The sequence below is a fragment of the Melampsora larici-populina genome (genome assembly GCF_000204055.1).
Source record: "Melampsora larici-populina 98AG31 unplaced genomic scaffold MELLAscaffold_2, whole genome shotgun sequence".
NCBI lineage: Eukaryota > Fungi > Basidiomycota > Pucciniomycetes > Pucciniales > Melampsoraceae > Melampsora > Melampsora laricis-populina.
Window position 1 is genome coordinate 823,461 of NW_006768766.1, and position 70,399 is coordinate 893,859.

The 70,399-nt window shown below is 41.0% G+C and overlaps 7 protein-coding genes across 7 annotated transcripts; 4 read left to right on the forward strand and 3 right to left on the reverse strand.

The window, feature by feature from the left end:
- Positions 1–7,925: 7,925 nt before the first annotated feature.
- On the forward strand, positions 7,926–9,090 carry MELLADRAFT_101657 (uncharacterized protein; the record flags this gene model as incomplete). Its single annotated transcript, XM_007404206.1, has 5 exons — positions 7,926–7,929; positions 8,001–8,414; positions 8,495–8,592; positions 8,707–8,968; positions 8,999–9,090. The coding sequence occupies 5 exons, from the start codon at positions 7,926–7,928 to the stop codon at positions 9,088–9,090; spliced, it is 870 nt and encodes a 289-aa protein (XP_007404268.1).
- Positions 9,091–14,249: 5,159 nt separating this feature from the next.
- Positions 14,250–16,028, reverse strand: MELLADRAFT_88992 (uncharacterized protein; the record flags this gene model as incomplete). Its single annotated transcript, XM_007404766.1, has 4 exons — positions 14,250–14,783; positions 14,866–15,725; positions 15,799–15,891; positions 15,959–16,028. The coding sequence occupies 4 exons, from the start codon at positions 16,026–16,028 to the stop codon at positions 14,250–14,252; spliced, it is 1,557 nt and encodes a 518-aa protein (XP_007404828.1).
- An 8,908-nt stretch (positions 16,029–24,936) lies between these two features.
- On the reverse strand, positions 24,937–25,656 carry MELLADRAFT_88993 (uncharacterized protein; the record flags this gene model as incomplete). Its single annotated transcript, XM_007404765.1, has 5 exons — positions 24,937–24,996; positions 25,037–25,114; positions 25,179–25,284; positions 25,330–25,402; positions 25,470–25,656. 5 exons carry the CDS (start codon positions 25,654–25,656, stop codon positions 24,937–24,939), a joined length of 504 nt encoding a protein of 167 aa, XP_007404827.1.
- A 10,206-nt stretch (positions 25,657–35,862) lies between these two features.
- MELLADRAFT_88994 (uncharacterized protein) lies at positions 35,863–38,219 on the forward strand (the record flags this gene model as incomplete). The annotated part of the gene is made up of 6 exons (XM_007404207.1): positions 35,863–36,542; positions 36,668–36,893; positions 36,959–37,143; positions 37,218–37,728; positions 37,798–38,057; positions 38,156–38,219. 6 exons carry the CDS (start codon positions 35,863–35,865, stop codon positions 38,217–38,219), a joined length of 1,926 nt encoding a protein of 641 aa, XP_007404269.1.
- Positions 38,220–55,050: 16,831 nt separating this feature from the next.
- MELLADRAFT_101660 (uncharacterized protein) lies at positions 55,051–55,497 on the forward strand (the record flags this gene model as incomplete). The annotated part of the gene is made up of 1 exon (XM_007404208.1): positions 55,051–55,497. One exon carries the CDS (start codon positions 55,051–55,053, stop codon positions 55,495–55,497), a length of 447 nt encoding a protein of 148 aa, XP_007404270.1.
- A 5,178-nt stretch (positions 55,498–60,675) lies between these two features.
- Positions 60,676–62,407, forward strand: MELLADRAFT_101661 (uncharacterized protein; the record flags this gene model as incomplete). Its single annotated transcript, XM_007404209.1, has 5 exons — positions 60,676–60,689; positions 60,755–60,812; positions 61,638–61,651; positions 61,787–61,919; positions 62,246–62,407. 5 exons carry the CDS (start codon positions 60,676–60,678, stop codon positions 62,405–62,407), a joined length of 381 nt encoding a protein of 126 aa, XP_007404271.1.
- Positions 62,408–63,863: 1,456 nt separating this feature from the next.
- MELLADRAFT_101662 (uncharacterized protein) lies at positions 63,864–66,434 on the reverse strand (the record flags this gene model as incomplete). Its single annotated transcript, XM_007404764.1, has 3 exons — positions 63,864–64,063; positions 64,126–64,149; positions 66,014–66,434. 3 exons carry the CDS (start codon positions 66,432–66,434, stop codon positions 63,864–63,866), a joined length of 645 nt encoding a protein of 214 aa, XP_007404826.1.
- Positions 66,435–70,399: the final 3,965 nt, after the last annotated feature.

The following is a 70,399-nucleotide window of genomic DNA, read 5'->3' on the forward strand; positions in this document are numbered from 1 at the left end:
ATAGAATCTTCGAGAAAAACAAAAATTGAAAGGGCTCCAAAGATTCTGAATCACATTTGAAAATAGAGATTTGTAGATAAGATAAAAGTTGAAAGGAATAGAAACTTCTAATTATAACCGAGCAAAATCCAAAAGAATCTGGAGATCTGAAAGTTACATCCTAAAGAGTTTGACCAGAAGGTGTACCTCATAATTGCGAGGAACATAGGAAAGAGTCTCAGTTTCTTTCATCACTTAGTAATTGAGACACCCAACATTTGAAGCTCATAAAGAATAAAAGGAATTGAGGGAGAGATTTCTTAGATCCGCCAGAAGTATACTATAAGCTAACAATAGACTGAGGTACTTAAAGAGTGGTTACACGGTGACAGGAATTTTTCATAAAGCCAAGAAAGAGATAAGTAATTTAGATTTGATTGAAAAGGTCTCTCTGCGGGTTTATCATGCTTAAATCAGATTCATCATAAATAAAAAGAACCATTATAAATGATAGACTCACTTGGCAATTTCAGGTGATCTGCTGAAGTCAATTTTGGTAAAAAGCTCCTCTCCAAAGTCTAAAAATTGAAATGGATGTTAGTTCAAATGATACACCTAGCTGAGAAGCTATACATCAGAACAAGGGAGACTAACCTGTAACTTAATCGGTATAGAACTTCATGACGTTGGTCTCGTAATCCATTGATTCCATAGCTAGAATCCAAGGTAGAGCCAGGCGCTCAAATATACCAAACAAAGTATGTAAGTTTGTATAATGGATATTAAAGTCGGTGGAAGGGTGGAAGCGAGCAATAAGCTCAAATAGCTCCGCAGGTGTTGCCCAAATCTCTTCACCATCTATAACGGCCAAGAACTTGTGTAAATGTGCAGGGATTACAACTTGACCAAGTTTGATTGGAAGCTGGTCATCAGGAATAGGAAGTCCTCAACGGCGAATATTAAATGATACAGGCATTACAAAAATTACTTTTACAATAAGGTAAAGAGTTTTTTGATTGATGAATGATCCCTCAGAGCAGGAGAGCATGAAACCCAGGTTCACTCTATATAGCCCTCAGTCTACTTCCTGTGAACTTCTTACTGAGAGAAATCCGGGTCAATCAAAAGTCATATGATCACCTCAGAAGTTGTTTGAGACAATCTAAAACCAGCCAAAGAATGTTAGACTTGATGATAGTCAAGATGAGAGGCAATTTCAGATTAATTTGTGATGGAACGGCAGCCCACTTTCCGGTAAACTCACTGAACTCTAGAGATTATCTTAAAATAACAAAACCTTCCCACTTATTCCCCTTCCAAACTGGGGTCTGGGTGTGGTTATCATGTACATACAGTTCTGCTCAGTTATCTGCTCATCAGGATAAGTTATTCATATGTAATACATGCTGTAACTTTTTTGAGATCAAAAAAAGCATTCCAAAGATTGACTACATACACTGACTCAATGTTTTGGTGTAATCTCATCAACTCAACTGCATGTAACACCCTTTCTGTTACTAAGAAATAGCTTCAACAATATTGCCTGAGCACCTACAGAATTATATGTAGTGAATTTTGGACACAATTTTTTCAAAGTCCAAAAAGTTACATGTGGTATAACATGTGATTTATTTCTGCTGGTGGGCAAAAAACTGAGCAGACCTGTATGTACATGATAGCCATCTATTGACTTAGCTTGCTGCACATATGTAGTGTGGGTGAAATGGCTCAGGTGTGCAGTATTAGATTCTTTTATGAAAAACTGTACTATTAATCATTTTCCTCTTACAATTTGGGGAAGTTGAATGATGTTTACAGTGCACAGGAGACCATAGTGCCAGAAGAGGGACGACATTGACTGACGCACAGGAGGCCGAGCAGATCAAGGTGATGATGGCTACAAAGAAAGGACAATTGGTGTTGAGAAATGGGGATGTAATTGAGAATGGGTGTAGACTGGTAGCAGACACAAGAGAAGAGATGGAAAAGGGTCTCACACCTCTGTCCCTGGTCCTGACACAATGGCTCCAGACTTGTAAATCCATTATTCACTTGACCGTCTTCAATAAAATGTTCTTGATCAATGACCAGCAAGAATGGAGTCAACGGAAGGCACCAACGGAGTCGAAGATAGAAGATGGAAGCTCATCTCTGACAGTCTATGGAGGTGCCCCTCCCCCAGAGGAGATGACAATGCAGTTCACAGACTGGATCAACAGCATAGGCCTCTTCATAAAATACGTAGCCTCAAAAGGCTGGATCACACTAGCGGAGCGATTCGAAGGTCATAGAGGAGTGGTGATTGAGTTGAGAGAGAATTACGGGTGGATGATCGCATTGAGGTACTGTTGCCAAATCCGACAAGGGGTAATGAGAGAGACAGTCGATAATTGGATCAGAAACTTTAGCGTCTTACAATCCGCAATCTTCAAGGAGGCTAAAGTGACGGCAGACTCACACCAAGAACGATCATACGGGTCAGATCCATATGCTCCAGGCGGGCCCTTAGCACACCTGAACCCACTCACGGGAGCACCAAGACCAACAAAGCACACCCCTACCACCTCCACCTCAAACACAGGAAGAATGTACGAGACACCATGTTTTGCAAAACCCAATCCATCGAGCACACATCACCAAGACCCAAACTGGATCCCGTTGTGGAAGTGGAGATCAATGTCAGCTGAAGAGAAGAAAGACAAATTGAGTTGTAGGGCAGGAGGCCCTCCCCGCGGAAGAGATGACAAGAGAGAAAAAGGCCAAGGGAGCTACGGAGGTGATGAGAGAGACCACTACAGAAAGAGAAGCCGCAGCCCAAGAAGAGGCAGAGGACGCAAAGGGAGAAACGTGTAAGCCACGGGTTTTGAACAATGAGTCAAAATGAAATTTAAGGAAATGAAACACAAGTTTCAAGACATAGAACACAAATCACTGAGCCCTGTAAGAAGTGAGAGCTTACCAAACGTGCCTCTCCCTTGTTTCCTCCCCCACTTGACCACTCAAAATGTGTGTTGGCAAATTGTTCAGACCGCACCTGAGAGATCCAGACAGCCCTGTGAGAATAGCCCCATCCTCTCTAATAACCAACCAAAAAAGGCCAACATGGCCACATAAGGTCCATTGCGGGATGAATGTGCAAAAATGGAGAGCCGAATTGAAGAGAGCCAACCTACTAAAAAAGTACCAAGACATATTAGTAGGTCTTGTCGAAGGCTTTGACCAAGGGATCAGAGACGCATACATTCCAGGCATCCCTTACTACTAGGAGAGAAGATCCGTAAAGCCTCCGCGACCAAGATCACCGCAGGAAGGATGATAGGCCCTTCCTCCCAGGCAGAGGCTGATGCCCACTTCGGTTTCTTCAGAACAAACCCTTTAGGGGCAGTCGTAAATGGTGATGGATCCACCCGTCCAATCAACGACTTATCTTTTCCTAGAAACAATCCCAATGTACAGTCAGTAAACAAAGAGGTGGATAAATATGATTTCGAGACAACCTGGGACGATTTCCGGCAGGTAGCGGAATTCCTGTGTTCCTTAGAAGAAGACGTACTGTTGGCAATCTTTGATTGGGCTAAAGCCTATTGACAGATTCTGGCAGCACCCGACCAATGGCAGTTCCTAATGGTACTTACCTTTGAAAACAAAGTGTTGCTTGACACACAAATTACTTTTGGTGGTGTAGTCGGCAGGGTAGCCGATGCATGGAAGGAAATGATGTTAGCTAGATTCCCTTTACCTGCCGCCTTCAGGTGGGTGGACAATACCTTGTTTGTCAAACCCAAGTCAGATAAGTCAGACTTACGCCTCAACAACATATCACAGATCAGTCAAGAGATGGCAATTGTGGAAAACAAAGAAAAAAGACACGACTTCGCGGAAGAACAGAAATATTTAGGGTTCATATGGAATGGATCAGAAAAAACAGTCCGTTTACCCCAAGAAAAAATCAACACAAGACACTGAGAGATAGAAGAATTTAGAAAAAAAAAGAAGCACACCTTGAAAGAAGTACAAGGGATTGCAGGGAAGCTAGCTCACACCGCAATGGTGCTCCCTCAACTGAACAGCTATAAAGTAGACATGAACAGGTGGATGGCAGAGTGGCATCATGGGTCAGCCTTAAGGGAAACATCAAATTCAGCAGACAAAGACCTACAAGTATGGCACCACGTGCTGAGCACGACAAAACCAAAGCGGCTGATCCCACGCCCAGAACAACTTAATGTGAACTGGGTCAGCAATGCGTCCACCTCGTATGACATTGCGATAATCATAGGGAAGTATTGGGCAAAGTTCTGCCTTTGTCACGGTTGGGACCTGAGAATGAAAGACGGGTCCAGACGCGGCATTGCATGGGCTGAGACCGTGGCAGCACGTTTAGGATTCCTCCTCCTGCTAAAACTCCATGACGTCAGAGGGAAATGCTTTGTTATGCTTACCGTCAACGTAGTGGCCAAAAGCACCACCCAAAATGGGAAACTGCACGATCAGAACATAAATTGGGAATGGAGGAAGATCCAGTCGCTTTTATTGGAAAACAAAGCCTGTATTGAGGTGAAACACATTATATCAGAAGACAACACAGCTGATAAACTGTCCAGGGGTTCCGACTCCTCAAAGCGTGTCAGAGACATGATCGAGATCCCTATACCCAAATATCTAAAGGATCTACTAAGACAAGAACATTGAGACATCACCCAATCGCACACGAAGAAAGTTACCTTTAAGAAGCATGACAGACCTACCTCAGCATTTTAAGCAAGCAGAAGAGAACACTTCACGAGCGGGGAGACATGCAGCCGCAGGCAGCTGGAAAAGATCAACTTTAGCAGGCTACTCCTCAGGGATGGCAAATTTATTGAATTTAAAGAAAAGACCACAGGAAGTTTCAATCCGGAAAACAAGGTATCAGACAAAGACGTGTATGATTTTATTGCTTGGGCAGGAGAAGCAAAAGGAACCTCAAGAGACGGACCAGACAAACCACTGAGTTCAGTTACAATCAAAAAATACTTAGACGGCGTTAGAGCCTGGCAAATCGTCAAGCATTGCAAGATTCCAACAGCACATCCAGAAGTAGTGAAAACTGATCCACACCCCCCAATCACAGGTCACTGGCAGGCCAGTGCGACCCACTGACGTTGGGAAATTATCAGCTTTATATTGGACAAATATAATACAATTATTAAACCAATGTTAGACTTTTATTAGAGAAAACACAGCCCACAATCACAAGTCACTTGCAGGTCAGTGTGTCCCAAGACTTAAAACTTTTTATCTTTTCTTCAAATTGTATTTAAACTGCCATGAACCAGATTTCAACTAGTAATCAAGATCTTGTAAGTTTTGGGACATATCTTTACCAGTCATGAGAATGATTATGGCTAGGCATTTAAAAAGGATCAATCAAATTTATGCCGATCACTTAAGCGGAACTAGACCCAGATTGCTAGTGATTTGAGGCTGGTACCGCTGAATAGCTCAAATCACTAGAAATCTGAGGCTGGTACTGCTGCATAGATTGGTACCAGCCTCAAATCACTAGCAATTTGAGGCTGGTACCGCTGCACAGATTGGTACCAGCCTCAAATCACCAGCAATTTGAGGCTGGTACCGCCAAACAGATTGAAGGCAGCCTCAGGTCACCAGCGTTTTGAGTCTGGTCGTGGTGGACTGATTTGTACCAGACTCAACAAGAATTCTTCCGCCAAAGCAAAAAGGCATGAAAGATACCAAGTCTTGGGTTCATGTGAATTTTAAAAAGGAAAATAGACAACAAAGTGAGATGTTAATCAGGGATATTTGCTTCAATGATGAAAATAGAATGTGCTGACAGTCATGGCCAATGCAGTTGAAGTGATCATCCATGATATTTCACCTGCATTACAAATTGATAGCTCCCCACCTGAATCTGCTTGTTATTGCTATGTGGCTTGTTTGAAATGACAATGCTTGTGGTAACATCAAGTTTTGAGTGTGTGGTGTACTCTGCCCCAATATAACCATTCTTTTCAAAGTGTCTCAAAGGTGATTGGAATCAATTTTCTTTCTATACACTGTGTCTGGAGCTTCCGGAAAATTTATTCTCAAATAACTGGATCATTTTCAAACATGGTGTGATTGTGATTCATCATGGCTTGGAAGAAGCCACACCTGGAATAGTACTGAAGTGATGACTTACCCTCCCATTCTGATCATAGAAAAAGAAGGTCAGCTGATTATTCATAGGTCTAATATTGAGATGGGTACTGACTTCAATTTAAATTTTTGTGTGCAGAAAGTAGGATTCTGATGATCCGCTCCCCCGCCCAGCTATTCAGATAAGCAGGTAGCACCAGAAGTGTGGAGATGGAGCCTATGTGTTTAGCAAAATGAAAGTTTTAAGTTACTTGAGAAGGACTTCACAATTTCTTGTGATGAGTTTATGCTCACTAGATAATTAATTCAATGAACTTTTTGTAGCTGAATAATAATGTGGGTAATCTTTGCCTACCAAATTCCAGATATTTGTCCAATAACTAATTGTTAATTGCCTAATCTGTTTTCAATAAAAATCCAATGATATCCTCATGTAGTTGGTTGCCCTGGCCTGCCAGTGACCGGTGATTGGGGGCTGTGAGAGCATCAAAACGGAAGGAGGAGGAAAAGGAATTAGTAACAGAAAAGAATCCAGTAATGATCAGACAATTGTTCGACCTCCTAAAACACACTCACGGAAAGTCAGAAACAGAAGAACTGATTGGAATTGTAGGGATTGTGGCCTTCTGGGGGATGGCACGCCTAGGCGAGTTACTTCGTCCATCGGCACTAGAAGGCGCTATTCTGTGTCAACACGTCGAGTTCGGTTCAAGGAATGGAAGCAACTTTGCCAAGCTACACTTGGGAAAGCAAAGACCACATCCCCAGGCAAAGTCCAAGTAATACACCTCCAGCAACAGATGAACGTTTTAGACCCGGTGGTGGCAATAAAAAGGCTGCTCAAAAGAAACCAAGAGGCAGACCCAGAAACACCACTATTCACATCAATGGAAAACAGATCACTGAAACCATTATCTAAACTGAAGTTCTTGAACGCAGTGAAAAAGGTATGGGGTCAACACAGCTTAAAGATGTGGAGCGGCCACTTGTTTTGTGTAGGAAGAGCATCTCTCCGCTTCAACCCAGGAACAAAGATAGAGAAGATTGCGCAACAAGGTCGCTGGAAGTTGAACGCATAACTGATTTACCTGAAAACCTATGAGCAAAAAGATGTGATAGACTCAAGAAAGTTCCTAGAGGCAATAGAGGATAGAGACTGGGCAAAGATGTTGGGATGTTAGTAGGAACAGACACAACTGATTTAGATGAAATGGAATAACATGGAGATGTGAGTGTTAGACCATGTGAGAGAGCTTTGAAAAACCCAGAGACACATGGCACCATGAGAGAGATGAACGGTTAACGTTCAAGCCACAAAAGCAAATGAACATGAGATTGACAAAAGAAAGAAGGTTGGAGAAGGCCCCCAAGTGACCCATTCAGTGACGTACAAGCGTGTGTGGGGTGTGCCAGGGAGGCTCAGGACGCTTGAACGCGCACCTGAGTAAAGAGCACCGTGTCAAAATTCCACAAGCTTGACGTCGAGAACACACCAAGAGTTCTACTTGTGTTTGCCTTGTGTTTCAGTCAAATTCTCCTGTGTTCAGCTGTTTCCGTTCAAGTTGGATACCTTGAGCCACTGTCAGGACTGAGTGTTGTCCTTTGTTAACTGAAGTTTAGACCCACTTGAGCCATTGTTGAGTTGCACATTCATCAAAGGATTAAATCCGTGAATAGAATCTCTATACCAATTTTCGTTTCCATGACATACGCTGATTTTGAAACCTGCTTCTGAACATCACCAGACTTCCAGCTATCCTTCAAGCAGCTCAAGCCATTGATATTCACTGCAACAGATACAATCAATGGGTAGGTATGCTTTCATACTGTGTGCCATTTTATATCATTTCCCAAGACAATGATCTTGTCTTGATTTACAGCACCAAATACATCGCGTTACTGGAAAAAAGGAGCATCGGTTAAATCAGTCAAGTCACTGAACGCCTCGGTTGCAAAGAGTCTTCCAAAACATACCAGTGCGATTGCGAGATCGTTTGCTGCATTCACCCGGTTTTTGCTTGGTTATGAAGAATCAACAAAGACCTATCCAACAAAACCAACCAATCATGAGCTGAGCCTTCTACATACAGCCACCCAGGATGAGATCCTATCCGACCAGCGAATCTTCCTGAATTTAACAGTTGATATGACAGAAAAGACATGGAGTCCATTCAAGGAGTTCTTCATGGCTGATCTCAAGACTTATGGTGTCTCTCGAATGACCTTTGATTGGGATGCAAGGGACACTCGCGGTTGGAATTGTATAGTTGCCGTCCTTGTTGGAAGCATTGGAGGTATGCAAGAGATCACGGTGCATTCAACAAACACTCCGTCAACCCACATCACAACACTATCTCCAACTGCATCGGCTTAGTACTTCGGTGGCTTCGTGGGCGAGCCGAAGACATCCGTCTCAATCGATTGGACTCAGAAAAACTTTGTCGAAAAGAACAGCAACGAAAGAAAAGAGTAGTAAGCTCAGCAAAGATTGAATACCATCATGACCAATTTATTCAGCTCTCATCTGACCAGTCTTTGAAGCTGTTTGCCTACTGACAAGAAACAGTGGAACATAACCTTACAGAGGAAGCAAAGCAGCTTCTTCCGGATTCAGATTGCTGCTCGGACACAGAATGGGATCCTGAAGAGATCAAGTACGAATCTTTAGGTGTGCCATGGCGCAGTCAGCAATATAGCACACTTCTTCATCGTATAGATGATCTATTGTATCATTATAAAGCTTCAGTCACCGGGGCCACTGCAGTGTCTCGACGATTTGATCAGTGTCGTACAAAATCAAAATTGGATAATCCTAAGGCTCCTGTCTGTGTTGGACTTCCAAGAAACTGTTATGACCCTTTGTTCCTTTAAAATCTAGTCGAAGAGGAGCTGGCTGCATTGAAAATGATTCCAGTTTCAGGTTTATTAAATTCTTTACCGGCATTTATAGATTCATTACTAGGAAATTGAAATACGCTGTCTACAAAACAAAATTTCTACATAGACAAAATACATCACTTTGATATTAGACTTCGCACATGTATATATTCCACTATTCTCACGATTTAAATAAGTGTATCGCTCTTTCCTTGTATATGAAATTTCTCTCAATACATAATCAAAAATTTATATCCTCCTTGTTCTCATGTTTTAAAGACTTGTATAAGATTGATCAAAAGTTACAAAAAAAATCATTGTTGAGGGGTTTTGTTCAAAGATGTACCAGTTTGAGTCGATGTCATATCAGCGATAGCCTAAGACATGAGAGGTATGATCAGTCATAATGCAACAATCCTTAAACAAAAGCAAAGACAAACCATACTGCAAAGGCTAACAAAAGAAACAGTTTAATGTTTCATCCTTAGACTATCTGGAGGGTTGATAATCGCACCACAGTGGCCAAATAAGTTCTCAAAGGTCACACATTTGAGCGTGCCCAAGCGATTGTATGCCATAGAGGCTCGGAGACGAGGTAATGATGAATAGGGGCTGCTGGACTTGTCAGTAGCATCAAGCGGCTTGTGAGTCTGAACCACAAAAAAAGGAAGATCACCAGTTTTAGATCGCAGTATATAACATATATACCCAAATTCACTCCTATGATTATCAATATATTCGATGTAGCTATCCCCTTGGTGCCGTTCATATATACTGAACGATTTGCCAGCATGCCGCCATACTTTAGTTTGCTGAAGTTCTTCTCCGACATGTTGGGATGCATCCACATTTGCATTGATGATAGGTGTGATGTGGAGAGTTGGTGTGCATGGTGTCCATTTTGGCTGTGAAGAAGGGTGCAATTCTTCGACTCCCATGTCGGATTTGTACTTTGCAGGCACATTGTCCAACATAGTTCTAAACAAGCCGGTCTGAGTATGTGCTTTGATTAGGGTCTTTCCAATAGATCCTGTAAGAGAGAATATGATCATGATTAGACCCAGGATCTTCCAGCTTATATGTGGCTGAAATTGAAAGCGAACTTACCCGCACTAGGATTTTTGGGCCGTTTGACTAGGCTTCCAATCACACGTTCCCCAGACCAAGCTGCCATGTAAGAAGGTGGTCCAAAGAGTCTACATTGTTGTGGTAGGTGTTGGGCATAATGGAGGTTCGGCTTTGACTTGATCAAGGGCCATACGTCTTGCAAATGTTGGCAATACTGAGAAAGTAGGGCTCCGAGGTCTTTGATATCGGTTTTGCTTAAGACACGCAATACTGATATGGTGATGATTTGAATTGCCAGAATCATGGCTCGATAAATCTTGTGGGAGTGAGATTGTGGTTCTGTCCCTTTTAAATAAGGGACAAGCGAAAATACAACATAAACAGTATAAAGTATAAGCCATTCAGCGGCTTTGGGTGTCCCACAAGTCGGCATGCCAATCTTTGTCGGAACTTGTGTAAGCCAAGTTGGTACCTTTGCATCAGAAATGCTAGTGTGAATGAGTGAAAGCTCGTGAGGGGTGATCGTGGGCCCTTTGGCCTGTATAGTCGATGTTGAGGCATGTGTTTCATGACTAACATTGCTAATGCGAGAAGGTTGACTACGCAGAAGAGAGAATCCGGAAAGGGAGGATCTTGCGGCTCGAGATGGATTTTTGCGGGAGCTTGGCGTAGGGGAAGCGGGGGGTTGATCTAAATCCATGGTCATTGACTGTGTCAGGCTAGGTGGTTGATCCTGGGGGAGTCCGTTAGTGTATATTCCGTTTGTTGCTAAGACGGCCTGCTCAACCTGTAGCTTTTTACCCGCTGCTTGAAATCCAAGATAGGTGGTTGAAAGGTCTTTGAGGAGTCCGAGTATCAAACAATGCATTATGTCAATTGTGGGGAAGATGATTGGCTGCCAATACAGGAGGGCTGAGAATGCAGTGTAGCGCACTCCATTCTTATCTACCATTTCATTTCTGGACTTGAGAGTTTCAGTGTTGAGCCATTTGAGTGCGTGTCGTTTATGAGACACGGGATGCCGACATTTGAAGACGTGGATGTTAAATTCGTTGATATCGTCTATTGTAATGTAGCATTGAGAACAAAAGTTAGTAGATGAATGCGAAGAAAAGCCAGACATCTTCTTCATGGCCGGAATGTTGCCAACTAGAGGCCATAGAGCGACTCGGATAAGCCTCCCTTGTGGGTACTGAGACGTGGAGCTGAATCGGATGCCTTCCCAAAGTTTATTAAGCTCGATTATTAAAGGAGAGATCAGGTGATCTATTTCATTGGCGTTGGGCTCTCTCGGACCAGGAATCATTCCCCAAACAAACATGTTTTGGGCCTTGTATTGAAGATCAGGAGGTAGACTGTAACATATAAGCACGATAAGGCCAGTTGAGTTGTGTCGAGCGCTTGCGTGACCGTACGGATCAAACCAGTCTAAGTAGAATCCAAATACCAAGTTACCGGAAGTTTTGGTGTAGATCTGCCCATTGAGTTTGAACGTCTTCCATACCTTCCCGTGCCAAATGTCCCTGAGAGTTCCATCGGCGGGGGGCGAAGCTGTGAGAGATGCATTGAGAGCAAGCTCAAATGAGGGGAAATGTAGCATTCTAGCAAGCCAATCGGTGAAGCTTTGATGGTAAAATTGTTTGCGCGGCGTGAATTTTGTTGGAGCTGACTTGGGGATCTTGTAAAGAGGCGCACCACAAACAAAACATTTGAGTTTAGGTTGGGAATTAGGGAAGCGAAGGCTGTCACAGATCGAAGGATATGGCATGTTGGGGAGCAGACCGTGATTTGCCAAACAGATTTTGCAACAGACTTCTTCGGTGATATCGACTGCAAGTGAGAAAACTTTGATAACACCTTCAATTGCCGCAGGAATTTCAGTCCATGGAGTCAAACTGGAGCAAGAAATAGTGTTGGAAAGTTGGAAAGTGGTTTTGAACTTCTTCTTTTCCATGGCCAAGGAACAACACAGGAACCGCTCCGCACCACTCGGGATTTTGACCCCCTTCGAGTGCGCAGCGCAGATACCGCTCTGAAACGCTCCGCACTGGGATCGCTATTTTTTTTTTGCAGGGGCTCAAGACGTAGCGGAGCGTGAAAACCGCTCCGCACACGCTATATGGCGCGCTATGCTCAAAACCGCTATATAGTGTTATTGCGCGCTATATAGCGCGCAATAATAACTTTTCCTTGTGTGTTGGGCTTTGCTCTTGGTTGAAGTTGAGCCGTCTTGTTCTTGTTCTTGGTTGATGATGTTGGATCAGGAGGCCGAGGCAAAGCTGGTTGTTTAGCAAGAGGTCCTGTGGTGACTGAGTCGTCCTCATCCTCATGAGCTGAAAGAGCCGTACGTGAGTCTTTGGGTGGTACGATAAACCCCGGTTTGGGACGAGAAGGACTGGGGGGACGGAGTTGTCGGGCAGTGGTTTTACCAGGAACCTGGAGTGTACTACTCAAACTCTGGGAAGAGCTTTTGGTGGGTGCCATCGATTGGAGTAGATGAATCAAATAGGAGGAAACAAAGAAGGATATATAAAGAGAGAAACGGTAGGGTCAATGTCATGTGAGTCAGTCTGGTTCTGAATCGGAAAAAGACTGACCATAACCAAACTAGAACACGATGTATTGAACGATGAGGTAAACCACAGGTCAGCCGAAGTCGACGATGTTGCCAGGGATGGTACATCGTTTTGATAATAGGCTTAGCACCTTTCGAATGGAGTGTTGGCGTCCAGATACGATTGAATGGAGGGTGGATCAATTGGTTGGATGTGGTGGGGGGAAGTAAGCTGTATCAGCTTGTACAGTGACCCTTCCTCCCCCCTGGGTACAGGGCTGTTGCTCCGCAATATAGCGGTGAACCAGTGGCCCCGAGCCAGAGCGGAGCGTTGGCTCCGCTCTGGAAATTTTGAGCCCCGACGAGCGGTCCGCAGGCTCCGCCAAAAATTGGCGTGCGGGTAGCGCAGCAAAAAACGCTCCGCAACCGCTCCGCAACCACTATATGTTGCGGAGCGGTTCCGGTATTGCAAGGAATTTCAACAGCTTTGATGTGACTTGTGATTTGTTGGGTAGTCATTAAGCACATGGAACATTGCTTGAATCGACATAGGATGTTGAAGAAAAGTAATCGGGATTTTAAATTTTGATGTTGAAAGCGTGAGCACAGCGTTCGTTGGCTCTGGATTCAGTGGCACAGTCAATATCGGTGGCCCCATCAAACATGGGTTTTTGTTGGAAGGCCAAGTCATTGGGTTTTTTGAACAAACAGGTTGAGATTGTTGTTCAGGTGTACTTGATCGCTGTGGTTTTCCGCCCTTCTGAGAAGTGATTAAAGATAAATTTGATAAATAAGTAATCGGAATCTTCCTTTTCCAAAAAGTTTTTTTGTACTCACGGCAACGGCACCCGTCAAGTCTCCCATCAAGTTTACATCTTGTTTTTCCAAGTCTGAAGAATTTTCAAGAGCTACTTGTGAGGTCTCCGCGGCCTTTTTTGATGACACAAGATGTTTCTTGTAGTTTGTTCGATGAAAGATTACGCCAGGATGAACTTCGCCGTCCCTTTCAAGATGCTGCTCAATACAGCCAAGGGCGACACATGTACATGCGATGTGATCTCGTCCGAAGTGGGCCATTGACCAGTGAGGTGAGTTGAGTGAAATCTTTGTGATGAATGTGTTCTGTGGCTATGGTGTCAGTTTGATAATTTGATATCTATATCAAGCCAAACACAACCAAAACAGGGCATATCTTTACAGATGTGACATGTATGTGTGACATCCCCAAGCAATACATGTCATCAGTTTTTGGACTTCTCTCACCCTGAAGAGAAAACCCTGCTCTCTTCCACAGAATTGGCTCAGCGGGTTCTCTTTGCTCTCTAATCAAGGGCAGGATCAGATCTTGCACAAAGTGTTTTCAGGGAACAGCAAAATAGAAATCAATTGATATTTATAAACAAAAAAGGAAATTATAAACACACTATATACAAACATGAGATAATCATGCCAATTTGACCACGTGAAATAGTTTCATACACGCAATGAAATATAAAACAGGGATTGAAATTGAAACTTATTTATACAAAACTTTCTAAACACAATGAAATATCAAAATGGGAACGGCTTGAAATTTGTATACATTCAGAGCAATGATCAACTAGATTATAAATACCAATCTTGTCTACCTTTATATCTCCATTTGAGTAGACCCAGACCCAGATGCTTGTGTCCCAGCTGTGGTGTTTTGAGTTGCAGGACCAACATTCCCCATACCCAAGCCACCAGGTGTCAGCATCCTACTTACCTCTTGAACCGATTTGAGAATATCAAAGCCATTGGTGGACTTGAGTTCCAAATTCACAATCGCAACACCTTGAACCGTCTGAAGCCAATTCGCAGAGACCAGTGATTGTTCATACCCTTTTGGCGGAAAAGATTCTTGATCGGGTGTTGATGAGTAAGTCTCTCGATCAACCAGCTGCTTAGCAGCGCGCCTTTTCTTTGGAATGATCTCCTTTGCCTCAATATTTTTGTCTATTAATTCAATAAAAGCGTTGAGTCCTGCACTTCGCCATTGTAGTCGGACCTTGTTTTGACTGCCATGCGAGCCAAGACCTTTGATTTCGTCTTCAGAATGAACCTCGGAATGTGATAGCATCAAAGCTTCTTGGGAGCCTTCTCCAAAAAGCTTTGCTACCATACTTTGACGTGCCTTTACAAGCTGAACAATACAATGTGTGTTAGCAACTCATACATGCTCAACCTAAAATGATATACACTTTGTTCCAAAATTACATTCATACCTTTAATTTTCTGTTTCTCCTGCAAAGCATGCTCTTTGATATAGCCTCATTTTCTTGAACCTTCTTTCTACCATCTTCGCTCTCCATAAGCTTCGTTCTCTTTATCTGACTCTCGAATTTTGAAGCTTTGTTTACAAACCATCGCCTGATTATTTCATCACGATTGGCCAGACTGTTTTCTCTTGCCAAGATCCCAAAACTCCGTGCCCCATTTGCGTTAAAACACTTAGCCCACTCCTGTTGAATAATTGCTGACATTGCTAAGTTCCACGGCAAATCGTAACTTGCTTGCCAATCAAAAGTACAGCGCGGAAATCCTGCTCGAGCAAGCGCACCCTCACAACTAATGGCCCAAGACATTGCATAAGAATTTTGAGAAGCAAAGACAAGGCGGGAAGTGAATTGTACAGGTCTTAAAGGCTTTGAAGCAAGTGCCATTTCAGCTGCGTCTTTTTCTACCGTTCTGATTTGAGTGCGATTGGGTACAAAACCGGGAGGTTTTCTGGCGAGGTATTTCGTTTTGGCTTTCTCCATTGCGGTTTCAATCAAAACTTGACGGTTACTTTCACAAGTTGTCCAGTTGCGCAATTCATCTTCATTTGGTGGATCAGGAAGAGTTGGACCACCATCAAAGGACCCTGATGATGATGATGATGAGCTAGACTTTTGAGGAACACCCATCATCATCCGAGTATATTTGTATAGTGCTCTAGCTAGTGGAGTGGCTGCTTTAGGAGTAGGATGAGCGCCGGACGTCTTCCCAATGACCACATTTCGCTTGCGAATTGACGATTGTTCCGCGAGAAAAGCTGCACGTGTTTGTTTCCGTGCTTCTACATCGCTCAATGAAAGTTCTCCATCTGAAGAAAAGCACCAGTTGTTGAATGAGTTCTAGACAAAAGAGAAGGAACTACTTAAAAAATGAAAACAAACCAGTATCCAGGTCACTTTCCATGTCATCTTCTCCAAGACCGTCTTCCTGTTCCTCTTCATTCAACCTCCTTTTCTTTGAACCTGAATCCGTGGCTGTCAAACACAAATACTGGATCAGCAAGTTTGTTGACTGATAAAGATACATAGAATTTCAACTCACTAGCATCATTGTTTGAGTTGTTTGGAGAAACTTGAGTGTTTCGAACAGTCGCTTGAGTTGAAGTTTCCATGATTTAGTATTCGGTTTGGCAATATATAAGAAGCGCTCCAAGAACGACTTGAAAAATTTAGATAGATAGATGTTGGTTTAGAGATTTGTAAGAAAAAGTCTCAAGATCAACTTGAGCAGAGTAGATAGAGAGATAAAGAGTATATGAATAAGAAAAGATCCCAAGATCAACTTGAGCGAAGTAGGATGGTTAAGTAACTGTAGGAGATGTAAGAAGATGATTTAGCAAGCAATGGTTTAGTTTGAAGTTCAAAAAATCGTTCAACGATCTATTGATCTCAGAGAAAAACAGGCAAGCAAGAGAAAAAGAAAACACTGAATACTTGGTAAAGTTTTGAAGTTCAAAATTAAATCAAACAAGCAAGCAATCTCAGTCACTAGAGGATCAATATATAACATAGATGGATTGATCACTCACCTCCAGCAACGCCGCCACGATACGATACTTGGTAAAGTATCGAGGATACTAGGTATAGTATCTGTTTCAGGATACCACCTCAGGCAGAATCCAGTACAGTACCGCCCGTTCGGATACAATACCAGATACGGTACCGTTTATCAGGGTACTATGGGCGGACACTTTGAGTATAGTACCCTCGATACCGGGTACGATACCGATACGTATCGTGGTATCGGAGTAATGGTAGATACTGTACAATACTGGCAAAGTATCGGGTATCTTTGTTAAAATAACCGAGCCACAAACATTCATTCCGCATAACGAGGCAAGAGAAGAGTGATAAGAAGTAAAGAAAAGATGAGGAAACAAATATGGCTCTCAGAGCCGATTTCGTAAACAACTTGTGTTTGACAAGATAAGAAAAAAAACAAAAAATTCAAAAAGAAAAGAACAAAGGAGAAAAGTAAATCAAGCAAAATTACTAATACTATCACCCCCCTCCTCTTTTGGTGTGACTTATCCAAGGCACTAGAGTGGGCCATACACAATTGACACTCCTCAAAGTCCAAACCTTGAATCGCAATGCCCTCCTTAGACCAGATGCGAGCCCCAACTGACTGTTCCACCGTTGATGGTTTCAAAGCCCCTCGATCACGGCTGCAGACATCTGCAGCTGCGGAGAACGTCCTCTCCACAGCTCACGATGATCCACAGACTGCCAGATAGTCTTTTGCAAGGGATGATAAAACTGGATACCTTGAAGCATTGACCTGGGCGACAGGAAATCAAAATACCATCAGTACTTAATGTGAGAAGAAATGGTGATAAATATTAATGATCAGTATATTGTTACCTTCCACCATTCTAAAGCAAGATGTGGATCCCTCTCTACGGCTTTAGATGGCTCATCAACACGCTCGAAATAGTTGCTGAGCTCATTTTCAGTGCGTGTCTGCAATTTCTTTCTATGTGCCCTAAATCCATCTTCATCTTCATCTTCTTCATTAGACTCACCACTGTGCCCTTCATTATTCTTGCCCGAGTTCAGTTTACTTTGTCTAATGTCAAAAGCTGTTTCTATTAAAGCTTGAGCTGATATGAATTCGTCTGAGTTTTTGCCAAAAGCAAACTGAAAGTAGTCGGTTCGCCAGGAGGGATGTAGAACAGTGGCTAGGACTAGGACATTGGATTGAAGGGCTTCAGCTAGATATGCCTTGACTCTAGCATGCATGGCGTGATACATCGGGAATAGAGGGTCGGCTCGGGATTTGCACGCGTCGATCTTAGCTTGAAGAGACTTCTTCAACTTGACGTATTCCCAAATAACCAGTGAACCAGTCGGAGCATCGGCTTCGAAAACCTTGGTTAAAGATTCAAAATCCTTAAGCGAGGAAAGGATCAGTCAGTGTCAGCGTAAGGAGATGATTCAAATGAAAAAACTCACTCGGAGTATCTTAATAAGTTGACCAACTTGCTTCCATTGGTCTGGCGAAACGTGAGCTTTGTTGAATATGCCACGGGGTTGAGCGGTCTCAGGATCACTTGGTCCTACTTCGGGTCTTCGATTCTTGCTTTTGGTCTTTGTGACCTCCTTCTGATCATCTTTGAGCATCCTATCGATAACCTGCAATTTATTATATAGATCAAAATAATAATTTAGAACATGATGTAGATGAAATTATAAATTTAGGACATACTAAACTTACTTCTTGAGCATTGAATAGCCTTTCCCAACATTGGAGTTTGATGTTCCATCGAATTCCATAACCTGGAATAGGTCGAGGAAACTTGACACCCATACTATTGCAAGTTGCATCGAAGACAGCCAACATCCTAGAAGATCCTCCAATTTTTCGAGCTATTTCATCCAGCTGAAGAGATAACAGATCAGTGATTAGAAAAGAAAAGAATTAGATTGATTAAAACATATGACACTTACCTGAAGTGTCAATAGATAAACAGCATTCAATTCATTGCAATTGGTGGAAGGCTGATCTGGGGCAAGGTCAAACGGACCATCTAAAACATTATACCATTGTTCACCAACCTCTTTTGCAGCTATATCAGTGAGTTCCACCTCATCATCCGATTCCGCATCGATTACATCATTTTGATTTTCATTTTCATTTTCAGGTACATGTTCTTCTTCCTCTTCTAAAATCGAAGGCATAGCGTGTTCGTCCAAAGGGGAGTCACCAAGGATGGTTGACTTGACAAGAGGAGGCGGCGGGCCTTTGATTCCTAACGCTTGAAGTCCTCCGTTCACAATTAAGGCAATTTTATGCCCTGCGCATCTTACTCGATCACATCTCTCGTCAAAATCAAAGTGTTTGTAGTTGTCTTCGGCAATTTTTGAAAGTCGCGCTTGCATAGCACGAGCGCAGGTATCATTATTACTGCCAGAATCGTGAGTCTGGGAAATCATGTGTGATTGGAAATCGTGTATATGTCAGCCTTAGTTAAAAAGTAAAGAAAGAAATGAACGATTTGAACAGATGAAAAGGAATGTTACTTATCTTGGGGTACAACTTGTGTTTAGCAAGCACATTAATCAATGGCTCTGCTAACCACTCGCCTTTGTGGTGCCAGGCGATCATCTTCATCGAAAGATGTCTAGTCACATATTTCCACTGATCGTTGATGTAGGTTACCGACGCCGATATAAAACCATACTTGTTTCGGGGTGAAGTCCACGGATTGAGAATGAGGCCAAATTTGGAGTTATTGGCCTATTGAGAACAAAAAAAAATAAACAAAATACCCGTTAATCATTATATGAAAAGACTAAAAAAAGACTAAACGTACTTGTAATTCCGATATCACAGAAGAGCGCATCCCAAGATATGCCTTGTGAGCAAAAGAAGCTAACCAAGTCCGTCCAAAGAGCTGAGCAGTTGGATTTGTGTATCGAAAGCAGGCCCAAAGAGCCTCATCTTCAATCCTCGCCCAGGGCTGTGCTGTTCTCACAGCCCACAAACCTACCATTTGGTTCAAGATCGTGTTCGAGAAGCGAGACCCACCTTTTTGAACATATAGATCGATGGAAGTCTGGACATTGGAAGTCGTTTGTTGTTGTTGACGTTTCTGTTCGCGTTTCTCAGCAACCGTTGGGGGCAGTTTACAGCCAGCTGCAAGGGCCAAATGCCTCTTCTTGCAGCCTGGTCGTCCGGATTTGCCGGGTTGTTTCGAACCGTCCCTATGGGCCAACATGTTCGTAGGCAAGCTTCCACCTCCACGAACATGTTCGCCACACCATTTGCAGTTGTACAAATTCCAAGGGCCGTCGTTGGGCTACAGAAGCAAGTTCCACATGGGTTAGCTACCAGATGAATAGTCGAAGTAAAGAAATCAAATGACTTACATCATTTCCGCCCTGGTAAGCTTCTCCGAAATAATCTTTGATACGGTCGTAGATTGATTTGGCCTGATCATCCTGTTTAGATTTCTTGCCAGATTCGAATTTGGCGTGCTCATCCTCGGAGTCCTGAGTTAAGTTGACCTCAATTCGTTTTCGCTTGGGAGACTTCGACAAGGAATTTCCCTAAACAATGATCATCGAGTTTAATTTGTCAGTTATTAGGTTTAAACCTTGACCTTGATTTTGACGAGAACAATTGGAATATTAGAGGCCAGTACATACCATGTCCTGAACTTGAGCATCCTTCAGCGTCACCATCGTAGTCTTCTTAGGGCGCTTTGAGGTAATACTTTTCCTATTAGTAGTAGTACGATGTCAATTGGTTTTTTTTTGTTGGAATCGCGTTGTGCGGCTGGGGTATCTGACTGAGATGCCTCTGATTCAGATTCTTGGGTTCGACAGCGCTTACCCTTATTCTTCTCGACAATATCAACGGAGACATCGGAGTTGGATTGAATGATTGACTTTTGAGCAGATTCTGCGGTTCGACCTCACTTTCTATTGGTCACTACTAAATCCACTGAGGCCTCGGAGTCGGATGGTACAATGGATCTTCGAGAGTCGGCAGGAGGAATAGTCATTGACGAAGGGCGGCGAAGTGGTGTAATTTGGGTGCTGTGTCGACGGGGTGGATTGTTGGAAGGCTCATCATGGTCTGGTTGAACCTGAGCCTGTACGGTAGAGGATGGTTCATCAGAAGTCGGGACAGGGGTAGTTTGTCGATTAGAAGCAACGCCTAGGGCCATATTGGAACCCGCAGTTGAAACTGGAGGATTGTGATACTGAGATGGGGTATTGGAAAAAGGAAAAGCAAGTGAAGATGATGATAAAAAAGTAATCGAATTGAGAAGATGATCAGATAGAGTGAACTTTGCTTTGGAAAGAGATATACGAAATAGTGACTTACTAGGACCTTGAAACTGTCAAATAAAGGCACCATAGCGTCCTCCATCACTACGTAAGGCGCTAAAAACGGTCGAGCCCATGAGGTTAGACGTCCCATGATGGAACGTCGACCGAAATGGAAGTCGAATGAACTAGATGATACTGAACCGGAAGGGAGAAGCAAGGGGTGTGGAGGTGTGAATAGGTGTGAATTGAAATAAGGTATAAGTCAAAGTGAAATCCGGTGTCGGAGGTAACTTATAAGTCAATACATGTCGATACTGAAAGAAACCGTCAGATACTGGGGTACTGCCCGAGTGCCTGACCGGTAAAGTATCGGCATCCGCGGTACTTTACCGGATACGGTATTGGGTCACAGGATACCTGACCTGGACCTGGCGAGTACAGTATTGCCGATACCGATACTAAGTATCGGTGGCTGGATACTGTACTGAAACTCACGATACCAATACTTTACTGAGAATGGTAAAGTAAAGGTGGCGGCGTTGCCTCCAGTAGCCAGACCGTGCTGCCAATTCACCTTGAATGCATCTTACAATGGCCGAGTAGAAAGAAGAGCCTTTGAAGCACTTATGTTTACGTGTTGTGCCTCACCTTTGTGCGCTCATAACCGAGATGCACCTTGACCTGACAAATAAACGGTCAAAGACCCACGTTGGAATTGCATAAAGGACATACCGTTTTGATAAATCAAACCCAAAAGATCAAAAACGAAAACAAAGAGGGTGAAGTCCCACTGCATATACATACAATCACTGGTGTAAAACAAGGAGGACTTTTTTCGAAGAGATACAGTAAAGCCCAAATACAGTACAGACACAATGAACCAAATGGATTCGATGAAATCCAATCTAATCTAATTATCCAATCGTAATACTATCACATAATCATCAGGCAAACTTCAGTTTTGTTTAGTTACGAGAGGCACAGTCATTTTGGCTGAGGGATATCAGCACATGTTCATGTTGACTGAGAGATCTCCCGAGCCTCAGGAAGGGTAAGCTTGAGACTCTAAGCAGGACACTTTTTGGAGTGATCCCAAAGAGATTTGTAAACACATACGTGTGTTCTCGACGCCAAGCTAGTGAAATTTTGACACGGTGGAGGGAACCGGGCGCACACACATGCCAGAGAGGCAGGCCAAGCTAGGTGGGCGGGAGGGGCTCGGAAGGAGGTCCCCAGCCTGGTGAAACTGGTTCCTGAAAACTAAGTTTCATCTCCGGTTGGTTTGAGAAAACCAAACCCGGGCCGGGGCCCCACTTCCCCAACCGGCACAATCCTGACTAGATAGTAAGGATCACGACTCCCTAAGGGCCGACGTTAGACATCTAAAGGTCTAAACACGGACGTGACAAACATACCCAATTGGGTCTATAGTACTCTACTCAAGCCTAGTAGCAAGTAGAGAATGGATAACATGGTTCCCCAGTAATGGTTGCCAAATTGGTAAGTGGTGACAATACCTTGATGGTTTGAAGCATGGGCCAACTCAACCACCAGAGGTCTGGTTTGATTGAGTCAGAATACTTGCTTCATAGTACCGGAGATTTGGAAATACTTGGGAACAAATTCCATGCGGGACATGGTCAGGGATTGAAATGATGAATAATGTTGTGAGGGTGTTGGTGATACCTAAGACAATCAAGGCTGTTGGGGGCAAGTTTGCTGGGGGCAGGAGCTCAAGGCAATTGATCAGCCTTTCCTCTGAGCAGCAGATATCTTGAGAGGCCCAAAAATTGTTGTGATGGCAACTTGCATAAAAATGAACTAAACATGGAAGTGAACCAGAGCTTAAATGCATAGATGGCAATGACGGAAATTCAATAGATAGAGATTCTAGTGAGATAATGCCTTGTAATAGGGTTTTCAAGGACTCGTAATTGGGAGTCTTGTCTGAATCAGACAAGCCATGTATGGCTCAGGTTTGAAGGTTTGTAACACCTTGAATCACATTTGAAACCATGGGTGAGAAGCCACCAATTGTCAATGTAACGTAATTTCAAGTGGATTAAAGTGTTGGCGCATAAGGAGATAATCAAAGCAGCACAGTCTGGCAAGATTGTGTTGGGGTATGACCACATGTCACATGTTGAGACAATGCAGGGAACTGATGTAGGCAAAGGCATTGAGTACCACATGCGGTCGAGATGCAGATCAGTGATACTCTTGGGATAGCCAGTGATCATAGAGCAGGTTTTCCACATATCAATAAGAGATTTAAGCATAGACTCACGAGTCGAATATAATGACTGGAAGACAAGGGAAACCACGGCTCTGTTCCAGCATTGACCCAATGAATGTAGTTGGAGAAGTCACATAACAGAGTTGTGTTGGAAAAATAGAGTATCACTGCAATTGTTGTAGTTGGGCCGCACAACCAGGATTTCCGTAATAACTTGGTTGAGAATCAAATTCACAACTTTGACCGGCAATTCTTCTGGGCAAGGCATGAGAGGGATCCACAACAGGTTTATAGACTTATTTGGTCTGGTGTGGAGTGAGTTGTTTGTATGAATAGGCAAGGCAAATGTGTAAGATGAGATTATATTGAATCAAGTGGCTGTGGTATTGTACTTACAGTATTTTGAGAGCCAAGGAAAGTGTGACACACAGGGGTAAAGTTACAAGAGATTGACGACAGCAAAATGAGGATCTCAAAGGAATGATAATCAGCACGTATATACAGAAATGAGTAGAAATGACTTGGGCATAGAAATTTTGTTTGTTGTATTGGTATATCTGTGGGCAGAATGGGGAGTCTGAATATCAAATTGGCAGGGAATGTTGCCGTGACAGATATTATCAATTCCAGTATTTACAAAGGATGGTAATCTAGCTCACAAATCGGACGGATTTGATGTTAAAGATGGGTGGTTTTTCTTTCCCAATTTGGGTGTTGTGGTGGATTTTGGGTCAGTGGATGGGTTTGTGACAATGCTTTACCCTGGTAATCGTGAGCGAAATTGTACTCTACCATCTATAGAACCCAGTATATTTACAAGACTCAGTTCATCAGTCCAAATTAGCAAAAGACTTGTTGAGAGGGTAGCTAATCCCAAGACTTTGAATAAATATGGTGAAGTGAAGCATGTTGGTAGTGCTAGTTATTTGTTTGTGAAGTACACAGGAAGCTTGAAAAAAAGATGTTTTTCTTTTCATATATTATCAATTTCAATACAAAATTCCTTCCGATTTCTTTCTTTTTGTCAAAATTGATGATATGAAGTTCCAACTACAACTTAGCAATGGAAATTTTTGTAGAAGGGTTTTAAAACTTTCTCCTTACTCTTTTCTTCAAGAGTCGTGTAAAATTTTGGTTGTATACCATCTTTCCATCCTTAGGATCCATCTTGTGATGAGGATGGAAGCCTGAGCATAGGTAAATCAGTCTCAGAAGGACAATGTATTAAACAAGAGGCAGAGAGGTTAAGGGATGTGTTCTCATTTCAGGTGGAGGACCATTCTCAAGTCTTACTACTCAAAAACAAATTGCATTACATAAGAGAAAACAGTTAAGACAAATTCTCAAGCTCAACAGAATTTGCTTCACAAGCACCGGTACAATAAAGATGGGCAGCCAGACTTCCAGCCTACATTGGAGATGTATTTATCAACTTTATTTTATGATCAAACAAGAGAATATGTAAACTCATACAATTATAGCAGGTAAAGGTGAGAGTACCACAACCAGATTGGAAAATGGGTATCAAAAAACTATACTTCCATAGATTATACTGGTACCAATTTCACTAAATAAGAATTTCAATTGGTATTCCACTATTGTGTATGATTAAAAAGTAAGCTTACCATCCCAATTCGATGATGGAGTTGAGTACAAAGCATTGGGAACCAAAAGCAAGGGTGGAAATCACTTCACTGTGTGCATTTCAAAAATTGATCAAATGATGAGTAATGTCATAATTTTGCTTAACAGAATCTTGAACACTGACAAGATGGAACTGAACATGAGAGAGCTTAATAAAGGTTTCTTGCTTTGGCAGTCTGCTTGATGCCTTATCTCATACTCTGCACAGTTTACAAAACCAATGATGAATCCAAATAGCACTTCCCACAAGAAAACGCTGCAGCTTATTGACAACATGAGTGAACAGTGTATCACCTATGTTTGATGGAAACAGAGGAAGATCACTTACTCTATAAGGGAATCTCTCGACCCTAAAAACGTCACTCCAATTCTTGCTGGGCCTTGCATGAACATTGAGTAGGCATCTTGGCTGCTGTCTTCTAGTGATGGTATAGTTATATGAAGATGGAAAAGGATTACACTTATTGCTGCAATTGCCCCAAGGATCTGTGATCCTAGGTATGGGAGCACATGTCCAGCAGGAGACCGGTCCAAAACCTGCATTATCATTCAGATGGTCAGTAACTAGAAACCAGATGAAAGATGATGAAATGAACCTCACCAAAAGACTAAGAGAAACACCGGCATCCATGTGAAGATCATGGCCCACTAGTTTAGCAATTTGACCTAATAACAACACGCGTAATCTATAATGCCAATGTGAGCAGCTTGAAAATATGAAGCTCAGAACCAAAAAGAAATTTTAATCTTACCCAGATAGAATTGCAAGATTCAGGTGACCATTGGCCACTGGATGGACCTGTTCCAAGGACGCAATGAAAGAATCTACAAAGGAGTAAGATGTCAGTGTTCAGCTGGGCCTGAATCAAAACACAAATAAAACAATATGTACCTTTGACCATAGCCTTACTGATCCAAACATAGAAGAATGTTGATATAAATTCCAAAAGACAGCCAACCACAAGTTTAGGCACGGATAGTGGGTTCCATGATGTGAAAATAGTAGTAATATAATTCATTGGATGTCTATCTGAATTGGTTCGAGCTATAACTGCAGCCTCTAAGGGGTATGAGGTCATTGATTAAATGAAAGGAAGAATTGTAAAACAATAAAAAAGATATTGGTAAGGACTGGAAAAATGAGATTTCAATACATCTATTCAAGGCTATTTAGGTGAAATATTCGACTGCTTTTAGACCATTGGCTTCATAGATGTTACATTTTGGCAATTCATTTTAGGTTCACTGTTCAGGTCACTTAAGATTTTGGACCCAGTTCACTGTTGAGAATTGTGAATTATCAATCAGGACAAGTTGTGGATCATTGATTAAAAAAAGTAAGCAGCTCAACTGGAAATCTTCAATGGCGGGTTCAGGTCTCTTGCCAGGATACAATCAACTTGTGGTTCCTGGCATGATCAGGATCCTCTTTGCATTAATGTATCACTTACTTACATCAGCCATCTTTTGACTCAGATTGGTAATCAATGAATCTGACCAGCCATATGATCTCACACTGGTATATATCCTGCCAGGAATCTCTTTTCGATAATGCTTTCTTCACTCAGCTCTATCCAATCTTTATTTTGTAACACCCCTCCCTCATAACTACCTATAGACTATTCACAATGAACCTGAACTACCTCACCAAATTTCTAGGTTGTTTTCTTTACACATTCTTGCTTGAAACAATCAAGATTTCTGGTAACCTCCATTGGTCACTTAATGTATTCATAAACTTTCTCTCAACTATCATCTTTTAACTTTCACTTACCTTTTCTTCTCTTCCGCAACCCCCTTTCAAAAGTTGACAGTCACCTACATGTAAGTCTTTTCTTTCCATTTCTCAGTTGATCTGATCTTGAGCTAAAATATACCTTGCCATTGTCTTTGAAAGCTATATTTTCGGAGTTGCTTCAGTGTTTTCAATTCTCCTAGGTGACCTAATGCCGCGTGAGTTTTCTTTATGAGACGCTTGCGTAATTTGCCTTCATGAGGGATTAGCAAATGCCTGTCAATATAAATCAACCCTTCTTGCCACTCCGTGCCTTCTCGTAGCGGTAGGGTCTTATCAACTTTCACACAGAATGGATCCCTGGAATAGCCAGTCTTGATGTCTGCCATGGTATGGTCGTCGAGTACAGAGTCTACCTGAATTGCTGCTACTTCGTCTATCCGTGATAAGGCGTCGGCAAAGGTGTTGTCTTCTCCTTTTACATAGTTGAATTCTAAGTCAAATTGAGATAATGTCTCGAGCCATCTTGCCTGCCTTCGACTAATTTTCCGTTGAGTTAGTAAGTGAGTCAATGAGTGATGATCCAACATAATGTTAATCTTGAGTCCTAATAGTAACATCTTCCACTTCTGCAACACATTCACTACTGCCAGTAACTCTTGTTCGTGGACGGGATAGTTGCGTTCCGCTGGTGTCATTGTATGACTCTCGTATGCAATTGGCAACAACGTATCCCATTCCTTACCTTGGAAGAGAGCTGCACCGAGTCCATGGCCACTTGCGTCCGTGAATAGCCATATGGGGTCAGATGAATCATAGTCAATTTGCTTAAGGACTGGTAATGTGGTGATGATCCGTTTGATATTTTCAAATGCTTCATCTTTGGTACCCCACTGAAAAGGTAATACTTTCTTCTTTGTGCTTGTTAGTGGTGATAAGGTACCTATGTAATGTGCCAATCCGTCGATGAATTTTTTCAAGAATTGAACTGTGCCTAAGAATTTCAATGATTGTTTCTGAGTTGTAGGTGTCTTCCATTTTGCAATTTTCTCAGTCTTTGCTTCATCAGGACACACTGCTTCACCACTAATCTCGTGGCCTAAAAAGTTGATTGATGTTCGAAAGAGCTTGCTCTTCTTTGGTGAACAATACAGTTTAGCTGCCTGCAGTTGTCTTAAAACTTCCCTGACATGTAACTCATGCTCCTCCACCATCTTTGAAAATACTACCACATCATCTATAAAAACTACACAATAATTCCCAATTATGTCACCTAATGCTTCTTCCACCCTGCTTTGATGCGTGGCTCGTCCATTCGTCAACCCCATTGCCATCACTGTCCACTCAAAAAGGCCAAATGGTGTCTTGACCGCTGTCAACGGAATATCTTCTTCATGCATCCTAGTCTGGAAGAATGAGTTCATCTGGTCAATTATGGAGAATATTTTCCCAGTACTAACCAATCGGACTGACTCATCCACATTTGGAAGTGGTGACCTGTCCTTCAGGGTATGTTTGTTCAATATTCAGTAATCACAAACCCAGCGTGGTAAGGCATTTGGATCCTTCTTTGGAATGATCATGGACGGGGATGCATATTGACTTGTTGATTTTTGTATGCGTCCTGCTTTCAAATGCTGAGTTATCAGCTTTTGCCATGCGGTCAGATATTTAGGCGGGTAGTTGAACTGCTTTTCATTGATCACCACATCTGGGTTTGTCAGAACAATCTTGTGAGTGACTTTTGAGGATTTATTCTGCCCTTCAGGCGGAATAAAATCATCTTCCTCTTGATTCTCAACGTCCGGCAATTCTTCTGGAAACAAACCCCAAAAAATTCTTGCAGCACTTGCTCTTCTCGTGCTGACAGATCACGTGTGCTTTGCACTCTTTCAAGGTTATGAATTACGCAAGATACCATTGCATTCCTCATTGAATCTTTGATCTCTTTCTTTGCTGACTCTTCTAATAGCACAGTATGACTAGGTACATGTGTGACTGAGCGATTATGAAGGGAGACGTCGAGATGATACTTTTCAAGAAATGGTGTGCCAAGAATCACATCGTAACTATCTCCTAAAGGTGCAATTCTGAAGAACGTCAATCCAAAACAATGTTTAGGATCCGCTGAGCTAACATTAGCAAAACAGAACTCCTTGATGACATGTGGTGTGTTGTTTGAGGAGATAGCCAGACTCACCTCAATGGGTGTCACGAGTTGTCTACGCGGTATTTGAGCCTTCCTTGTTGCCCGTTCTGACATCAGATTTGCTTTGGCTGCTGAGTCTATCAAAGCGCGCATGTGAATGCCGTTAATTATTGATTGCAGGATAATTGACTTAGTCCGCTTGGTATCTTCAACACACCCTGACATTTCCTCCTGCATGTGACCTACCAGTATTCAATCAGCTTCTTCATATCATTCAATCTCTTTTTCTGATAAATTTAGTGCATAGCTGTTCATACTGTTCTCTGACATTGCCTTGATTGAGACTGATGTTGGCAGTCTTCCTGCTGGCTTGCTTGTTGGTGTACCCACTGGTGGAACTTGTCGAACATTCGTAGAAGTTGTTGGTTGACCAGTATGGCGTTGTGGTCTTGGTCCAGGGTCAAAGACAGTCAATGGCGGCAAAGCAATGTAGGGTCCTCAAATGGGGCCTTGACAGTTAGGGTTTCCGCATTTAGTACGACAAGCTGAACAAATGCCGAGGTGCCTGAGGTACTGGTGGAAGTGCCACACATAATCCGCTTGTTGTTCAGTAGTGCGGCAATCAGGTGCAGGTTGTACTTGGCTTTGCTGATTTGTTCTAGCTGCTGGCGTGATGTACGTTTGGTTAGGTTGATTTCCACTGTGGCAAGGCAATAAATTACTCGATTGTAGCAATAGCCAAATTTTGGAGGCTGTGGCTATAAACTCGAACCATTTGAAACTTTCTACCTTGAGCAATTGCCTGTCGGTTACCCAACGTTGAAAGACATCTGGTGTGCCCCATACTACATACTCAGCGAGGTTTTTGATCATGATCGAGCTTTCTACTTTGATAAGGGCGTAAAGATCTTGAGCGCGGTTTGCGTACGCTTTAAAATCTTCCGAAGGTTTCCACTTGATTTGTCTGATTGCCTTCTTGGTGTCATACATCCACCCTATAGGTAATGTACAAAGTGTGCATGATTTCGGTCCAAGATAATTCCACCAGTTCACTCTCCGCTCTTTGAAGCCAGTTTCCCACGCAAGGTTCTATGACGATTGTGCCTAAGATGATGAGCCGTTCTTTGATATTGTCTAATCGTTTTAAATTAAAAATTGCTCTACTAAGCGTCTCCAGTTGAATAAGGCTGACGGGTCCTTAGCAGGGCCTGTGAACTTTGGTGCCTCTGACAGCTTGATGTCCCCTGCTGGTACAGCTGCGTCTCTTGGTGGTGCGGATGGTATCGTTGGCTCAGGATTGCCGCGAGATGCGTTTGGTCAATTGTCAGTGTGTATGAACAATACTTGACGAGCGGTGTCCTCCGCTATCTCCGTTTCTCGTTCTGGCCATGTACTACCCGGATAAGGTGATCGAGGCATGGATGTGATGCTGGGGACAGTGTATTGGTTTGGTTCAGCGTGCATTGGCATCGTTGAGCCTGGTTCTCTGTTAATGATGCGTCGCTTCTGGTCTGTTGACTAGGGTTGCTTGCCTCAGCAGCGGTTTGCTTTGGTCCAGCTGGCGTTGGTGATCCCGGGCTGCGAAAACGTGTGAACCAGTTCGCCAAAGGTGTTGCTGCAAGTGAACCGGTGTTTGATTGGCCACCCGTGTTTGTTGGTTGATGCAATGAGAGCAGTTGTGACATAGACGCTTCCAAAGCCTGGATTTGATCGGTGTCAGCTTTCAACACTGAGACTTTGGCTGGAAGGTGTGCGATGACGGTGTCTTTGTCTGCGTTGTTGTCAGTCTTGGGTCCTTTACCCTTGTGTGTGGATGAACCTTCCATCCTGGCTTGTGGAGTGAAGATGAAGCTGCCTGGAGGTCTAGGAGTTTCGTCTCAAAGTCTAGTGTTGAAAAATTTGCGTACGATTTTGGCGTCTGGAGTGATCGAGGATTCTAAAGGGTCTGGTAAGTTTGTCGCTGGTTTCAAAGTGGCGATCGGCGCTGGTGTCGTGTTTGCAAAAACTGTGTAGTCGCTATACGGGGTGTCAGGTGGAGCTTCTGGTTGATAGTTATATCTTGGGGGTGGCGGAGCGGCAGGTGGGCGGTCAACTGTGCTAGTTCTTTGTCTTAGTCGGCGTAATAAGCTTTTGGGATTGTTGGTAAAGTTTACTGGTAACTTGAATCCCATAAGTCTCTAGGAATCTAGTGGATTCTCATGATTGTCAATGTCAATAGTTTTCAATATGAAATTGAGATGTGAATACAAAAAAGGGAGAAAGAAAGTTGGATTGATTTAATAGAGTTTGAATGGATATAGTTTAAAAAAGTGTAAGACTCTGAGATCTGATTCTTCACTGTGGCAATTGGTCACGGGAGCAGGAGCTCCAAAGGTTAAACTATAACCCAACTATCTATTCCAAAACACTAGCTCCAGCCGAAAGTAATTGGTGAACCAGTCTCGCGTAATACAAGTATTGAGGGATAGAGAAGGAAACGTGAGATAAAGAGAAATGATGTTCTCACCTAGCTCCAGCCGAAAGTATTCGGTGAAGAAAGAGTTCTTCGTGGAGCTAGGTGCGTGTGACTAATGTTGGCCTTTCCTGTCTAATCCTATACCGACTGCTCTACATGTAGCCCTTACACCACCTGAAAGGAATACTGATGGATACCATACCACTGTACTGGATGACCCTGTTTGTTTGACTCTGTTCTAAGATTCAGGGTCTCCAGGTCTACTGTACAGGATTCAATGTCAGTGAGTATTGACTGGATTGAGAGTTCAAGGAGCCAAATTCTCCTCAACCAGTTTTGTTTCATGAAGCCTTTTTCTTCAGCATCACATTAACCGTTGTAGAAATCTTTCAGAAGACAGCTGAAAGCAGAGCCAAGAAGGGGAGGAATGAAGACAACAACCATGCACACATACAAGATGGATAAGGCTTGAAATGTTGAATGGGTAGACTTCAAACAAACAGAAGTAATGTCTTTCTTAAACAGGGACTTTGACTACCAATGAATTACACTTAAGACCTACAAATGTTTGGATTAATAAGGAGCAGGCTAAAAGAGGATAATAATATCAATAATAACACATTCTGGGCGCGCTCAGGCACCAAACCATTGATCACACAAGTTACAAAATTCCAACTCTCATTAGTTGTTTACCCAAATTAATAATCAAAAGATACAAAGATTTATTCAAAATTCTAATAATAATACAATTTTCTAACTAAAAGACTTGGAAAGGTAGCAAAAAATACACTTGTGTATATGAAAAATCCAGAGCACACAAAAATAGAAAGTGGGACAAAAACCCCCCTCAAACTCAAAATTCAGCTCCAAACAACTATTTCACACAGTGAATTGAAATTGATCAACAGATTCAGTGCACACAGGTCAACAAATCCCAGAATTCCAAGCTCACAATCAGCACTAAAGCCTAGCAGTTTACCATCAAAACCTAAATTCCCGCCAATTTACCCTTGAAGCTGAAATAAGATAAGATTTAGGGATAATATAGAAATTCTGAAGAAACAGAAATAGAGAGAATTTGAGACTCTACAACTTTCAGCAGCCAAGCTAAACTCTGAATCTGATCTTTGGTAGTGTAAATTGTGATTGAAAATTGAAGAAAAAAGGTGAAATGGGGTTTGTCCAATGGACCACCTCATTTTACCACTAAAGTTGGTAAATATGATGATTATAATTAAAGTGATTGGGTAATATGCAAAAATGAAGTATACCTAAACTAAACCAAACCCTGCAATTGTGCTGTGGTACCCTTGAATTCAAGTTTCATGATCAAAAGTCATTGTTGAGTTTTGTAATGTCAAAAATTCTCCTGTCTTGAATGTAATAAATAACTTTCCACTGATTAATATTTCATGCTTCATTTCTGTATGCTCTATTTGTTGTCTCAGTTTACCACCCCAGTTCACCACCATCCCTCAATGTAGACTTGTTGGGTTTTTGAAATTTAGCCATATTCAAACCCATAAGTAAAACCCATATAATGCCCTGCACACCACTATGTTACACATAACTCCTAAGCCCATACAAATGAAAGAAATGAATGCAATTAAATAATGACTAAGAAATGAAATAAAAATAAATAAATAAATAGAAAATGAATGGAAAATAACCATAAAATAAATATAAAAATGAAAGAACATAAAAAAATATAAATAAATATAAATATAACTAAATATAAATACAAATATATATTAATATAAATAATGATAAATAATTGATGTTTGGTTTTTTAAAAAAAGAAATCAAATAAAAATTGATAACAATGAATAATACAAGTTTGATAATAATAAATCAATAAAATAGAAATATAATGGTACATGTACATAACCAAGAAGATCAATGGTAAGCTTTCTGATTACTACACTGTAGATCTGAGATTTTGTGATCAGTGAATCCTTTTCTACTGCTTCACCAAAGCCTCCCACCCAGCTGGAGGTTTAAGAAAGTGATTGAATTGGAAGCCATCTTGTTCAATGTGAGTATGCTTGCTGGTTAATTTTTCAATCTTTATCTCTCATGATTAACTCTCTTTCCTAGTTATAGCTAGTAGATTTGGATCCCATAATTAGGTATTTTCATCACCTATGGGAATATCTTGTTTACTCACAGCGCCAATGGTGCTTTCTCCCAAGGCAGGTGTGCACAAATAAAAGTGGTAGTTCCGGCATTCCAACAGACACAGCTTGCAGTTAATTTTCTGCAGTTTGATCTGTTAAGAATACTGATCTATTCATGAAACCCACTGACGCAACCTCCCACCCAGCCTTGTCACCTTTTGCTCCTTATACCCATCCTGGATATCAACATTTCAATTCTTAATTAGCAAAGTCACAACACTCTTCAGATTATCATCTTCCTTCATAGTACCATGTCATTATCAGGCTTTTACAGAGTTAATTGTCACCTTCTTGTTTGTTTCTCTAAGTAATTCTGTCCAGGCATTTATGATTCTTGGCATCTATGGAGAGATACCGTATGCCAGGTTGGTTATTGTTTTCAGCTCTGGGTGGGTTAGTTTTCCAACTATGTATGCTAAGGAGACTGATAATCTTTATCTATCATTCAGGGTTGGGATACTTGCCTCAAACATTTTCTCCTTTGTGATCCAGATGTTTATTGATCTGGACTCAGGGATCACTCTACCATCCATGGTGAGTCAGATTAATATTTGGATTTTTTTTCTAACAGTTGTAGAAATTGTTCAGCGTTCAGGTTGTATCACAATAGCTTGCGCGGTGGTGCATCTTCTCTCTCAACTCCCAGGCTGTCTCCTTGCAATTCAATTCATATTATCCTATTTTGAATACAATTGACAAGGGATATTGAATATTTCACATATTGTGTCTTTTGATACATTTGCCCAGGGGCCTGCGATGATTGGTGCAACATTTCTGGATGATACAATTCAGCTGCACTTGTGAGATTTTGGAAAACATATCTTGGGATCACATATGCTATTCTACCAATGAAAGAATTCTTCCTCTAGTATTTTTGCAATTGAAATGGTTGTAGGATTCTCCATAGGAATATTACAGTCTGCATTTCTCAAACATGTAAAGATTTTTACCGGAAGATCACTTGAAATTATATTGAGTAGCGTGATGTAAGATTTCCCAATTAAGAGAAAGCTTGCAGATTTCAGCTTACTGAGTGAATGTGGAAGTCTTGTGGTGAGCTAGATACAATGCTATTATTCCACAACACAATCCTGATTTTTAATCCGGTCCTGGAGCTGGGGTGGTGAGCTTTCCTTACATTTCTGGAATGCAGGAAATATTCTAACTTGTTCGACTTAGTCAACTTGAGGCAATCAAGATTAGGAGCATCTGAATAGAGGGTATTGCCCGGAAGAGGAAAGACCATTGTGTAGCAAAAGTTTCTCTTTGAGTCCTTCTCCCCCCTATGAAACTCACAACCTCTCATGCCAGGAAAGCCACATTGTGCATGAATCCCTATGCAGGCTTTGGGTTTGAAACCTACAAGGGACTATGTTCAGTTTGGGCCTGTAGGCTCTCATCAATGGCCTATAGGCCATATATATGACCTTACAGACCCTCCTTCAAAGATGGTCTGCAAGCCAACATTCCACTGCTGTGCAATTGGTGACCTGTGTTATGTTGAAAATGACCCAAATACAGGCCATTTGCAATCCCAACTGTAGACCGGAATTTTCTCCCCATGGTGTATGAATCAATATAGATAATATATGTTTTGGTAAGCTTTTGCGTCCATGATAAATTCATTGGTTTCTCTATTAACTGATGAAATCTTCTTGTAATTCTATGTAATTCAAAACAAGAATCAATTTCCAATGTGTTTCTTCATGATGGCTGAGTTATTGCCTGAATGTTGGAACTCAGGTGATTGTACCTTTGACAAAATTAATGAAAAAATAAGGTATGAACTGACCTTCATTGTACAATCTTGGAACTCAATCAAAGCTTCCAGTTTGGTTCTTCTTATAGCTCAAACTTTCTCAAATTGAAATATTTTTTGGTTAAGTTTGATTGAAATCTCTTGAATTTTTTTTGGTTCTTGATCACTTCATTGACTGCTTAAGTACCAATGATTGTTTTTTCCTTGATGAATTTAAACAAAAAATCACCCTTTACAAACTTTTCTGATTGATTAAGGGATCGTAGAAATTTACGATCATCCATTTGCGGTCTTTAAAGACCGGAAAGCATGATGACCGCAAAAGTATAATATTCCCGGGTGAAAAGTCAAATTTACAGTCAAACCCTAATTGAGAATGTCCGCAAAAAAAAAAGTCGTAAAAAAAAGTACTGAAAATTACCACCCTGTACCTAGAATATTTAATTTTGCGAGCGAACTTTTACGTACCATGATGATTGCAAATGATTTACGTTGCAAAAGTACACGATTTGTCCCAATTTGACACTTTCACAGCTCACGTCTCACAGACATCGAAAGTCACCGCAAAACGAACGACTCAAAAGTATACAATCTCGCACGAAATAATTAATTTCGCGGTCAAAGACCTTACCGATCCAACGGATTGATGAAGGACATTACCAATCCAGGACCAAGGATTGACGCCTTTTGCAATAATTGCCAACCACGTTCCATGAGAAGTGAAGTAATAATGCCATTCCATGAAGAAAGAGAAGCACCCCGTCCTTCTATTTTCATTTTATTTATCTCATTCATCAATCTTACCGTAATCATCAGTTGACAATATCAACTTTCCTACTGTATCGAAAGCTTTCGAAAATATCCAGAACTTACACCTTCTTTCCACTTATCGTTTCATTTCAACTAATTCGTAATCTTATCGTATCTCAACTAATTCGACATTATCTTATAATCATAATCACTCATTAATTTTACATCTCATCAATTTTACAACTTAATTATTCACAAACATGCGCAAAAAACAACTGAGTGACAGTAGTAGCGACTCTAGCCGGAACTCTGACTTACAAGACGAAAATGATGATACACATGTATCCGACTCTGACGCTGAAGTAGAAGACAAACACCAATCTGACGCTGAAGTTCAAGATGAACAAGAATACGACACTTATGAACAAGACGCAAAAGAATCTGATGTGTATGAAGAAGACGACAATTACGAAGATGAAGAACCCGAAATCTCAGACGATGATCATGAGTCTCCACATAAGAAAAGGATTGTATCCAATTCTTCAACTTCGTCTAAGCCTCAGAAAAACAAAATCAATTCGTCAAATTCTTCCACCTTGACAAAGCCAAAGAAACCAGGGAAGAAGACTTTCGGCCTACCTCTTGACCGCACTTCATTCAAAACCTTCATAGACGAGAACAATACTCTCGACAATCAAGGTTATCCCCTATTTCCCAATGGAAATACTGTGTTTGTGAAGCAACCAGGCCAAGCGAAAATTGTCAATTGGGGCACTTTCGGATTTGCTTATACTTCTTCTGGAGGTAAAAGCAAAGGCCCGGCGGACTGGAGAACAGTAAGGTACACTTGTTTAGGTGTCATAGTCTGCGAAAGCCTACATTGTGAATATCTTGGCTCGCCTGCGACAGCAAGTGCCAAAAGATCCGAATGGATGAGCACGTGAGTTCATAAGTTTTCTTTTCAATTCTTACCATCAATGTTTTAGTTTTTGATATTTTCCTACTGTGATGTGATTTCCGATCTGACTGATGATCTTCCCTACATTTATCGTTTGTATATGTTAGAACACAGAAATGTCCAGCTGCAAGATGCTCTGGCAATCTTCGTTACTTGAAATGTACCAACACTTTGTGTCGATTGGACGAACATGAAAGTGGTTGGGGAATTATACGACACTCCGGATTCCATCAGCATCAATGGCCTCGACGTGGCAAGCCTGATAAATTGTCTTTGGAGAAATTTGGCAAACGTGTGGTCGAAAATCCGGGAGTAGGTCCTTTACAAAACAAGGTATGATCTTTACCTTATCTATTTAGTCATATATGAATAACTGACTACAACTTACCTCAAATCAGGTTGGTAGAGCTCCTGCAGGAAAGCAGGAGATTGTCACTGATACGAATATCCATGGGGCTTTTGGAAATCTACATCGAACAGGTTATTATCGACGCAAGCTCCTTGAAGCCGCTGGTGTAATCCCCGTAAAAAAACTTCCAGGCGCGGCTGATAACTTCATCTTGGATATGGACCATTGGGCCGAGTAAGTAGTTGTCAAAATATATTTCTTACTTAATCAGTATATTAGCATTAATATAAATGAAAAATATTTTCCAGGCGCGGTTTGACTGTGGTATCTGTGTCCATGAAGCGGCACAATATGCACCTTACATTTCAAACCGAATGGATGCAACAGCAGCTTTTGGCTCGAGACGAAAATCAACGGGTTCATGGAGGCGGCCTACTCTCTGACGTCACTTACAAGTTTTTCAAGAATGGGTACCTTCTATCAACTTCAATGTACCACGAGGATCTGCGACGCTGGATTCCTATACAACTCACATGGCTCAAAGGACTTAGTGAAGAACACTACGCCTCACACTTCCGTACGCTTATGAAGCAAATGAAGCGCGCCGATGTGACTGCAACCGAATGCGATACACTGGTCCGTCAAGTAGTAGATTTTTCTGTGGCGCAGAAAAATGGATTTATTAAGGCGTACATGAAGGTCTTCAAAGAGAATGATCGTGCCGTTGCTCTTTCTAAACTTCAAGGGTGTCATGAACACTTTCGAGCACAGGTGACACGTGTTAAGCGCAACCGGGCTATCATACACCCAAATGATGAGGTATGTAATATTTTTGTCTTATCACGTTTTACTTTAAACTTACTACTTTGTTTGAATCTGCTTGTAAAGGAATCTTTTGAATTACAAGCATCTTCTCTTTTGAAAGCAGACCGGCCAGGCGGACTCACTTTTGATCAGAAACTGGCGAAAATGATCAAGGAATTTCCAAAGGCCAAACGATGGCTTGAGTGGTGGAAAGCTTCGGACGTCAAGTCGTTGCTTTTCAAATCCAGACTCAAACAGATTGACGATGATGGTCTTTGTGACAATATCATGCCTACAACCACTAATGCACAGGAGTCTTTGCATAGAGTTTATTACATGATATCGTGCGTGTTTGTCATTTTTTTTTTCAATTTATTCTAATTTAATTTTTTTTTCATCTGGCAGCAAAGGAAACTGCACAATACAAATTGGTATTGTGCAGTTATATGCGTTGGTGGCCTGTCTCGAAAGAGACCACGAGGACCGGCGTCGCGGCGTTCCAATAGTATATGGTGATGAGGCTAAGAATTACAAAAAAGTTGCTCAGCTTTTAGGATGGGCGAAGAAGTCTCAAAAGCAGCGCGAAGCAAAAAATGATGGAAGACCACCAGATACAACAGATGCTTTGTTAGGACGACCCAAGAAACTTGGACGGCCTAAAGGGTCTTTAAATGTCGACCGCAACCCTGTTACTACGTACCAAGGTTTTACCGCTTCCACAACGCCAGGTCGACAATTTAGGTGCTGGCTTGACTCCATGACAGAATGCTTATATGCTATTCATACGCCCGTTTGGTACACTAAGTCCAGCGGCAAATCAGACCACATATACTCTAAGCTGTTGACTCTCTTTTCGTCCAGGACCACCTGGGAATTGGGTCAGGCAGGAAAGATACGAGGCATCCTTTCAAATGGCCAAAATACGCTCCACGCCGCGATCCAACAACGATTTCCGGGAAGTTTTCTGAATGATCAATACGCGTCTGCTGATCAATTCTTCAGCGGAATATTTGATTGTGAAACTCGACCCAAACAGCCAGCATCACCAGCTATTACTCAAACTTTGTTTCGTATTGGCCTCAGAAGAACTTATACTTGTCCAAAGAACGAGGATCATGTATTAGTTGAAGTATCACAACTTAACTCTATTATGTTATTGCACGAGAATTTTGACGATGATACTGCTTATTCTGATGCGGCTCAAGTGCTCCATGAATGGGCTACCACCGGCCACCATCAATCTTCACAACAATATTGTAAGACCTGCAAGACGAAGGAAAATCCTCATGCCCAGCCTTACGAAGCATTCCACACCAAACTGTGTCTTGATACCCCACCTCCTCATCTACATATACAAATTGATGTCGCATATCTTCATCAAACCAATACCTCCGAAGCATTCAAGATGATGAAAGAATGCGACTTACCTTATGAAATGATACTCGACGGTACTATTTACTTGATGCGCGCTCGGGGTTTTTGGGATGGGAGTCATTACTGGTGTCAAGTTGTTCGTACAGTTGGCAGTCTCACCGGTGTATGGCGACACAATGATATAGAAAATGCGGGAATAGCCACATTGCTATCTACTGATTTGAAGTCAATTGGTGGACAAATACCTTATACATCTTGGGTTATGTATTCCCAAGCGCCGACGTCAAAAGAAACCTTGATCATCAAGACTGCGACAGCCAAAATCAACCATTCTTTAGGGCAAAAGGAGGTACTTGTTCGACCATTTTCACAACCGGTTGATGAGGAGATTGAAGAACGTGCAGAAGAAGAACAAGGTCAAATAATTTTTCACCTTTATTAATTCTAATATATTGATCTTTTTTCTTTCTTTGTCCTTTGTCTTTCATTTAGCTGAGAATGATCAGACTGAATGCGACAATGAAGATGTCCCTTTGGCAAACAAGGAAAATCTAACAAACAAAAACAAACAAAAAGTTAAGCGTGAAACAGTTGATGATATTGCTCCCTTGGCGAAGAGGAAAAAGTTAACAAAAAACAAATCAAAACTAGGTAAGCATCTTAATTTGTTTTTCTGATGTTCTGCAATGCTTATTTTGCTTCTTCTCTTCTTTAAATATTGTGAAGATGAAGATGTCGATGTTCCGTTGGCAAAGAGTAAGAATTTAAACAAACGTAACCGTGGTAGACCGAGGAGGATACGCGAAAAAGAGGAGGAAGTGAGACTGAAACAACAAGTTGAAGACCAACAGGTAGGAGTTGTTTTGAAGAAAGAAGACGTAGAGTTGGTAGATAAAGGTGCCAAAAGAGCTAGAGGTTGGAAGGGATGGGCGATTGTGGAAGAAGATGAGGAAGCGGAGGTGGTGGCAAAGGACGAGGAGGAGGTCGACATCGAAGAGCCTCATGGTCATGGTAACGCACGGAAGTCCAAGCGTACCAGGTGTAAGAGATCGTAACAACGTATTTTATTTATTTTATATAGTCTCTCCTTTCATGTTTCATTTGGCCCCTTTCTTATCTTCTAATTTTTTGTTTTGTCGTCACTCATTCATGTTCCTTTTTTGATTCATATTTCACTCATTGTTTGTGTTTTGTTCTTTATTTTCAGTTTTTCTTCTTGAATTTTGTTTTTGTTACGTAATACACCAATGTCCCTTTTGACGACTGTAAAATTTTGATCACAAAATTATATTTTGCGGCCACTACTCTTCACTTTTGCGAGGCAATTTTTTTACGATTTTTCACAGTCTATATGTCACGTAAAATATTGATTGCAAAAATATATATGACTTCAAAATTTTTCACTTTTACGTGCTTTCTCATTTACGGATCATAAAGTCCGCAAAACAAAGCTCACAAAATTGTAGTAAGTGGCAACCGTGGCTCAATTTTACGGTCAATTTTTTACAATCTTTTTTTTTGCGAGCTTGCGAAAATGAAGAATGCTTGTAAAAAAAAAAGAAATTCCCGCGTAAGATTGAATTTTACGGTCATCAAGCTTTCCGGTCTATAATGACCGCAAATTGATGATCGCAAATTCCTCACACCCCATTGATTAAGCCGTGGATCCTGTCTCATTAGGAATTTTTTTGCACCAAATTCAATGGATGTCAATTGTAAGCTTGAGATGCTTAGTAAATTTTGAAAGGGCAAGGCATGCACACACACAACAAACAAGTATTATTAAGTCTTAATATTGATGTTCAAATTGCTGTATTGATTTGTATGCTGAACAAGAAGATGTTGATCCATCTTCACCAAGCAATCCACTCACTGCAATCCACTCTGTAACAACATCCTCCACTTCACAACTTGATGGTCCTTCAGTTTCTGAGAGAGTGAGCAGTTATTGCCTTACACTTGGTTCATTATGATTACTAACTGGTCTGCTCAACTTTTACATACAGTCTGCGCTGCCAGAAAAGATACCTCGGTTTGGGAAATCAGAGGTATCCTTGGTACATTCCCTTGGACGGTGTGTCCAAGGAATTAACCCAAGGCTTTCTTTGGCCCCAGAGATTGCCTCGGATCAATTTCTTCCACACCTCTGTTGGCAGTGCTGCAAAAGAAGACATTGTGTAGATTACCAATGCAAGCAAGTACAAAAAGCTTGGTCTTTTGCTCTGTCTGACAACCTTGATCAGCCATGATTATATCAAGAGGTTTCATCCAACGAAGTAATTACAGACAAACCAACCATGGGGGAAACATTGGCAACGGGTAAGAAAGGGTTAGAATCAAGAGATGGTCTTATTATTAATCCCCATAGAGATGAAGGTCTTCAAGTTATAGGTGTAGTCAGATGTGCACCTTTTGAAAAAAACGACTGATGATGAACATAATGAAATAAATGTTGCATACATTGTATCTGAAAAGGGCTTTACCAATGAGGTTACTGGGAATGCACAATAGATAGATGGATGGATGGCGTGTACTGGATACCACAAGTGCTATCAATCTGGGGAGGCTGTTGGTGAGTTTTCTTCCTTTCTCCTCCTTTCTATCTCTCTACCCAATCCTTCAAAAAATGACATTTTGAAATCTGCATTAGGATCTTACAGGCCCTTTGAGACGATACAAAAAAAGCCAGTCCTTTTGCAGAATAAAAGAGCCGTCTTCCATATTGCACAAGTCTTGACAAGTCCTACACTTGTTGATTCAAAGAGTTTGGTGGACCTATGTTGAACTTCAAAAATCCAATGCTTTGTCCTTTGGAGTCCTTGATCACACAGAAGGACTAAATCCAGACAGCTATGGTGGTAATCTTAACTTCACTTTGAATAGATTCTGTGGTGTAGCTAATGTAGATCAGAATACTTCTGGTGGATGGTCTCATGGGATATTTTTCCATCAAACAAAAGGTGTGGGAAGATGGGGACCAAAGATGCTGCATTTGATTTTACTGTTGGTGAATGTTTCTGGGCTGATCATGACGTTCTCTTTGATTTCCCTACCTGTGACAGTATTGTTGAGATTTTATGGTGTGGCAGCATAGATAGGCACTGTGCACTTTGATCTGAAAAATGTCAGATCTTCACAAGGGTTGGAACCTCAGTCAGATCAGCAAGAAGTATGCTAATACTTGTAAAGGAATTATCAACCTCACAGCAGATTATGTCAAAGTAGTAGACAAAGGTAGAAAAAAAAGAGAAAAAGTACAAAGTGTCTGATAAAGAAGGTGAAAAAGAAGATGAGGAAGAAACACCCAACAAAATCATGGGTCATGGGTGTACTACTTTTATTTCTAGTTATTGAGAACCAGAATCAATCACCCACCAAAAGAAATCAAATAATGCATGAATTGAATTGTTTTCCCTTTCTCACTAATGAATCAAAACAATACGTTAATTAAGACAATTTTACCTATAATTTTTGTGCATTTGATTGTTTGAATCCTCATCATTGAGTATTATATCTCAGTCAGATAAACCCTGAATCAAAAAAATTGAACAGCTTTGCTTGAAGTCAATGGTTCAGTTTAACCTAGCCAAATAAATGCAAACATGATTTGCAAAAAGCAGGAGAAACTTGAATGTTATTTTTCAAAGTGATCCTATTGGTGACAGTGGAGACGGCAAGTACTTATTTCTTCAAATATATCTATGCATAATCTTGAACTCATATATACAAATCAAAATTTCTTTCTGATTGACATACTTTTGGGTTTTAATTTTATGTTTAAATTTTTATTGTGTGATAGGGTACAGAGATCAATTGATGAAAAAATTGAATCCATACTACATAAATAGACTGGACTGTGGAACACAACTCCCACAATTACCAGCACTTGTTAGAACACAAACTTGACCAATTCATGGGTCAGCCAAGCAGTGAGTTGGATTGAGGAATTCCAAACAGAGATTTATTAGAGCAACAACTTCAAGCAGATTTCCTTTGAATTCTAGATGAGATCATTTAGGGTAGTACCTTCAGTAAACAGATCAGGAAGCAAGGATCAAGAGGGAAATAATATTATCAAGGTTGTACAAATAGAAGAAAGTGTTTGAGTACCGTAGGATACTGAGATTTAGCAAGTACAGAAACCACAATACAGTTGAGAGAAAGTCTGTTGAGAAAGGATTCGAACAATGTACCTTCACCCACACCAGGGAACAATCCAGAGGATACACGGCATTTACTCAGTGATATGAACAAATTGCAGAAATTGAATGGAGAAGGCAAAAAAATCAGAGTCATTTGATGATGGGTGGTGCATTTGGGCGCTAGTGATAGCATCTGCACTGGAAAACTGTTGGATTGGAGGTGTTACAAGGTGGAGGAGTAGTGGGTTCAGTGTATTGGAGGTGCTCTGGGTTTTATGTCTGACTTTTCACAGCTCTCAAATTCCAGGCCAAACAGATAAGAGTGCATTCACATCAACCAATTATAGAATTTTCATTCTGTCAAATTCATAGTTTTGGTTTGATGGGGTACCATGCACTTCTGCATCTCAAGACTTACAGTATGGGAATTCTTATCAGCATGCGCTTGAGTGTGCCCAACACAGCCACAGGTACTGTACCAGTAATGGTATTGTACCCTGCAGTACCTGGAAGTATTGTACATACATCTAGGTACAATACTTCAGGCCACTTGGAGCCGGTTTTTTTCATATGGTACGTTACCAAGTATTGTACCTATCCATAGTTACAATTTCAGGTACCCAGCCTGGCCACAAAAATCTGATAGGTACTTGACCCAGTACTGTACCTAATTTGAGGTACAGTACCTGCTAGTACCTACCTACCATCAAGGGATAACTTCACCCATTGATGCTTTTGCTTGCTTAGCCTTTACTAACCCCTTGGCGCATGACACCCACTCTCCCCAATAGGCTCATTCTTTCCTATGCCCACGGCACCCTCCAACATCCAGTCAAAAGGGTGGTATGTAGTCCTCAGTCAATATCACAACTGCTCTGCTTGCAAAAGCATGTGCAGACCAATTTTTGGCCTCTGCTCAATGCTGCAAAACACGGAGCGGAGCCTGCGCAGCGCACTCCATAGGGTAGAAAGCCCTGAGCGGAGCCAATTGTTCCACTCCAGTTTGGGGCCCGGGTTGCTCCACTATATAGCGGAGCCAACCCCTGCACCCAGGCGCAAGGGTTGTTGTACACAACCATCACTTTTGCAACCCACCTTCCCATTCAACTACTATACAGCCAACCAACCCAATGGATTGTGGATCAATGAACAGGTAAAGATCAGTTTTTCTTATTCCCTTTTTTATGTACTCCAAGCCATATTTCCACTCAAGTCTAACATGTTTGTATACTTCCATGGCACCCTCCACCTTCAGGAACTCCTTGCAAACCTTGAGTCAAAGTACCCTCCAGGTACCTGGACGGTCATCTGGTAGACCCCTTTGACCACTGAGCCCAGCCAGGTTGGGTTTGTGGTGCCTCCAAAAGACTCTCAATCCTCTATTGCATCACCCACTCCAGCACCATCAGGTTTCATCTCTCAGTAATCAGCGTAACCTCAACCCCTGGCTCCAAACAACAAACAGAAGGCTTCCATTCCAAAAGCTAAGCAGACTCCACAAGGAAAGGTTAGTCAATTGATGTGATCAATCTAGGATCCAATCAAATCTCACTAAGACTTGCATTGATTTTATCTTCTAGACTTGAATGCCATTCAGTAGACGCGCTAGATCACTGTCAGGCATTCCATCAAACCGCACCTCCCCTTCAGCCAAGCAAAGCAAAGAGAATGTAAGTCACTGGTTTTTAGAATGCAACACCTGTCTTTTATCCAGCCTTTTCAACATTCTCTACACCTCCTCGTTTCTCATCTGTACCCTTTTTCTTCTATTCATCATTACGTTTAAATCCAGAACTTTGAGGTACCACAAGACCAGATTGGATATAATGAGGTTAGGTGCCTCCATGTGAAGGAACTCTTCAAGTACTTGTGTTCTTCCAAGGTATTTCTTTTCACTTATCATGTCATTGATTTCTTATCCTTATGTCAAATAAACACTAATAGCATTGACATCTTTTCTCTATTGTCTGAAATACAAATTTTGTTGGTGTCATAATGCGTACAGCGCTGGTGCAACATCATATTACAGATTATGGGGCCACTGTGACAGTAAGCCAAATTGCCCTGTATGCAAGTGTGTCACAAGGCAATAGCGGCAGGAGTTGTCCTTCCTCCATCTTACTTGGAGACACTCAAGGATGAATCTCAAAAGAAGACTAATTTGATGTCTTATTTCCAAGGACCAACATTCTCAGCTGACCTGATACATGGTACTGGTACTTTGGGTTGTCAGACATGCCCTTCCATGGGCTAGGTTTGGGGATCCAGCCCTTTGTGCGGCTTCCTTTACTGTAAAGAGTGGTGCCAAGGTTTGATCAAGAACCTGGGCAGCACAGCAATTGGTCATACTTTATTCTGGATTACATGAAAAAGCAATCAATGCAGTTAAGGTCAGTTTTCCATTGAATCCATTCTCATCACTCCTCTTGTGCTGTATCTATAACTCTTAAACTGATATGACTGTGCACTTTGTAATGAACATAGACTAATAAGGGTAAGTTCTGTTTAGTACACAATTTCTGGACTACAAAATGCAACAGATATGCCTTTATTGGAGTCACCACAAACTATATCAACAACCATTGGATCTACAAATCAACACATCTAACTCTCAAGATGGTTGCTTGGAGGCATTCTGGTGCCCTTGTAGCATCCCCAATAGGACATTTTCTGACTTTTCACAGACTTTATAAGAAGATAACACTGCCAGCATTAAAGAGGTTCCCAGATGGGGATATGGGTCATAGGGATCAGACGGCCATTGTGATATATGTAGTCACAAAGGCTGTCTGATTCCTGCAACCCATATTCCCATCTGGGAACCTCTTTAATGCTGGTAGTGTAAGTTTATTTTTAGTCTCTCTATAGAATATTTTGCTAATTTATTGTTTTAAATCCCTCTTAAATGCTGGCTCAGACCACGGACAATGGCAGTATCAATGTGCCAATGGCTGAAGCGATGCAGTCCATGTTGGGAAGTGCAGAAGATTGGGTATTCTGGCAAGCCTCCACCCATCACGTTTGATGCTAAATGTAAGAGGTAGAAATTTCTGGGTTAAAACAGATAACACGACTACAGAATCAACTATAAACAAAAGAAGATCCAAAAGTGAATCAGTAAACACAAAGTGGAAAAATATCCAGAACTTACTAGTACGCCTGCAGTGTGACATCACCAAAAAACAGGTCAAATCAAAGAAAAACAAAGAAGACAGCCTATCTAGAGGCTTAGGAGAGAATGATCAAACAAAGGAGTGAATAGAGATAGAACTGCCTGTGGATTTGAGATTGTAGTTAAAGGAGGCATGATTTCACCAAAGACAGAACACAAGATCAGATTATTTCTTCATAATGTGAAAGGTGTATTGCCATGGAGAGGAGATAGTGTACAAACTCACATGCCGTCAGGAGGATGGGCAGAAGCAACCTTAATAAACTACAATAGCAGGGTTGCAAAATTAATAAAATTTTCAAATGAAAGGTGTTATGGAAGGGACAAATTATTGCCCTTATCAATAGAGATCTTATATGTGTTTGTAGTGTGGGCAGGAAATAAAATAGAAGCTGGAGAGGAGAAAAGAGGAAATGTTCAGGAGGCTTCAACAGTGGAAGTAGAGACATTGAAAAAGTATGTCACTGTGATAAAGTGTTGGCACTTATTTCACAACAAGGAATACCCAAAACATGATCATTTGGAACTATTGGTCTTGCTTAATCCTTTGAGAATAGCCAAAATAGCAATCAGGGAAGCGGATAAAGAGAATAAGAAACCAGTCATGTTGAAGCACTTAGTACAACCCTTATGGGGCCTGTCAAACAGGAGCAAGAGGGACCATATGGCGTTGAGGATAGCCTTGTTGGCCTTTTGGGGCATGGGGAGGTTAGGCAAATTAGTCACAGATGACAAGGCAAGAAGATGATATGACTGAAAGACTCACAAGTGACCGGGAACAGAGGGAAAGTAATGATTGCTTTATTTAATGCCAAAACGGTGCAGCCGGGACAAGTACAATATATCAAATTAAAAGCACCACAGTCTTATCTTGACGCAACAACAGCACTGAAAAGGATGGTTAGAGACAACAAGACTGGCCCAACAGACCCGCTCTTTTCATACCTGGAGAAAAACAGAGAAAGAGGAACAATATCAAAGACCAAATTGATGGGGATTTATAAACAGGTGTGGAAGGCAAGTGACAAAAATTCTTACCCATCAGGGCACTCGTTTAGTATGGGAGGTGCCTCCTTCAGATGGAATGAGAAGAGGCCAATTGATGAATTGACCACAATAGGGAGATGGCAATCAAAAGTGTATCAATGGTATCTCAGGAAGGACACTAAAGAAGACAAGAGACAAACTAAAAAACTAGCAAATCTACTTGCGTTCAAAGAGTGGCAAGCATTGGAAAAAGTAAGTAACTCCTAACAAATGTTATGATTAATGGTGGGAAGTTGATGATCGGATATGTTGCAGAAGTCAGAAACTTAGGAAGAGCTTCTGGTAAGGAAGGGAAATGATTTGAAGGGAAGCGGGAATGGTTTGGGGGAAGAGGCAAAATGAATGAGGAAGATAAGAAAAGAGGAGATCATACAAATTGAATTTAAAGTTTGGTAGAGTTGAATTGTGGATCCGTGAAATACCGAGTTCGATTAGATGCACACGAGGATCTGGACTGATGTTGTAGACAGGTTTTTGATGAGCTCAGGATGCCAACCCTCCAGAGATTGGGAGGTAGAAAACCCTTTCTCGGACAGGCAGTCCCCGTCTCACGGCCCACCCCACACCAGATTGGAACCTTAATAAGGCAGAGAGCTACATAAAGATTGCTTGACTTAAAAAGGATGGATAATACAAAACACTGAGATGAGATCACACATAGAAGAAATATAACTTTGAATCGATGTTGAACTATGAATGATCTATGAATGAAATAAAAGCCGTAAAACAAAAGTTGGAATAACAAAAACAAATGAGAATTCCAACTACATGTGACTCAATGAGAGCTGAACAAGGAATAGTCAAAATATGGACTTTCAACAACAATAATCAGATGATTAATCACAACAGTAATTTGATTAATTTACAATATGATCAAGTCATAAAACTAAAGGCACAACCATGTTTCCCAGCAAGACTGGATTATACTCTCAATTGGTACTCTGAATTTGAAGGTTTAAACAACTTGCAAATGAAATTCCATTATTAAATATTACATGGTCAGCCTACCTTGTTTGCAGGTCACTCCAACAATCAAACACCTCATCAGAAATACCACTCAGCAATAGACAGAAATCACTTGGCACTTAGAGTCAAAATCTAGCAGGATCCAGCTTCTATGGGATTTTATCTATGCCATAGTATATCTCTTAGCAATAAATAAAAGCTCTGTGATCAGATTACTGAAAATGAGTTCAATTGGGCAATTGCCAAAGCTTCCAAGTAAGGTATGTAAGCTCAATTGATTACAAATTCTGATCAAACAATTTATATTATGCTCTGAGATTCATCTGACTTGTGCGTTATCTTGAATTGTTTGCACTGCTGTACGTATATACTTGGCTCTTGCACATTTACATCATTGTGACCAGCTTCTGACTGAATCTCCAGATAAACAATGGCTTCTCTCCTTAGGGATGCTGCCATAGTGTTAGACACTACACAAAATGTAATCTTTACCGGGCGGTAAAGAAAACTACTGACATAGAAAAATCCTCAGGCCACAGGAAGAGAGCTAAAAATCTGAAAAAATATTCACCTCATTCCTAGATGTTGGGGCATTATGATGAGTTTTTTTTCTATTTTACACGCAGATATTGGTTAATGTACTCAAAATGAAGGCTGAAAATCATCAGCAACCCACCTGCAACAATACCTGGGATTTGGGTCATGATTATGAAGACAATATTTTGTAGTCTAAAAACTTCAATAACTTTGTCAATTCTGCTCCAAATAACTCGATTTTTAGTTCATTCGGAAGCTGGCCCATTCTTCTTTACTCTTCATAGAGGTAGCAAGGTGTTATCCAGTCATGTAACCGCTCTACATATGTTCAAATGGTTCTGGATAAATAGCTCTGCAGGATCTTTTGCAGACCAGATACAGATGTGATGTCTGGATGACCAATGTAAAGAAAGGACTCACCTTTTTGATGAACTAGAAATCGAGTGATTTGATTCAGAACTGCAAAAGTTATTGATGTTTCAAGATTCCAAAATCCTGTTTTCAAAGTCATGGGCCAAATTTCAGGTAGTGTTACAGGTGGGTTTTTGGTAATTCTCAGCCTTTATTTTCAGATTTTTAGCCCTCTTTGTGTTGCCTCAGGATTTTTCTTCTTCACCGCCCGGTAAAGATTACATTTTGTGTGGTGAGAGTCCCTAGCAAACAGCAAGCTGAAGTCCTTGAAGACGATTTGGCTGAACAACGTACAAAACTACTCAAGGTCGTTGAGAAATTGATCAAGCCGCTTTTTTGTCTGATCAATCTGCTTTCACTCACAGACTCATCAACTAATGTGACACTGACAATTTGTACCCTACCTTTACTCTTGTTTGCACCTTAAATGTACAAATAGATCCACAGAGGAAATACTGGATGACTCCAACAAACTCATTGATCTTTCCAAAGTGAGCCAAACAACTTTTCTATCTTCAATCAGGGAGTGGTTTGGTTTGATCTGGTTCAAATTGTAGTTTTTTCTGGATGGAATTCCAGAAGTGTTATTGATTTCTCCTATTTTTGAAAAGATTGGCAAGACAATAGAGATAAACAAATCAAGTATATGTAAAGAGGCATTAGGTTTTGCAAATTGATTGGATATCAATTGGCTTGTAATGGGACTAACCAGTCTTGGGAACTGGGTCAGTATTCTACTATTCACAGGGTGGTGTTTCCTAATTCAGGAATTGATGGAGAGGTTTTGGATAGGTTTTTCATGAAAGTTATCCTGATACGAAACCCACACCACAAGAAAATCCAACCATTAAATCAAAACAGAATGCCCTGACAAAGAGTTTATGGGCTTAACTTGACAGAATGGTTTTTGAAATATGACTTGGTTGTCCCAATGAAGATTTTCACTTAGATCCTTGAAGGAGTCATGTTCAAGCCTTGCAATTTTTGGTTCAGTCTTTTTGAGAAATTGTGTTTTGTAAAACTTTGTGGCTTTTCATTTTTATCGGTCTGATGTCATTTCATCTCTATTACCTGTACAAGATACAAGGGAGGTTGCAATGGTCCATGTTGGTACCAAGTCAGTAGAGTCCTTGGGCATAGGTTGGACTGCAATGCACAGTCACTTACGGTTTCTCAAACAGTTCCACAGAAACCGGTAAACCAGGAACCATCCCAATGGTGGAGGATCAGCACCAGGGCATATGCAGTCAAGACCTGGAGTCAGAAGTCATATATCAAAGAGAGACAAATGGTCATCACCTTTGGCTCCTCTCACTTTGGTTACACTTCAGACCTTAGTATTCACTTGAAGATACTATGCCCACCTCCTCTTTCTTTCCTAGCTTGTGATCCAACTTTTTTGTCCATTAGTAAAGGATGAGATAAACATTAGAAATCAAACAACCAAAACCTTTTCAATAAACCAATTAATGAAAATGATGGTTCTCACTCTTCATCTAAATTGTTATATTAATTGTTTTTTCAGAAAGTTTCTTTGTATTAACTACTAGATGTCAGAACGGCCTAGTAGAAAGAAGATAACAACAAGCAATGAATATTGAGATGGAAATTCAGTTACAAACAAGTTATCACTAGGTGCTCAAATCGATACCTCATACGTTATTGATGTCAACCAAAGTGGCGAAGTGACTTCCAAAATCACCAGCAATCAAAAACACCAAAGAGGTTTGGCCGTATCCAAGAGTTCACCTAATACTGGCAATCAACAATACCAAAGAGATTTGGTTATATCCAAGAATCTTGGTTCATCTAATCCTATTCTGGTAGACTTGGCAAAAGCTAAAGAGGGTAGGAATATGATCGGAAAATCTCAGAATCAAGGAGACATTATTGAGAATAATGAACTAAAGGATTTGGTGATCCTGGAATGTGCAATATGCTCCTTTAGAGGTCTTGCTTGGTTAGCAGAATTGACTTACAACTTATCCCATGGCAATACAGTGTGGATCAATTTGGTGTGGTGTAGTGACTTTGTCCAAATGACAAACACCTCCAACTCCTTTACCTTGTGTGTTTGTGGTGCAAATACTGCTGAAGCGGGCAGTGCGCAGCACATCACAGGCCCCATCTACTAGGCTCTGGAAGGCCAGAGCCTACCACTCACTCCATGAAAGATTCATGGAAGATTCACAAAGATTTCAAAATGACTTCAACATAATATCATATGGGGCCATTTGCCTGTCCGACCACCAAAATTCCAATGTCATCATATGATGTCATAAAACTGTACACACCTGCTCCTGTATTCACAGATCAAGAATATATAGTCTATTAAACTTTATCATGTAAATTGACTGAGTTATTGAGGTTTGAAAAAAAATCACTGATAAAAAATATTATTTTTGTATATCTTCAATCTTTGTCAATATACATATACATGTTAAATTTGATAATATTTTCCGCACTATGTTTCTCCACATTTCTGTTCCCTACAGCCTTTGTCTATGGGTAGTATTTTTATATGTAATTGTGGAATATATACAGAAGTTGGATTTCCTGAAGTTCTTTGACCTTGAGGCAAATTGTGATGAAACACAGGGCCCAAATTAGGCACAAATGGACTGATATGCATGTAAATAATAATTTCCAAAAGTTTCTGCCATCAATTTATTCATATCCTTCCTAGAATCAACAAATCAGGGAAAGATTGGACTGCCCATGTAGAATTCACAATTACATATAGAAATATGCCTTTTGGACAAAGGCCACAAAAACAAAAAATGTAGAAACATGTATTGTACTAGTCTATTTGCAAAAGATATGACCCATTAGTCGGGGCCGGCGCAGTAAATGTGTTGTATCTTTTCCGAATAGACTTGTACAGTGGAATATAAAATTTATTTTATATGTATATTGATAAAGATTTAAGATATCCCAGATCCCAGTCTTATGTATAGTACAAAAATAGTATTTTTTATCCGTGATTTTTTTTTCAAACAATAACTCAGTCAATTTACATGATAAAGTTTAATAGACTACATCTTCTTGATCTGTGAATATAGGAGCAGGTGTGTACAGATTTATGACATCATATGATGACATTGGAATTTTGGTGGTTGGACGGGCAAATGGCCCCATATGATATTACCTAGTTGCTGGGGGCTGTGCATATTGCTCAACCGTCAGCTTGTGTCCAGTAAAGGCAATTTTACAATGGCTTGTCACCACCACAGTTGGTTCAGACTTGTTATTTGGCTATACCTTGCCGGACAGACCACAATGAGACTTGACTCGTTCCATGGTGGCCATACACTGCATCATATTTGGGAGGCTCATGGCTGGCTTGGCATTCCAGAACACTCCTTCCGTGTTTCAGGTGCTGAGAATACCACACAACCATATCATTTATCTAGGTCATTGGACCTTGCAGTGTTACTGCCTTTACCTTTGAGAGTATTCAGCAACTGATCAGGCAGAGACTGCTGAGTTGTTGAACACAGCTAGCATGCGGCAAGTGTGAGGGAGATACATCTCAGGTTAACACAAGAATGGGGCTTTGCATAGGCTCAGGCTTGCACTTAAACCCAAGTTTACAACTTTGACAATATCCTTATAGTTTCAATTTACACTTATGAATTCAACAGTCAGAGATACCATCACTTGATAAGTCAGTCTTGGATCAGGTTTGTGTAAGTTATTGCAACACAATCCATGAATATCTAGTCTTCAATCAGACCCAGGATATATGGATTCAGGCAATGTGAAAAGCCATATAAACACCTCCTGAACTTCCAGCACATCCTCATGTTGACCACAGTGGCCTCATTCATGACTGGTCTATGTGGTGGATGTACCAATGAGCTGAAGGAAGTGTTGAATTTCAACATGAAATCTGACTTTACTTACATCAAGATGTATCAACTTCTTGGGAATCTGAGGTGGAGGAATTCTATCCAATGCAGAAGTCAGCAGTCAATTCAATACAAATTCACCATTGACCACCCCCATGTGTGCCTTACCACTTACAAGGCCCCAATAGAACAACTGTAAAACAAGAAAATAGTCAGCAAGAGAGCAAGGAGTAAACAGATCTCACACCAATCAAACCATCTAGACAATCAATGATGAAGGTCTAATACAAATCCTTCTACCATGAAACTCAAGGAAACTGAGGCTACAAAGAGTTTAAAACATTAAATCTGCAAGTCTGCATCTCTGCCAAAAATGTTTTGCTCAAATCAAGGCATCTGGAGTGATGTGTCTCAATGGTATATGATAGTCAATCCAGGTAAGCTGAATGTCATTGTACTCACTGGGGGACCTACTGTGATATTTTCAAGAAGTCATCAAAATGAGCAAACAAATTTTGTTGAATTATTATTGCCATCAGATCTTAGTATCCAAGCCGATTCATTAGCATATCCTTTTGTTGAGTGAGAATTTGTTCTTGATGATGTTGAATCACAATTCCATTGGCTTCCCAAACAGGATGGACAATATCAAAAATGCAGCTTCATTTATTTTGTAATGGGATTGTGAGCAGAAGTTGGGTACAAAAGGTGTGTAGTAAGGTGATTGCTAGTTATGTGTTTATATTTATCAGTTCAAGATTTACGAAAAACCATGAACACATACATGCATAAACAATCAACAGCATAATATCATAAGCCATAGGCTGGAATATGACTGCATCAGGCTGTGACAGGTATATCATTTCTAGTCTTTGAAACACAGTATCTAGTCTCAAGACTTCCAATAGATGCAGTCACCATGTCGGTATCCTTGTAGCATGTCGACGTGCACACACGGAGAGTTTTAAAAAAAACAGAAAGGTGTTTGGTAGGCTTTAGACTGAGATTGGTGCCAAGCACCCTTTGTGAATGATAATTTGACAAAAGAATTTGTGGGATCCTTTGTCAGCAGTTGAGGTCAACTGAGTGCCAACGTCCCAGTTGACAAAGGGAAGACATGCCTATTGTGGAGACCTCTTTAATGGCTCTTTCAAGTATGTATCAAAAGTATTTGGTGTGTGCACGTCGACGTGCTACACGGATACGGACACGGTGAGTATGTTTTTGAGTTTGCCTGTGTTTCTCACAACAAAACATCTTATCTGAACTAAGCCACATGATCTAGCATTTTTATCAGGTAGTAAATAAAATCTCCTTTTCTGATTTATGACCCACAATTCTTCCAAGCTCCTGTAGGATGAATTCGGAATCATATCTCCCCATCTCAACTTATTAAATTCTGGTGGGGGAGGATAGCAGCTCCTCAAGTGTCCATCCAACATTAGATCGTGCAATTGTTGACTCCTCCATGAACCAGGATTGAATTGATGACTCTTAATTGTTGGCTAGTACTGAGAAAGACCAAAAAGATCTCAGATATGTGTAAAAAAGGTTGTCTGGCAAGGTTTCTGAGGCACAGGATTCTCTTATATCTGGTACTTCTTGCCACTCAGCGTTGGATGGCAACGACACACACATTATCCTTTGAACAGACGGTGGCAAATACCATTATACAGTTAAAGAAAAGCAATCCTACAAAAATCAATGTAGCTGCAGCCAAGGAAAAAGGGATTCAAAAGGATCCATTGAACAGTTGTTTCTTTCTGGATCAAATGAATCCGCCGGCTCTCCTATTGCTGCTACCACAGATCTTTCAAATTACACAAACCTGACCCCTATGTCTGAAGGCTATGAGTTCCACGGATGTGATTTGGCTCCGGGAAACATTAACTCAAACTCTATTTACAGTCAAGCTGATCAGTCTCAGGGAACAATGGATGACTCAATGTCCATTGACTTTCAAATCTCTCCATCTTTGACTCAGCGGGAGTCAAATCCAATTTTCAGTCAATCTGAGTCATCTGCTCAGAAATCAACTGTGTCACCTCAGACTCAGACGCCAACTGATACATCAATGGCCCCAGTCAATCCGTTCAAGTCCAAGGACAAGAGAAAGATTTTGAGGGGCTTGATGCCCAGGAAAAAGACCAGTAAAGCTGTTGTGATCCCAAATAATCAGGAAGCTGATCAGCAACTTATTCCACCCCCAATTACTTATCAGAGAAATGACAAAATGACTTCTAGAGGAGGTATTGAAGAAAAGGAACCCTGCATCAAACAATGATATAGCCACAAGGTGAAGAAATAATGTATTGAATGTTAGAGCCCTGGTTAATGGTGGCAGCATATGATCAAATGTTTCAAAAATTCTTTTAATCATTTACAAGAAGGGTTTAATTGATGGGGGAGGTTTTCAAGCTATTTAGCCTTTGTGAACCATGGTCATGTGATTCGCATAAGTTGTTAAAGATGTTTGCAGGATCTGTTTGATAAGCAAGGTCAAACTGAATTATTTACTCAACCCCCGCCAAGGTCATAGAGTATAGATAATCCTTTGTCGTGTTGAAAACAGATGGTCTGTTGGGATATTTGACCACAGAATCTTAATCTTGCTTCTGTATGCTTTTTCTTCACTATTCCTGTGTACTAGCTGCTACATTCTCTACTAAGGTCGGAAATTGAACAACAATGAGTGGACCAGATCAACTGTACATACATTTTATGTGGGTGTGCTGTGTATCCTAGTAACAGAATTCCACATGCAGTGGTAGAAGACACAACAAATGTAAGGCTTGGTTTACCAAAATACTGGGCTGTAATTACGTAGTTGCCACAGATCATAGTGATGAAATGTGGCTTAGCTTTTAGCATGAAGCTTTAAGATCTCATTTGCCTCACCCAAATTGGGGTTCATTGAGGCTCAACTCGGGAGGTCTCTTTCCTCTGTCCAAGTCAGGTTAATAACTTTCCAATCAGGATACTAGGGCAAGAAACTTTATACACAGTGACCATCCACCCCGATAATCCATCTCCATTGTGAAACCCAAAACATTTGTTCCTTTTGCAAGTAAAAAACAAGATGGTGGACAGGTTTTGAAAAACTAACTATCCAAAGAAGTGAATTATGGTATTCAAACCTCGAAATTAATTTGTGCAGGTTTGGTGCAAGTTCTGTGCAAGATATGAATAGAACTTGCACGGATCTTGCACAAAACTTGCAAGAGTCAGTCTTGCACAGTTTTTGCACGGTTTGGAACACAATAACTTGGGTTGTCAAAAAAATTAATGTGCAAGATTAGTGCAAAAAATCTTGCACAGATCAGCACATTGGTCTTGCGCAGTTCTTCCACAGGTTTGAACACCCTAAATACACAAAGAACTAAACAATGAGTGTAATACCCTACTCTTGTGATAAAGATTCAGAAAAGTATTTCATGAAACTCCAACACCACAGATTAGGATCCAAGGTTAAGTACTGATACAAGAGCCTCCACATGATCATTATGGGCTTGATGATGATTACAATGCACATTGCTGAAATTTTCTATCTTGAATCCAATATCAATATGGCTGTGAGCTGGAGTGGCATCTATGAGCTGCTGGATAGTGATCTAATGGGCTCTGGTATGTTGATATGTGTGGGTGGTGTCAGCCTGCATACTTTCAACTCCAACTTGTGGACTGTGGATCATGCCCGTGACTACACCAATTTTCTCTGTATGATATTCCATAACAGGTTACATGAGCTTGACATCCTGGGCTGAAATATCAAGGTGAGCAAGCTGAAAAGCCTTGATACTGTCAAAGTGGACCATGACCAAATACTTTCCTACTTTCCTAACTGTATCCTGCACACCCACATGATTGTTTAATCCAAAGCACACAGTGTAGTCTTGATACCAGCACTTCTTCTTCCAACATCTCAAATGTATGAAAGAGAATGGAAACTTCTTCCTAGACCCGCAAAACCAAAAATCATACAATGTAAATGGATTTCAAGAACAAAACACAACATTGATATGTCTATTGATAAATCAACAGCTTGATTAGTGGTTTCAGGTGTTCTTCAAATCCTAGGCATACATTTTTCTGAAGTTTTTTCCCCAACAAGTCATGAAGAGTCAGTGAGATTATTTTCATCAATAATGGCTAAAAATGGTTGGAAAGATGTTTCACTTGACAAAGAAAACAGTGTTTGTTAACGGTGATCTGAATGAAGATATCCACACCACGGGGCAACTTTTGGCGTATCACATGTGAACAATCAAAATCGAGGAACAGCTGGTGGTGATGTCAGGATCAGATGAAGGTCATGTGATTGAGCACACATAGTCCAACGATTGTTGATGATGTGTCCGCAACTTCAGGTCACATTTGGCTCACGTAGGACACAAAGTATTTGGCATGTGAGCTGAGTAAGGTGATGGTCACATGCTGGCTTATGCGTTTTTCACCCAATCTATACTGGATGAAGAGCACATTCACAACATGTGCCAAGCACATTGGCCAAAATGTGAGCAACTAGTCAACTTCAAAGCTGTGAAGCTCACAGATCTGCTGATTTATGAGCAACAGGTGACCTCACAGGTGAAAAGCTCACATAGCGGCCAATGTGCTCATGATGTACTCTGAGTTTGGATGATTGTAACCTTAACATCAGGTGGTCAGCACGTTGGATTAACTGGAAAAACACAATTTCACTCTGGCAATGATAAGTGAAATCTGGTATGCTGAACGCATGGACCTTGCTACACCAGTGCTGGGTGAAGCGGGAGGTTGATGATTTCATTTAAATCATTCATTTGAAAGTGATTGATTCACGTGATTCAAACTGTTCATTGTTTGAATCATTTGGTTTCTTGAGGGCAATATTTTGGAGAGCTGAAGGCCACTTCTTTGATTTTCTCTCTCTCTTTACCTCAATCTGACATCAGGCAAGCTGAACAATACAACATATTTTTTATCCCAGAAAAAAGATATTGTTTTTTGATTTGGTTGGTCAAGGCTAAAACTCAATTCTTGAATTTGAATTTGTGTATATTTTCCCTCCATCATACTTGAATCTTTCTTAGGGCCTGTTCGGTAGCGTTTATTTATACTACAGTATCAAGAATCATAATGTAGTATGCCTGTTGATACTACATTATTTGAAACAGAGCTTTGATACTACATATTGTCCTTGAAATCTCATGTACTATCCAAATCCTGTTTGACCAAAATCCGTCCATATATACAACACACAATGTCAGATATCGACTCACCTTCAGACGCAATGGAGGATGATCAAGTACATTTTGATTATTTCAATGTGTAGTTTTGGATGTGGTATTGGATTGCATGATACATTATGATACCACAGGCCAAAACAGGACAAACATGGTATTTGCATTCTACATTTTTTTTTTTCAATACTACATTTTTCGGTGGTAAAATAAACGCTACCAAACGGGCCCTTAATTTTGACTCATGACTGTGGAATACTGACTGGTAGTGCTTTGTTACTCCCCATCAGCAGTTTCTTGTTTGAAAATTCATTGCCACGGGCAGGGTCTTCAAATTTGCGTAAGCCGCTCATAACCTTTGAACTATCAGCGCACTGTATTGAATCTATGATCAACAAATAGATATTTTCCCAGTAGGGAGAGGTAAACTTTGTTTTGGTCTGTGTGGCAGTCAAACATTCAAATCTATCAGACATCATTTATCAACACCTACTCATCAGATGTATGCGGCTCACTATGCACAACCGCCACCTACACCGTTGGATCTACCTCCACTAGCTCCCCTGGCACTGGATACTACAGATCCTGTAGAACCTCAAGTTGATAACAAGATCAGCAATCCAAGTGACCGCTCTGATGTTGAGGAAGACCCTTACAGCCTTGAAAAATTGTCCAAATCACTATTCAATTCTTCATGTGGTAGTGAATTATTCCAGTAGTCCAACTCTGGGATGACTGAATACTAAACATCATGTTCTTTGAAAAAGAATTCACACTTGAATAATCCAACCAAAGTTCTCTATCCCAAAGTTCTTTCAGATTGGCATAACAGACCCCAGAATCCAATTGAATAACCCAAGTCCAGGATCAATCACCGCAAGGTATAAGGAAGCTGGTAGCTTAGGGTAAGGTCAAGCATGTCATGAAATTGAATGTTTCACTTTCTCTATGCCGCTTGGACTTGTTTCCATAAGGATTTATACCAACAGGGAACGCAAATGTCATGTTTCCTGACTTTGATGTAGATCAAACACTGTCTAGTCCACATAAGGTTTTCTTTGAAGGTTTTCTTTTAAAAGGTTTTTGTGATTCTGAAAGTGACATGCCAACTTCTTCTTTCATACAAGGCTGTGCAATGAGACAAGCAATCCAAGTGATCAAGTCTTGAACAGCATACTTTTGGATCAAGAGGCCATTTGGTTGGAAGAGAAGTGTCAAACACATTTTGGGGCTGTCTTTTGATTGGACTGTGCTTAGAAAGCATTACAAGTTGTGTATTAGGGCGGTTCCAGTTTGAAAACGCACTAAAACAGAACTGTGCCTACAGCAAGATGCTGCTTATAATTGTTGAAAGTTTTGTATGTGCAATTGAAAGTTGGAATTCTAGAATTTTACAGCACATGGAGGCCAAGAGACTTATAATTTTGAAGGATTTTGGTTTAGCTTTGTAGCAGGGCCGAAGGCCCTGATTCAGCTACAATACCACAATAGGCGTTATACTGACTACCGTAGTACCAAGCCATTATGTAATAAGACTAGTCTAATCCAAATACATATCATTCTTAACTAGTCCCCTTGGAACATTCCATTAACAACCAGGCACAAGCCATTATCTTGTACCTAGTTCTATGACAAGGCACTACAAGCCATTTGTGTGTTACCACCTTGTATAAGAAATACGAATTCATACCTACTCGAATAGAGGAGCACTTTATCTTTTATCAACAATCTGACAAATTACTTGTTTGTTACTCTTTCTATAACTCGCTCATTAAAAAGATCTTTTATTGACAATTATATTCATTTAAACCTTTCTGTCATAACTATTCCATTGCCTCTTAGAGCCCTTTCACTCTACTCGTTAAAATCCAATTGAAACTCTTGAAAGCATTCACTAAGCTCAAGACTAACACCTTTTGCTAGTGCCCCTTTGATTCAATTCGATTACAACGACCGTAGCCCAAGATCTGTGATCTTATCTTTTCTATCTTCTGCTCACCTAAGATCTTAGCTAGTTAGCTTGATCTTATACCCTTCACGTGGGTAATCTCCACCCCGTTACAACTTGAACTGCCCTATTGGAGTGGCTGAGTTCTGGAGTGAAGTGTGAAGATGTTATACATATGGAGTTATATATGGTTTTTTTGCGCTAGTTGAAGCCGGGATGTGATTGTCCCCCTCCAGCCTATGAGTGATGAAATTGCCTATGGGGTTAAAGGGAGATGTAACAGTGCTCCAACATGATCATAATAGAGTCAGATAAAGAGGATGGGACTTGCTTGCATCACATTTAGTGATATCATCATTAATCCATCTCAGTACTAATACAGGCCCTAGCTACTGGGTTGGAGCAATTTGCTCAGGAGCTGCCAGGTTGGTGAGCAAGATTACAGTTCCTGTCTAGCGGCCACATATCATTGTCATTGAAATCTCTAAAGTAGTCTGAATCTTCAGCATCATCAAGAATGTTTTTGGCGGCTTCAAAGACTTCCAACTTCTGATCATTTAATTGATGAGGAGCATAAGTATTGTGTGTTACTTGTAGGACTTGGTGTTTCATGCCATTATCAAAATGTGTCATTTTGCTGCATCTTGTGCCAATACATGGATACGTCTGCATAATGTTGCTTGACGAAATGGGGATAGACTAGATGTTGATCTGAATGTGCTAGGCTGTGGTGAGTGACAGAGAAGGTAAGAGCAATCTTGAGGGCCAGAAATGAAAAACATCCAAAATAGATGTTACAATAAGAGAGGGGAAAAAGAAAAAGAACTGCGGCTTGGCAACCTCCAGATTTTTGAAATATGAGGAAATCAAACATAGCAAAAAGTGATTTCATTGGTCTGCATTTGATTTGCCTGGTCAAACTCTCTGGGGGACTAGAATTGATTACTGTGATTTCCAATTAGATTTGTGAAGATGCTAAGAATAGACCACAAGAAGAAAGAACACTCAAGAATTCAGACAATTATATTACAAAGAACATCATTTTGGACAGCAGGAGTATTTTGGCTATCATCTCCCAGACTGGCCAAAGGATTGATTTATTGTTCATCTTGAATTCAGACCGTTCTTGATGTGAAGCACAGGATTTGCCTTTTCTCTTTCTTATCAGTACTGGCAAAGAGACTGGCTCTCTCTTTGCCTTGTCTCCTGAATCTGGCAATACTGTTGAACCAGTAGTCGCTCTTGTAAGTGTAGGGGAAGTTGGTAATGTAAGTTGGATGTTGCATGGAGATCTGAGGTATCTTCACTTGTTTGCTGACCGGAGGGAAGAGAACTGTGTGTTTTATCTGCCTGTGTTGGTGAAATGAGCTGAAACCTTTTGCTTTGCGTCCTTGTTCTGAAAGTATGACCTTTGTTGCCAAGGATTTGGTATTCAAAGGTGATTTGGGGATAAAGATCACTGGATCTCAAGGAGGTAGTGTACGTAATACTGCTGAAGAAGGAGATGACACACAAACAGAATTCATCAATAAAAACGTAAATTGAATCCAGTTTGATGTGATGTTTTTTCACAAATTTCTGGGGAAACAAGCAAATGTGATCTAAGTATATTGGGTTTCATGAGGGATGACTAGCAGTGTACGTTCATAGTCTCCTCAGGACCACTCAGACAAGGGGTGCGTTTTCACATGAACTTTGCGCTCAAAGGCTTATAGGATTCGAGAGGGGTTGAGCAAAATCTAAGTTTGCTTTAGACTCAAATTTCAATGTGCATCAGGACACAAACCAAATCCCAAAATTCCCTTCGTATTGTTCAATCTAGCAAACTAAATGAGTAAAATCCTCTGATGGGAGTTTGATAGCATCATAAATTAGTCTTTAAACAGTTAGGATGTTGGGAGAAAACTTCACACGATGATATTCCCGTTCAAGCAAGAAAATTGAGTATCTGGGGGAAGTCAAACAATCTTTATGCCCGCTATCTCGAGACAACAAATGAAATTCTAGGGGAGATTGTGGTTTAGCTTTCAGCATGCAGGATAAAACAAATCAAGATACAAAATTTGATGCCAAAGTACCCCTAATGAAATGAAGGTGTGTGTGTGAGAACATTGTGGTATGGCTCTGTCCAAATCTACCACCATGTCTATATTTGTGTAGCATTGCAAATTCCCCTCAAGGAGAGGTGTGAGCAAACATTATTTGCAGTTTGATGTTGTTCTGATTGGTGAATCCCGTACAAGGTTAAACACCCCTTTGAGGGAGAAAACCAGCACAAAGAGGTTGCTTGATTGGCAATTTGATCTTGCAAGAAAGGATCAACACCCCCTTACTCCACTTTTAAGGGTCACTTGAGGACCCCGGTATGCTCCTATGAGGGGTACTGATGTCAAAAGATGACTTTTGAGCTCCTGCGTAATTACGCTTCATGGGATTATGCACTATTTTTTAAAATTGACGGTTTCTGCCCATTCCAGAGCTGCTTAAAGGTACAATACAGCTGATTTGAAAGATGAATCTTGTCTCAAAGTATGGGTAAAGAAAGGGGCTTATCTCTGCGGGAGCTCAAAAGTCATCTTTTTACATCAGTACCCCTCATAGGAGCATGCCGGGGTCCTGTCACTTGACCCTTGAGTTTTTCTCAAGGTATTGTAAGTTTGCATTTGAGCTTTCTGAGTCAAATTGACTTGCTCACATGCAACACTTGAATAAGGAGGCCGTTACATTTCAACACAGTCACTATCGTACTGACTCCATCCCAATTGATCCCTTGGAATTCACTACATTTCAAACAAGTCACTGATGGTTTGTCCAAGGTATTATGACATCTGAATCTGTGTTTTGGATAATCCTGTGATTTGTTCTTGAACAAAACATCATGTTGGAATTCATCCCTGATCTCTTGATCACATTGAGCTCATAATAAAGGTTGTTATTTTGGACCCTTTGTACTCACAACGTGTTAGGAAGAAATCAAGATGTAACATGTGATAAGAGGACTGATTGGACTTTCAAGCATGTGGTTAGGAAAGAATCAACAAGTTTCATGACTCTATTCATCGCAATCCTTTCCTGAGACATTCCAAATATCCCCATCTCAAAGTTTCCTTTGAATCTGCACAGGGAAATTCAATAGCCAAATTACAATGTCAAGACTTTGATATGCAAACTACCTACACAGAAGTAATGGACGGTTTCGTCCAAGCAGAGAGAAAACAATAAGAGTGGTCAACTTCATCGTTTGATTTTGTATTAACAATTATTTAACATATGCTTCAAAACCTTGTTCAACAGCTTATTTGAGCAGAATGAAAAAATACAAGACAAACAAATTTGATGTTATCAATGCAGAAGAAGGTGTGTCCAAGGGGAAGAGATTACCACAATTTGTATAATCAAACACAGTAATGCAGGGAATCTGCTTCTACCATAAGCAAGTATTGGTATTGCAAAAGATTGAAAAAATGTGCATGTGTTTGCCTAAACATGTTTGCCTAAACAATGCTCATGACTAATGTCATCTCTGTGGTGAGGCACTAACATACTGGCTCCAAACAGATGGGCTAAGGGTAAGTAGACCAGTTCCCACGACAGTACCAATCTGGATTGCACAACAACCTCATGAGTTTTCCTGATGCCTCCTTGGATATCCCTGTTGTTGATCCCTTGGTAGACGCAAGCTATATTGCAAACATAGTTAGCTTTGAAATATTTTAGAGCTCTTTCACATCATTTGACTCACATGTTTCAGTCACAAGTAGACATCCTAATGATAATTTTTTTATATGATTTGGTGATGAAAATCATGGAGGGTTCGACATTTTGATTGAAGTTGATCTTTCTAGTTGAGTTAAATGATACTCCATTCATTTTGAGTAGCTTTGATGATCACCTGATTGGCTGAATTGGAATTTATAAGTATGAATGTCCTATGGTTGGTGGTCAATCTGAGTGGATATCATTGTTAGACTAAAACTGTGAGTTGATTGAGAGTTAATGGTGAATCACTTCTCTTGATTGCTGATTGGGTTGAAGCTGAAAATCCAAATGAACTTGAGGTGTATCAAACTTTTGAGGAAATCACCCAAAATTAAAATTTCTCATCCATTGTGCTCCGCATTTAGGGGATCAACCTGGTACAGCCATTGTAACATACATTAGCAGAATTTTGAGAAAATGTGTTATCGGCAGATTTATGTCTGAAAGTCAAAAACTCAAAATTTTTGGACTTTGATACCAAACTGTGTTGTCCTTCTCCTAGATTGGACAGATAGTTTGATCTGCCGCTGATAATCATACCTCTTCACCATTTCTAGACTCTTTCACTTCCGGCTATGTCTCTCAATGCAATGGCCGGAAACAGCTTCATCCAATACTGACATCAATGACATCATATGATGAGAGATTTGCATTCCCCCTCCTTCCCATCACCATATATCCCATCTCCCTCCTTGATAGAATTGCCACCATCTTCCGTACATATTTCAACCAAATCAATCTCAATTTCAATTCTTATATTATCACACACAACTATTTTCACAAGCCATATATCATCACTTTTATCAATAATTCTGTTTTGTCCTTGGTTTTACCCAGGACAACTTAATCAATTTACGTCTTCTGTTCAATGTTTGTCACGTTCTTTGCCTTTCATATACTTTCAGTATGGATATTTCTTTTCAAGGCGCCAGCCACGGCCTCCTTGACTGGTCGCATGAATGATTGTGAGTATTGCTTTATGGACTTCCTTTTTTGACATCTTCAAAGGATTCATCTTTCTAACTCAGTGTTTCACTTGCCAGACCAACTGGTGAGCACCAATTGATGCACACCCTGCATCCAACAGAATCCCTTGTGGTGTATTGGAACTCCAGCTTGTTGTTGCAATCAACTAGAGCGCACAGAAGAGGTTTCAGAAAGGGTGAAGAGAAACCCTCTCTGTGTGTGGCTCTAGGGTGCTTATATACACAATGTCTTATGTAATATCAATATAACAGTTTACGTGAAAGATTAAACAAGTAGTCGGATGATTTGTAAGTAAGATGGACAGCGCTGGAGTTCACAAACCCAATCTGGGTGGTTAGGGTCTTCATATCCCTGTGGCTGTGACATCAGGATAGGATCGTCAAGTAAAGAGTTGAGAAAAGCGGACTTGATATCCACTTGACGTCCCTTCCATTTCTTTGGTGCCAGAAGGGAGAAGACAAGTCGTAGCGTTTCCAGACGGGTTGTCGGAGAGAACACCTCCGAGTAATCCACACCCTGCACTTGAGAGTATCCCATAGCAACCAGTCGTGCTTTCAGCTTATCAAGTGATCCATCGATGTTACGCTTGATTTTGAACACCCATTTCGACTTAATGATGTTACGTTTCGCCGGACGAGGAATAAGTCTCCAAGTTTGCATACCGATGAGTGTCGCAAATTCAGTATTGGCTGCCTTGAGCCATTTCGCTTTGTTAGGCAATCGGAGTAGCTGTTTCCAGGTGCGAGGAGTATCCAGAGAAGCATCCTCCTCGGTGGCAGGACTAGCCCAGTTGCCAAGGCGATCAGGTGCCTTGGAGGTTCGAGTAGAACAACGGGACGGGACAGTAGGTGGTACACGAGAAGCAGTTGGTTTGGGACACGGACGATTAGGTGGCTGAGGAGGTGGTGTAGGTGATCTAGGAGCAGGAGCAGGTGATTCAAGAGGTGGTGTAGTCGGTGTTGGAACAGGATTAGACAGTTGAGGAGTTGGAACCGGATATTCCAAATGAGACGGGAGGGGAAAACTTGCAGTAGGTGGGAGATTCATACGTGTAGGGACTGATTCAGGAGACAAAGGTGGAGTGGGATCTTTGATAATGATCGGGGATGAAGGTGAAGAAATAGGACTTACAGAGATGGGTTCTATGTTTGGAAAAGAAGTTGTTGGAGACAGTGGGGAAGTAGGAGCAGGAGTAGCGATTGGTCGTCTACGAGGAGCATGGATAGAGTTAGAGAGACGTTGTTCACGAAGTGCACGTCTTTGACCCTCGGTTAGATGAGGAAGGATGGTAGGAGTAGCATCCATTGGCCATGGGATATCCGCTTCTATCACAGGAGCAGGAGAGCTACAAAGAGTAGAGGAGTATGGAAATACATCATGACAAAACAGAACATCGCGGGACTTAACCACCTTTCTGTGACGAAGATCCCAGAGTCTATACCCGTTTCCATCTGGAAGGTACGATAAAATGATGGATGCTTGAGCTTTTGGATCGAGTTTTTGTCTGTTAGCTTCAGGTATCTTGTAGTACGCCTGACAACCAAACGGGAATAGATTAGGTAGAGATACATCAGATAGATTCAGGATCGAGTTAGGTGATCGGAAACCAGCTGGTGTATAGCATGGAATGGAGTTTAAAGTGTGTGACAGATATCTGAGAGCATCAGTTCAAAACAATTTTGGTAGCTTGGCACTGATCAGCGAGCATCTTATGTGATTACCAATAGTTCAATTGGAACGTTCGGAGACACCATTGAGCTGAGGAGAGTGTGGTGGACCAGGATTGTGAGATATTCCGTGTTCCGCAAGGTATGTTTCCATTTCCTTACTAAGGTATTCACCTCCATTATCAGTTCTCAGGGCTTTCACATTGAACAAAGATAGATTATGAAATGCAGAACAAAAAGATTTAAATGAGACAAAAACTTCTGGTTTCATTTTAAGAGGATAGATTGTAGTGTGTTTAGAGTAATCATCAATAAAGGTAACAGAGTATTTGAATCCCTCCCTAGAGACGACTTCACAGCTAGCTACATCAGAATGAACAAGATCACTGGGTTTGGAGGATTGGTAGGGACTTCTGGAATGAAAGGACATGCACGACATTTTGCTTTTAACACAGATGACACATTGTTGAACTTCAATTTCATTCATTATGGAGGGGATGATATTATGAGACTTAAGAAGAGTTCTCAAAGGTCAAATTCCGATGTGACCTAAACGAACATGCCAGTCGGACAGACTCATGTCAGCTTTACTGGCAAAGCAGGATGTAGATGATGGGTTATCGACCTTTGCGGGAAGATAATACAGATTACCACGTCTAACACCATTTCCGACAGGCTTAGAGTTGGCCAAGTCATCAGTCAAATGGTAAATTTTGCATCCTTCACTGGTAAATACAACAGAAAAACCATCATCACACAAGGCTGATACCGAAAGGAGTGGTTCCTGTAAGTCTGGAACAAGCAAAGATTTGTGACTGTTGAGTCCAGAGATAGATAGCAACACAGTTCCTGTGTGACTAGCATGGATGACCGAGTTGTCCGCGAGGTGAATTGCACGAGTAGACGGTAAAAGATCAGTGAGTGACGAGGTGTGAGGAGTCATGGTCAATGAACAACCGGAATCGATGTTCCATTTGCGTACTCTAGTAGCATTTACGGATTCAGTCGAAGCGAATTTGACTTGGGTTCTGTCATCACCATTGTCGGAGTGGTCATCTGAGTCACTGAAATCAAGAGGTACTACACTTGTCTTCCCTGCGCGTGAAGGGTGATTACAAGATCGGTTTGACGGAGTTTTATGTTTTGATCCACTCGTAGAAGATTTTCTTTCAGCTTTAACTTTGTCCAGAGCCCAGCAGTGTTTTACATTGTGATTGGCTCGGTGACAGTATGAGCAGAGTTTAGTGTTTCGAGGACGTCAATCAGAGCTGGAGGAAGACGGATTGAATGCTTTCGAGGCGGATGAGAAGGTCTTAGCAGCAGACACAGACGGATGGTTACCAGAAGCCTTACAACGGATCTGTTCATTCTTGATGGCACAAACTACTGAAGCAGAATCCATGTTCTTTTGTTGCATTAACGGTGTTACCACATGAGCCCAATCATCGGGAAGAGAATTGATGAGGGATGTTGAGAAGATGTCGTCCGCCGTAAGAGGGTTTTCAGCCGTGATGAGAGATGATAGCTTCTCGAACTGACGATTCATTGACTGAAGATGAGTGTCGAGGTCAGTTTCACCCATTTTTGAGGTGATCAGAGCGTTAAGAATACGCATTCGACCTCCAGAGGTTGAATCCTCATGTGCAAGACGTAGCGCCTTCTACATAGCAGCAGCATTGTGAAGATGAGGTTGAATATATTGATAGTTTGCATCTTCAACAGCACGAGTGATAAGAGAACAGACACGAGTATTGTCATCATCAAAGGTGGCGGATTTGGAATCTCCTTCAACTTCTGAGATGACGTGACTAAGCTTTGCATCAAGAAGGTATAGCTCTACTGCGAATTTCCAATCTAGATAATTAGAATCTTGACCAGGGCTTGAGAGCAGTAATCCCGGACATTCGGTTTGCGTTACGATCATCACCGCTTTTCGAAGACTCCATGTTTAATGGGTAGATATTGGGAGAGGACTTAGTAGCGTAGGATGTAGGGGGATATGGCGCTATAGATGTTGTAGGAGGATATACTACAGAGGTATACAGTAGAGGGAAATCCAGCGTGAGGGAGACGACGCTATGGTGATGAGATGAGATGTACGAGGAGAGAAGAGACGATGGTGAAAGAAAAATATACGAGGAGTATGTTGAGATATAGAAGATTTGTAAAATACAATGGTATACTGGTAAGTATCCACGGACCCTGGGAATGTGGCGCAAGATTGGTTTTACGAGATGAAGTAAGATTTTAGCAGTTGGTAGAGATGGGTCTCATAACCTGTTGCAATCAACTGGAGCGCACAGAAGAGGTTTCAGAAAGGGTGAAGAGAAACCCTTTCTGTGTGTGGCTCTAGGGTGCTTATCTACACAATGTCTTATGTAATATCAATATAACGGTTTACATGAAAGATTAAACAAGTAGTCAGATGATTTGTAAGTAAGATGGACTAGCTTGTTGTCGAGGTGAATGACATATGAATTGTAGGAAACTGTTTTATGTGATAGACTTGATGTGAGAGATGACTTATAGGAGACTAGATCATGTGAAGATAAAGATGACAAGCACATAAACAGATAGACGTTCACAGTAATACAGTACAGATGATTAAGGTGTGATTAAGTATTCCAACACTTGTGAAGCTTTTGATTGGCATAATCCGGTGACAATTGAGGTCAGATTCACGATTTATACCAATCAGGAAGTCAAAATTGATTCTCCAAATCAGAGCACCCTCAAAGCTGGGGCCAGTAAGAAGGCCGCGAAGTCAGCCAAACTGAATTCAATTGATTTCAAAGCGATCAACAGCTACCTAGAGTTGAAATCTTGTGTATTTGGCAAGAGTCTGAACAAATTCAAGGATCTGGTAGCTAGAGTCTGTGACACTTATGAGGCTGGTATGAAAAGGTTGACTCTCCATAGTGATTTCTCTCCCAATTTAAAGTGGAAGACTGCCATTGGGCCCTCAAAGTCAACTCTCAAAGATTTTGATCATTGGCAAACTTTGGTCAAAACTCTTGCAAAATTGATCAAAAAGAAGAGTGTAGTTTCAATCAAGAATGAGAACGTGAAATCTAAAGAGGGTAAGAAGGTGAGTCTTGTTTGGTATCTCATCTTGATCCATCTTTGCCTCTCACTAATTGACTCTGATGTTTGATTTTCCAGGAATCAGCCACTAAGAAGCTCATTGCCACCACTCACAGAGGTAAGGCAGTACCTCAAGGATCTGAGGTGAGAGTCATGTGACACATGATCATTGACTTTGTTTCAATCCGTTTTATGTTCACAGGAATCAAAGAAAGAAACCAAGTTAAAAGCCCTGGCATGCAAGATATTTAGCCAAGATGCTGCTGGAGGCTATGCCAGGGGAGCTGAGACTCTTTCAACAACTCCTTGGGATCCTACCTTCCATTATTGTTTGACTTATGCTGCACCCTGGATCTGGGCTACAGGGGTGGTAAGTGCTAGATACATACACGTTAATCCTATTAAATTGTGTAGAGTAATCCACTGACAACACTTTTTCCTCATGTAGATGGCCATTCTCGCGACTGTCTGTATACCTCCCAATACTGTCGAGTTCCGGCAGTGAATCAAGCAAGCGTG